The following is a 71426-nucleotide window of genomic DNA, read 5'->3' as shown; positions in this document are numbered from 1 at the left end:
GTACGGTCCTGAGCTCCTGTAATGCAGTGCACCTCCCCACGCGGGCTGGAGACCTGCCTCACAGCAGCCCGGCCCTTGGGGGAGGAGAAACCCGCCCCGCTTCCCATGGACTGGCCTCGCCCCCCGCCCCCGCCGTCAGGACTGCTGGGCATTCAGCCCAGCCTTGTCTGACACCCTGTCCCCTTCACTGCTGCCCCTTCCCCTCATAGGGCGGTAAACCTTAGAACACTAGAGAAATGTCGCCTATTACGCTAACCCGGGACCTCCTAAATTCTGCTCCTTAACGTTGAACGAGATCCGGCCTCACCACCACCTAAGTTACCGTCAAATGCGGGGGAGTGGGGGGGGGGGGGCGGGGTGGCCATTGGAGAAGTCCCTTGAAAGGGAAAGATTTCCGTAGATGGAGGAGCGGAGACAGACATGTCCTGTTCAATTCCACAAACATTCCTTGAGCACCTGCTGTGCCCAAAGCCTAGGGACGGGGAGAGGAACTAGACTCAGGCACTGCTCGCTTCCCCCAGTTTAGGGAAGAGATACAGGAACAAAGACAACTGTGATACTCCATGTACCTTGGTCAGTGCATCTCAGACACAGTACACTCAGCCGCTGAGCTCCAAGAAGAAAGGACTTTATCAACTGGGGCGAATCAGGGAAGGGTTTCTGGAGGTGAAAGGGCTGGCCTTTAAAGGGATGAGCAGGTGATGAGGGGATGGGAGGACACAGGGGAATAGGTTAATGAGGAAAGGCCAGAGGGACAAGTCTGGTGGAGGAAAGGTCCCAAGTTCAGTGAATGCTCTGGGAGCCAGATCCCCTTCCTTTCCAGAAAAGGAGGTTCTGAAAAGAGATCTTTTGACCTGCTCCTATCTAGACCCAAGCCAGAAAATAAACAGGGTGGCTAAGTGTAGCTAACATCAACTAAGAGGTTTGAATTCTCCTCTAGACTTTCCTCCATTAATGTTTACTGAGAGGCAGCCTGAGTAGGGGACCTATCTCTGGCCTTGGAGTCCAAAGAGCTGGGTTTGAATTCCAACCATGGGAGCTCTGGGAAGTCATTTACTCAAGAAAGTGAGAAATAATAGCACCCCTCATCTCTTCCTTTGTGACCTTGACATTGTCCTTCACTCTCTTCCCTCTGATACCATCCTCTCTCTAGGTTTTCCTGATACTGCTCTCTCCTGGTTCTCCTCCTACCTATCTGATCTTCATGCATCATTCTCATGAACGTCCCCTATGTCTCTGTCCTAGGTCTTCTCTTCTCCCTCTAGACTGCTTCCCTTGGTGATCTCATCAGCTCCCACGGATTCGATGATCATCTCTGTGCTGATAATTCTCAGATCTACTGTCCAGCCCTAGCCTCTCTGCTGACCTCCAGTCTTACATCTCAAACTGGACATCTTAAAATCAACATGTCCCAAACTGAGCTTGTGATCTTCCCCCCCACCCCACCCAAGTCTTCCCTTCCTCTTCCTAACCTCTCAGTCATGTCATCTTCAGTTCTTCACTTTCACCCTCTCCCCTGCCCCCATGCAATTGGTTGTTAAGACCTGTTGATTCTAGCTCCATAGCACCTGTCATATACCCCCCCTTCTTTCCTCGATGCTGTCATCCCCCCTGGTGCAGCCCCTCATCACCTCCTGCCTGGACTATGGCAGTAGCCGCCGGTGGGTCTGACTGCCTCAGGTCTCTCTGCACTCCAGTCCATCCTCCATTCAGCTGTCAGAGTGATCTTCCAAAAGCACAGGCCTGACCTAGTCACCCCCTACCTGGGGGGCTCCCTGTTGCCTCCAGGATCAAATACAAATCTCCCTGTACTTTACTCCCACTACATATTCTATAACCTGGTGCCACCAGCCTTCTGGCTGTTACTCAAACAAGACCTTCCATTTCCCGAATCTGAACATTTTCCCTGATTGTTCTCCACACCTGGAATCCTCTGGCTTCCTTCTCATCCCATTTAGCATCCCACCTTTTACAAGAGAACTTCCCAATTCCCTTGAATTTGAGCTACTGCTCTCCCTCTGTTGATCATCTCTGATTTAGCCTGTATATAATTGTCTGCATGCATCTCCCCCATTACACCGAGGTCCTTGAGAATAGGGACTTTCTTTGGCTTTTCTTTGCATCCCCAGTGCTTATAAAGTACAGTGGTGCATAATCCGCATTTAATAAATGCTTGTTGACTTACCTAGCCTTTAAAAAAAAAGTTTGGTGACCCTCAATTGGTTGCTTTTGTTTTTATATCAGTTATTTTCATATACTCCCCACCCCAATTCAGTTCAGTGAGCCTTCCCTTGTAACCAAGGAGGGGGGGCAGGCGTGAAGCAAAATCAACATACACTGACCACATCTGATAGAGTAGGCAACACTTCACACCGATAGTCCTCCACCCCTTCATTGAAAGAATAGATATTTGCTGATCTCTTCCATCTGAGCCAAACTAATTCAGAATCATCCAGCATCCAGCTCTTTTGCTTAGTTCCTGTTGTTTACCTTGTTGTAGTCCTTGTCTATATCGATTTCTGCTTATTTCACTTGGTATCCAGCATGAAATCTCCTGGCCAAAGTGCTCCATCCATGCACAATGAATCACTCAGTCAGTCATAGTGCATGTACTGAGTGCCCACTTGTGTGTCCGCCTGTTTTCGGTTGTTGGATCCAAGGACGACAAAGAATGAAAGTCCCTGCTCTCAGGGAGTTTACATTCTACTAGGATAGACAAGAACACACATATATATCAATGGCCTGAATACCCAAAGAATAAACGCCTAGAAATAGCACGCGGTTACAGGAGCCGCGCTCACTACCCGAGCTCATCAAATCCCCGAGGGTCCGGGTATGAGCGTCCCCGGGACAAAAGGAGACAAAAGAGGGAGTGGAGCAGTGGGGGAGATGGAGAGACAAAGGGACTTCCCTGACCCATACACCAATGGAAAATCCTGAAACAAGTTTCCGAATGAGGCGAGACATGAGTGAGACGCCCAGGGTCGCACAACCAACGTGGGGCAGGGCTGGGGCAGGAGGGAGAGCCGGGCTCCTCCCTAAGCCGCAGGACAGAAGCCCAGTGTTCTGTGGCGCCCCAGCCCCCGTCCCCACCAGCCCTCCGCCCCCCACCGTCCCCTGTCCTGGATGTTCCGTGAATGAAGAGGCCGTGGAGCTCCCGCGTCCCTACCTCCGAGGCGCTGTGCACCTGGGGTCCTGCCGCAGGCTTTCCTTCTAAAAGAGCCTTAGAAAATCGAACGTGAACAGAGCGCCTTCTGGCAGTCCTCGGACAGCCACAGGCACGCTGTGCGCTGGTCTCTCCAAATGGAAAGTCAAACACACACACACACACACACACACACACACACACACACACACACACACACACACACACACGCCCAGACAGGTCCTAAAAGGCTTCCAGTTAGCGGCGAGGGCAGGGAATGTACCCACGAGACACTCCCAGACCGCCAGGGCAGACGGAGAGGAACCTCCACCCTTCAGGGCTGAAGGCTTTCTTCACAATGACGGGCTGAGGTAGGTGCTGGTGGGGAGCGGTGGTAATTAGCGTGAGCCCATTTCACCGAAGGGAAAACTGAGGCCCAGAGTCTAAACTGGGCTCACCACTAGTCAAGTCAACAAACATTTATTAAGCACGTGCCAGGCACTGTTCCAAGTACTGTGGAGATTTGCCTCCCCAAGAAGCCAAAGACAATCCCTGTCCCAGAGGACCCAACAGCTTGTAAGTGCATCGAACGCATATCGGCAGAAGTTGGAGATAATCTCGGAGGGAGGGAGCTAGCCCTAAGTGGAGTTTTATTTGGGGCTTGACCGAAGCCAGGGCAGCTGGGAAGACGAGATGTAGAGGGAGAGCATTCCAAGCACGGGACACAGCCAGAGGAAAGTCCCGAAGTCGTGAGAGGCAGTGTCCTGTTGAAGGGGGCCGGTGTTCCTGTATTAAGGCAGAGTACCAGAGTAAGTGTCAGGAGGAAGACTATTGGAAAGCTAGGAAGGGGTGCAGGTTATGAAAGAGGCTTTGAATGTCAGAGGATTTTTTATTTGAGCCTGCAAATAATAGGGGGCCGGTGCAGTTTATTGGTGATGTCGTCAGAACTGAACTTTGGAAGGATCAGTTTGACATTTGAGTGGAGGATTGACTAGGGGGGCGGCGGGGAGAGAGATTTGAGGAAGGCAGCTGATTGGATGGGAGGGGTTGACGGCTTCCGTGCCTGGGAGGAAGATGGTAACTTCACAGTAAGAGGAAGTTAGGCAGAAGGGAGGCTTTGGGGAGGATTATGGGTTCAGTGTGGGCCAAGTTCAGTTTAAGACGTCTACATTGGACGTCCTACTGTAGAGGTGAGAATGGAGAGAAGAAGAAGGGGTTGGACAAAGATTTGAAAATCATCAGCAAAGAGATGATCATAGAGTCTGGGGAAGATGAGAAATAGCAGAGAGGGAGAAGAGTGCCCAGGGCTGAGCTTGGGGGATGCCCCTGGTTATTGGCTCTGATCTGCCCCAGGCCTTTCAGTCTCACCACTTAAGCCGAGATCAAGGTGTGTGGAGAAATGAGCCTAGAATTACCACCTTGGTGTTGCCAGGGATCCTTAGGAGGTTCCCGCCTCCATTTTACAGATGTGGGAACTTAGACCTAGAGAGGGGAAGAGTCTCACTCAAAGTCATACTACAAATAATCAGGGGAAGACTCTGAATTCAAACTCAGGTCCTCTGGCCTCAGTCTAGGGCACAGCGAGAGATGTTTAGGCACAAATACACCTGCACAGTGGGCGTTGGGAGTGGGAGGGGGAACCTATTGGTCAGTCCTTTGGTTCTAGAGGAATCCGCCAGGCTGGTGAGTTCACAGTTGAAGACTTCCAGCCTAGGCTCCTAGGTGGTATGATGGATAAATCGCCAGGCCTGGAGTCAGAAAGACCAGAGCTCAAATTTAACCTCAGATACTCCCTAGCTGGGTGACCCTGGGCAAGTCACTTAACCTCTGTTTACCTCAGTTTCCTCATCTGTAAAATGGGGCTAATAACAGCACCTACCCCCCAGGGTTATTGTGAAGATGAAATGAGATAATGATTGTAAAGCACGCAGCACAGCGCCTCATTCAGAGTGAACACTTATAAGTCTTAGCCAGTCACCCATTCAGTCGTGGATGCCACAGAGGTGACTGTGAGGAGGGAGGTGGAGAGGAGGGAGAGAATGGGAAGGAATGAGAAGCTCTGGGCCAGTGGCTATTAGGAAGAGGAGAGGACCAGGTCCGATGCCCCTCTCCCTACTTCTAATTCCAGTGATTGGGTGGCTCGGTATTTTACTCCATGCTCCTGCTCAGTGAATGAACAGGGAGGACTGTTCATTTGCCAGCAGCAGAGGGACATGGGGCTCTGTCACATCTATGGGGCAGCTACCCGGGCACTCCAAACACCTTCTCTCCTTTGATGGTTATGGTTGTTGTCCTTTGTGCTCAAAGGGGACCAAAATGCCATCGCTATGTCAGTGTCAAGGTACAGCAGAGACTGTAGCTGATCAGACCAAAGTGAGCTCCGAAGGCTCCAGCTCAGGTCGGCCACACATGGTCCACATGAATATTTGCTGTGATGATGTCTCTAAACTTGCACATCTCATTTCTTTTGAGCTACTGCAATTCTGCTTTGCTCATAGAGCGCAGCACCTTCTTTGATTCAGGCACACCATGCTGGGTGGTCCTTCGCCAGTGTCTCCCATGCCACCCAAACAATTCCAAAGTTTTTCAGAGAGACTCTGAAAGTGTCCTGGTAGTGCTTCTTCTGACCTCCATGTGAGCACCCGCCACTTACATATGGTTTTGATGGCTTATACTTCACAAGATATCTTGGGGTTTGGGGGCAACTATTTATTTATTCTACCATTGTCGGCGTTGGCTTTTTTATCTGAACAAACTGGAACAATTAACTCTTTTGTCTCATGTAGTTTTTATTTATGATTTCTTGAAACAGAGCTCTGGTAAACCAGGCTTTGATAAAACCCAAATCACTCTGGCTCTTACTGATTGGCCAGTAAGAGGTCCCAGGCCAAGCCTCACTTGCTCATCGTTCACATTTTGATAGCTTAGAGTGAGCGTAAATAGTGATTGTTTCAGTTCTGGCCAGAAGTTCTGAGGGTCTTTGGAAAGTCAAACTAGGCCATCTTTTGCCTCAGTTCTTACCTAGCCTATGCTCATTGAATGGGTGTTGCCTCAGACAAACTGAGACCTGGGAAAGACCTCAGCTTAAAAATGCCAAGGTCTCCCACTGCATCCAGGGCCACCTCCAGTTGTCCTGACCTATGTCTTGCCACAGGGACTCCAATGACTGGAGAAAAGAGGCTCATGACTGCATAGCCCCTCAAATTCAAGTCAGGATATCCTCCTCCTGATGACACTGGTCATCTTTGACAATTAAGGATGACCAACAATGTGCACCTACCTTTCATGAGTTCTCCATAAAATAATCTTTTAGACAAGGGTACATTTGACAATCAAACTGTAGCCAGTCCATCAGAGTTGTGCTCTCTGTGGCAGAATTTGAATGCTTGGCAGTTCAGCTCAAGAAAGGACCTCAGTGTCTGGTACCTTATCTTGCCGATCTTTAGAATCTTCCTAAGATAATTCAAATGGAAGTGATTTGGTTTCCTAGCATGGCATTGGTAGACTGTGCAGGTTTCACAGGCATACAACAGTGAAGTCAACACAATGGCTCTGCAGACCTTCAGTATGGGGTAGTCAATCTAATACCTCTTCTCTCCCATACTTTCCTTTGGAGCCTCCCAAATACTGAGCTAGCTTTGGCAATGTGTGTTAACCTCATCATCTACACGGATACCTCTGGAAAATATACTGCCAAGGTAAGTGAACCTATCCATAGCATTCAAAATTTCTCCATTTGCTGTAACTGATGGTTCCAAGTATGGATGGTGTGGTGCTGGCTAGTGGAGAACTTGTGTTTTCTTGTAGTCAATTGTCAGCCCAAAATTAACACAAGTGGCAGAGAGTTGATCCATACTCTGTTGAATCCCAGCCTTAGAGATTGAATTGAGTGCACAATCATCCGTGAACAGAAAGTCGTGCACCAACTCTCCTTACACTTTAGTCTTGGCTTGTAGCCTTTTTAAGTTAAATAATTTATTGTCAGTGCAGTAGCCAACATTGATACCATTTTCATCCTCATTGAAAGTGTCTAACATCACTGAAAATATCATGCTAAAAAGCATGGGAGCATGCACACAGTCCTGCTTCGCTCCACTGGTGACCGGGAAAGCTCAAGAGCATCGTCCATTATCCAGAACCCATGCAAACATCCAGGTGTACAATACTGATGAACTCCTGGCAACCAAGACATAATTTTCCACAAGCCCTCAGAACTGATAGTATCAATGGCTTTGATTGGATCAATGAACATTCTATAAGACCCTCTTCTACTCCTGGCATTTCTCCTGAGGTTCTCAAGCAGCAAACACTGTATCAACCATTCCTTGACCCTTTCTGAAGCCACATTGCCTCTCAGGCAGATGACCACCTTCCAGGTGAAGGATACACCTACTAAGGATGACTCTGGCAAAAATCTTGCTGGCATCAACTAAGAGAGAGGAATCCCACCCCCACACCCCATTCTGTGATTGTCACAGGTCGGGCTATTCCCTTTTCTTTTATAGAGATAGACAGTGGAGGCATCCTTGAATTCCTAGGTGGAAACTTCCTCTTGCTATATAACCTGGAAAATTTCAGTCAGTTTTTGTCTGAGCAATGGACCCTCTACCTTGTAAATCTTAGCTGGAATAGAATCAGCACCAGGCACTTTGCCACATGAGAGAAGCCTGATAGCATTCAAAACCTTTTCTTCAGTTGGAAATTTGTCTAGAGAGAGATTGGCTTCAACCTAGGGTAAAAGGTCAATGGCTTCAGCACTGACTGAGGTGGTCTGCTGAGAACACTATGGAAGTGTTCAGCTCATCTCTAAAGGTTCATGTCCTTATCACTAATCAATGAGGCTCCAGCAGCACTGAGTAGTTGAGATGTCTTTGACCCAAAGATAGCCTTCAGAGCATCATAAAAGAGCTTTTGATTGTTACTGTCAGCATAAAACTGAATTTCATCTGCCTTCTTACTGAGCCAAGAATCCTGCATCTCTCTAAGCTTCACTTGCACTTTATTATTAGTGGAGTTATATGCTACCTTCTTAGAAATAGATGGGATATACTGTTGGTAAATCCTATGGGCTTTTTTTTTTCACTTAGCAGCTTCTGAATTTCATATCATTTTCATCAAACCTTGATGTTTGCAAGTGTTCTGACCCAGATGAGCAAATGCAGTGCTGTACACCAAATCTCTGAAAGCTGCCCACTCCTTTTCTGCTCCACTGCTGCCAACCATGTGTTGGCTCAATATTCCCTCTAAATTAGCAACAAACTGTTCCCACTCAGAGAATCGCTCTGATCTGTTGACATTAAGTCTTCTGGTAGTTGTCTTGCCTTGGGGCCACTGCTTTTGTTGAATGTGAATGTTTAGCTTGGAAAGGATAAGTCTTTGATCGGTCCAACACACTGTGCCATACATCCTGTCTGTCTCTGAGGGTGCAACCATGAAGTTTTATTGTGTTTAGGTAAATGGAAGACAGTGATGTTGATGGGATCATGAAATGCACAAGTCTTCAGTAGTAAGTGACCAATGTTGCTGCTGTTTCCCGGTCCATCCCTCCCAAGGACTCCCTGCCATGTCTGGTGTTAAAATCAGGACTTTTTTTTGGCACATTGATGATGAGGGTCTCTCGGTCTTCATAAAATTTTTCTTTGACCTCATCAGGGTTCATTATGGTGGGAGCATAGGCACTGATGATGGTGGTGTGTTGTTTTCTTGCAAGTAACAATCGCATTGTCATGAGCCTGTTGCAAAAGCAGCTTCACAGCACTCCTCATCACTTTGACCACTCCAGAGAAACATGTATCCAGCTCCAACTTCAGTAAGCTGGCCTTCATTTGCCAACCTTGTTTCACTCAGGGCTGCTATTTGGACGCAACACCTGCCAAGTTCTGTTGCAACAAGAGCTGTTCATCTTTCAGGTGTACTGGATTTTGTGTTGTCCATAAGCATGTGCACATTCCATGTACTGATGGTGAGTGGAATCATCTTTGCAGAAGTTTTTGTACATTTTGCACACGTCTGTTTCGATCACAGGACTGGGTGAAGCAGACAATTTTTAGGGCACCTTTTCTAGCCCCTTCATGATGCCAGTAGGTGAGCAGCGCAATCCTTCAAAAAGGCTGCTCAGATCCCCAGGGGCTGCTGAATCCCACGGCTGCCTCAGTCCCATGAGAAGCTGACCCTATGGCCTGGGCTCCCTGTGGGCAGGGTTGTGACTACAGCTCCCAGTGCATCCACACTTGCTTTGTCACTTGCAGCAGGACTCTGAGGTAGATAAAAATGGTAGAATAGTATGGGTGATGTCTTTTGACAGGTCTCCCCAGACTGCTCCATTTCAATGACAGATGGTCTTTTCTCAGGTCTCTTGCCTCCTGACCCTCCCCTCCCTGGGCTTTGATGGTCTGTCTCCAGCCATTTCCCCTCTCCTTTGCTGACTCATCACCTGGATCCCGGCCTCTAACTGCAGGAGTGTCCCCCAAGGCTCTGTCCTGGACCCTCTCCTCTTCTCTCTCTATACAATTTCACTTGATCTCATTAGCTCCCCTGGGTCCAATGATCATCAGTATGCAGATGATTCCCAGACAGATCTCTACATTCAGTCCTAAGGCTCTCTCACCAGCTCGCATCTGCTGCCTGCTTGACCAATCCACTTGGACCTTAATTCAGGGTCCAAAACTGATCTCATCATCTTCATCTTCTGTGGAAGGCAGGCAGCACCACCCCCACCCCACCCCCCAGCCAGTTTTCAGTCTCCCCTCCCTCTCCCTCATTCCACAATAGCCAAGTAGTGGCCAAATCATTGCTTCTCACAACCTCCACATGTCCTATCTGACCCCTTCTGTCCACTCATAGGCTCTCACCCCGTCCCAGGACTGGCCTCTGGATGGCTCTTCTTTCCTCGGCTGTCTCCACCCCAAGCCACACTCAACACAGCTGCCAGTGGTTTTTCTAAAAGGTCTGTGTATTAGGAAGGCAGAGTTTATAATCTCAAAGAGGATCATAAACATGTCTGAAACGTTCGGAACCGCCGGACATAAGAAACTCTCAAAGTAGAAGGCAAAAGAATCAAAACATATATTTAGGCTCCACAGTAACCAACCCATGAACCAGCAACCCCATTTTGATATATTGATCAAAAGCTTCCAGGCCCAATAAGTACGCCTTGAAAGAGTAACCAGGAGGCTACAGAGAAGCATGATTGCGTAAAGCAAAATCATGTTTCCCCCTCTATGGTAATAAGATTACCCACTGGACTGAAGTCTTTGTTCAGCTTCCTCCCGTAGGTCAGCTCTGCTACTGGCAGCTCCTGCTTCAGCTGTGGCTGTAACTGTAACAGTAGCTGTAACTGTCGCTGTAACTGTCGCTGTAATGGCCAGAAGTCTTTGTTCAGCTTCCTCCCGTAGGTCAGCTCCGCTACTGGCAGCTCCTGCTTCAGCTGTGGCTGTGGCTGTAACTGTAACTGTAACTGTCGCTGTAACTGTCGCTGTAACTGTCGCTGTAACTGTCTCTGGCTCCAACCGGAAAAGGAAAAGAGGATCTTCAAGCTGTCCTCTCCCCTCTTATAGAGTTTTTGACATCATCAAGCACCGCCTGAACGACCAGGGCCGATTGGTTCTTGACTTGGCCCCTCCCCCTAGCGTAGCCGTTAACACCTCCCCTCAGCCAGCCCCATGACTCATCACACAGGAAGTTGTCTGCTTCCTGGAATGCTCTTTGGGCTTCCTGCCCCGGAAGAGCAAGCCACAGTGTCCAGAGGCTCAATGAGGTAAGCTGAGTCATTCAAAGAAAACAAAGGCCATTCTGGCTACACTCCACCCCTTGTTATAGGATACATAATCTAATCAGCCATGTATCCTAGAACATACATTGTGATCCAATTACAAAGGAAACTAAAACATATCATTCATTATAAAGCAAAACATATCATTTGGTGACATTCCTAAATATTGGTTTACGATTCAAATGTGATCCACCCCTAGGTTCCAGCAAGATAATCTCTTCAATCAATCATCCCCAAAATAATTATTAATAATTCAAATGTCCACCCCTAAATCCTTGTATCCATTACATAGGATCAATAATATCATAACAATAAAACAACACAGCAAGGATAACACAAAATAAGTAAACAGAACACTATCATCATTTCCACCCCCCTTGAACGATTGGGGCTCAAATCTTGGGGTGAGGGGTGAAGGTCTCATTTTCCATAGCTTCTTCATGCTGAAATTGGATGTAGAGATGGCCCTGCCCCCAAAAAGTCCCATTCCAGAGGTCATTTCTTTAACGAGCTGGCAGGAATTCCAAGAATGCTACATGCTTAGGCAGTCACCGGAAAGTGCAGGGTGCTTAAGCCTGAAGGAAACAAAACTAGCAACAAGGTTAGCCAAAACAAAGGACAAAAAGAATAGACAAGTATGGACTATAATTCTTCAAATAAAATCATCTCAAGTTTGGTTGAGATTTCAGTTATGCAAAGATCCAACATCAGAGCCAAACTCAGGTGGGAAATGTTTCTTTTCAAAAGGAACATAATGAGGAAGCCAAGAGGATCCCACCCTAGATAGAGACTAAGATTGTCCTCTCAGCCTTTCCCCAAATGTACAAGTTTTCATCCGTTAATCACACAAGGTCACCTTCAGTCTGAGTGGCTTGTGGGCTTGCAGGAGCAGTTCTTATTTCCCTATTTCTCGTGTTATCAAGTCCTCTATACATTCTGTATAATTCATTGGTTGGAATTCCATCTATCATTTCAAAACCTACCCCTGCTCTCAATAAAGCAGTAAACATTTCTTTCCTTGTTACTCTCCTTTGGCGCCAAGTTTGCTGGTTATTCACCCTTCTCTCTCGAGGAGATCTATCCCTTCCCCAGTCACCTAAGTCATGTAACTGTAAAATCTTATTTATCACTGTTGTAAGACGGCTCCCTACTTCTCCAAGTAATAAATTCAAAATTAGTTGTTTATAAGCAGGGGGAGCTGTCCTAATTATTAAGTTCCTATGAGGCAGTTCCATTGGATCATTGTAATATTTGTCTGCAGTTCCTATCATAATGGCAGTCTTCATTACCTCCTCCTTTAGTCTCATGATACAATCTCTAAGTGAATACCAGGGTCTGTGCTCAGTGGGCCACATAGAATCAGTAGCATATCTCTTATTGCATCCCACAGCGGCTAATGCCAACAGAGTAGTCCTGCTATCACCATCTCCTTGCTGATGATGTTCCCTAAAAGCTTGTTGAACTAGAGGATCATGGCTGATACCTATGAATCTCATGCAGTCTGTCCTATCTACTGATATTCCACTGGCCCCTTGATCACTGAGTCTTACCATCCAAGATATCAATGGTTCTCCTATTCTTTGGCTGAATCTACTCAAAATATCTGTGACCTCTTGCGGTGAGAAATCTTCCTGAATTTCCCTTGTAACTGAATCTTCACCTCGGGTTTCTGTCTTCCTCCTTTGTATGGGTCGAGCCCTTGTCTGATCATTTAACCATCTCCTATTCTCTGTGTGAGGCACATCCTGAACCCCAGTAGTGTTTTGTGCCTCAGCCCCTAACATTGTCTCATTCTCTCCCCACTCACTTCCTCTGCCACCATGACTAGGACGAAGCAGGCAGTCAGGCTCTTTCTGGGCTGGGTTGAAATGCACTCTGGGCTTTTTTGGTCTCCTGTTGCTCTTAGCCACATTAATAGAAAAGTTCTCATTTGAGTCAGTTTGATCTCCTGCTATCTGAGATTCCCCTTCTTCCTGTGGGGTAGGAGTGCCCCCATGTCTTTCACTTAATCTCAATCTTTTGTATACTAGCCGGTAGGCTGATAACACTATCCAGCTTTGCCTAGATAGTGATGCCCCTGACTGAATCCCAACTTCTCGTAAACACTTTTCCAAATCCCTAGGATCTCCTCTCCGTAGCCTTGGTTCCCAGTTTTCACAGGGTCCAGCTTTTTTAGCCAATTCTTTTGCTAGGGAGGAATAAAATGGATCCTCCCATCCTGGGATATTCATCTCTTCCTCTGGAATTGTTCTGCTTCTAAATAGAGATCTTATACCTAGCGATCCCATCCTCGTCGCCAAATGTATTAGGAGGGCAGAGTTTATAATCTCAAAGAGGATCATAAACATGTCTGAAACGTTCGGAACCGCCGGATATAAGAAACTCTCAAAGTAGAAGGCAAAAGAATCAAAACATATATTTAGGCTCCACAGTAACCAACCCATGAACCAGCAACCCCATTTTGATATATTGATCAAAAGCTTCCAGGCCCAATAAGTACGCCTTGAAAGAGTAACCAGGAGGCTACAGAGAAGCATGATTGCGTAAAGCAAAATCATGTTTCCCCCTCTATGGTAATAAGATTACCCACTGGACTGAAGTCTTTGTTCAGCTTCCTCCCGTAGGTCAGCTCTGCTACTGGCAGCTCCTGCTTCAGCTGTGGCTGTAACTGTAACTGTAGCTGTAACTGTCGCTGTAACAGTAGCTGTAACTGTCGCTGTAACTGTCGCTGTAATGGCCAGAAGTCTTTGTTCAGCTTCCTCCCGTAGGTCAGCTCCGCTACTGGCAGCTCCTGCTTCAGCTGTGGCTGTGGCTGTAACTGTAACTGTCGCTGTAACTGTCTCTGGCTCCAACCGGAAAAGGAAAAGAGGATCTTCAAGCTGTCCTCTCCCCTCTTATAGAGTTTTTGACATCATCAAGCACCGCCTGAACGACCAGGGCCGATTGGTTCTTGACTTGGCCCCTCCCCCTAGCGTAGCCGTTAACACCTCCCCTCAGCCAGCCCCATGACTCATCACACAGGAAGTTGTCTGCTTCCTGGAATGCTCTTTGGGCTTCCTGCCCCGGAAGAGCAAGCCACAGTGTCCAGAGGCTCAATGAGGTAAGCTGAGTCATTCAAAGAAAACAAAGGCCATTCTGGCTACAGTCTGTCATCTTGCGACTCAAGAAACTTGCCTGGCTCTCCACCACCCTAAGATCAAACAACCCCGGCTTCTAAAACCCTTCATGACCTGATCCCAACCTACCTTCCCCAAATTGTTAAATCCGACTTTCCTCTCCCCTGCATCTGACCATCAGTAGCCCACTTCCCCCATCTCGGCCCCAGCTGTCCCCAGCCCAGGCAGAAGGCTCTCCTTTCTCACCTCCCACTCTCAGAATCCCAACTCGAGAACCTTCAACACACTTCGGGTGGTCCCCTCCATCAGAAGTATCCCATTTTTATTCTGGGCACATTTCCATAGGTGCATCATCTCCTCACCCTGGGAGAGAACATAAGCTCTGGAGGGCAGGGCTGAACTTACCATCTTCCTCTCTCCGGGGCCTAGATCAGTGCCTTGCACCTAGTAACACTGAATCAAGGCTTGCTGACTGAATCCACAGACTCAACTTGCCCCATACATGACTTCAGAAACATCTGTGCAAAAGCCAAGTTGCCTGGCTAAGGCTCAAATGAGCCACTTTATTTCCTAATAGCAGGGCCAGCTCTCACTGTGTTCTCGACAACATTATGTGAATTTTAGGATACAGCCTCCTCTCCTGCCATTACTTTCAAGTGCAGTATTTTTCTTTAGTGGAGGGAAGGGACTTTTTATCTGCAGAATGTGTCTATTAGAAATATTTAGAGGGAAGTATTTCAGCTATCAAATAAATCTTTCCCTCATCATGCATTGCAATTCGATTCAATAACTATTAAGTCACCTACTATGTGGCAGGCACTGTGGGAAGTCATCTCCAGTCTTGGGGATCATGCCCACCCCACAAGGCACAGAAGCAGAGCTCTGTGATGGGACCAGGAGTGCAGTCAGTGATAAGGAACAGCCATGGCCCTGGGAAATGGGGGGAGCTAAATCCCTCATGGAACTCCTGGTACTGGCCCAAGCAATACACTTTGCTGCAGGTCAAGACATCCTGAGCACAAAGGATTGTTGTTATGCCAAGCTCAGGACACAGCCTGCTGGCTAGGCCTTAGCTCTGGAAAACAGGGCCTCTCCAAAATATTTTAATACAATAAAGTTGGTCCCTGCCCTCGAAGAGCACACAATCTAATCGGGGAAGACAACACACAAGGTGGTGCCATGGTGCATAGCATCTGGCCTGGAGTCAGGAAGACTCATCATCATGAGTTCAAATCTGGCTTTAGACACTTCCGGCTGTGTGACCCTGGGCAAGTTACTTAATCCTGTTTGCCTCAGTTTCCTCACCTATAAAATGAGCTGGAGAAGGAAATGGCAAACCACTCCAGTATCTCTGCCAAGAAAATCCCACATGGGGTCACAAAGTCGGACGTGAACGAACAAGAACACATCACACGAGTTATGGTGAATTAGATACTGGGAATGAACCAAACTTCCTCTTACTGGGGCCAGCAGGGAGCAGAGTACCATAGTCAGCCCCATGGGAGCTCTGCATCTTGGCGCCCCTAGCACAAGGGCTACCCAGAAGGAATGGAGGAATCTCTGCTGATGTGTGAGCACCATGAAAGCCTCCACGGTCAATGGTGGCCGTCAGTTCCTGGCCTCTGCCTTGGACTTAAAAGGCAAACTTGGCCTTTGGACTCCTCCGCCTGAAGATGGTGGGGGCTGGATGACGTGGGAGGTCTCTCCATCTGAGCTGCCACGTCCAACCCATCACCCATGAGGCTTCTGGGCTTCCAGGTGAGACCCTGAGCTTGGATTTCCCAAAGCCCGCCTGCAGAGTTCTTTCCAAAGGGAAGCTATGCCATTCGTCAGGATGAAACAACTCACCACCACTAGGGGGTGCCATAGCACCAGGCCCAGAGTTGGGAAGCCTCGTCTTCCTGAGTTCAAATCTGGCCTCAGACACTTCCTAGTTGTGTGACTTGGGCAAGTCACTTCAGCCTGCTTGCCTCAGTTTCCTCATCTGCAAAGTGGGCCTGAGAAGGAAATGGCAAACCACTCCAGTATCTTTGACAAGAAAACCCCCAAACCAAGAGTCAGACACAAGTGAGTAACACAACGCAAGATGAGAGATTTTTTTGAAAAGGTTTATTAATGTATCTTGTCAGAGAGGAAGAGAGACAGAGGTACATACAAATGAGAGACGTGCAGCCTCCCATGGGCCCATCCCTGGCATGGCTGTGGGCACTCTGGGGTCCTCCAACCAAGACCAGCTTCGTGCTCCTTGCAAGTGAACCTCTGTCTTCCTGAAAATGTCTCAGGGCGGGTGGTGCCCAAGCCAACACAGGATGGAAGACAGGATGAGTCAGGTTCCAAGAGAACACAAAGGCCATGACGATGCCCAGAGACCCCCCCACAGTGCCAGGTGGCTCTGGCTTAGCCCGGATTGTCGTCCAGAGCTATTTCAATGGAATCAATGCACTTTAACCAAAAACTCCAACCACAACATAACAAAAAGCCCACTCTACAAATGAACGCCCCCTCCCCGCCCCCCTCCAAAAGTGTCCCATAACACTCTTAAAATAACAAAGATTCAAGCAATTAGAAAAAATGACTTAGTGTGTATAGGCTGATACCAAACAACTTTGAACTGCAGGTGTGGTTCCTAAGGCCCATTTCTAGATCAGCATTTTAGAGAACAAACAAACCCCAAAGGCTGGTGTAGTGTTTATTAAGAAAAATCTTGTTCTTTCCCTCAGGCAGGGACATAAGGAGGGGGTGGGTCCTTTTCAGGCATCTTCACAGCCATTTCATACGTGGGCAGGATATACTGCGGAGGAAGAACAACCCACCATTAGGTTTCCTTTCTCACCTGAGCCCCCTCCTCAGTTGATGTCCCAGCCACAGCCCGAGGCTCCCAAACCGTCCTTTCCCATGCATGAGTGAAACTCCAAGGGGGCATCCTCACTGGAGCCCCATTCGAGCTGAAGGCCTGCAATCCTATTAAGAGAATTTCTACAGCTGAATAGAGACAGTGAACAGATGCCTGGAGAATCTGAGGAGTGGGTGGGAGGCTGTGGTAGTCCAGGGAGGGTGGTCAAAACAGACTCTACTTTGTCTTGTCTCTGCCATCCCTCATCTCCTTGAAGGGAGAAGGGAAGGAAGAGAGCCCGACCACATGGGCTGTGATCATACTGGGGATTCCAAGGCAGGTGTCTTGTTCACATACCCCCTCAGAGAAAAGAAGGCACCCCCATCATTAACACCCATCACCCCGGGAAGGGGAACCTGCAGCCCTAAAGACCAACAAGGAGAAAAAGGGGGGCCTAGATACCCTCCAGCAGTTCACCATCCACTAGAGGAAGTGAGACGCTCATGAAATGAGGCTAACCCACATCTAGACAGCAGACATGCAGCCCTGCGTTACTCCCACCTAACAAAGTTACCCTTGGAGTGATGGCTGCCAGTGCTTGGAGTGGTGCCAGGCACACAGCAGGCGCTTAATAAATGTTTATGGACTGACTGATTGATCCAGGCGGGAAAGATGCCCTGACTTGGCACAAGTGTGAGGCTTGCTGGGGTGTATAAGCTGGGTCCTGGAAGACAATCAAGCTTTAACAAGACAGGTCCAGCAAGAGGCTGTTGGGTACTGAGAATGGGCAAATGGGCAGAGGTGGGAAGCTCACAGCATGTCTGGAGGATGCTCATTACACTGGTTTGGGGAGAGAGAGGGCACCGTTTATTTCCCCAACTCCACGGCATACGAGGCCTCCATGGGCTGTGGGACCAGCAACAGCCGCTGGCTCCCCTCAGTGCCCTCTCTGCTCCCCTAACTGGGACAAAAGGCACACTCGTAGTGCGAGGGACAATGGCCTCCCTCCTCCTGCCTGACGGGGCAGCTGCTTGTGACTCAGTGCAACGAGATACCCGAGCAAGGTTCTGCCCTTTCTCAATGTCCCGCAGCCAAGAAGACACTCTCCTTAGTGAGCACACCCTTCTGGGAAACAGCCAGGGAGGTGAGGAGGGAGCGTGTTCCAGGCCTGAGGGATGGCCAGAGAGTGAATGGCCAGAGCCAAGATGGAGGCCAGGGCCACTGGAGCCAAGAGGACGTGTCCAGGAGTGATGCGTGAGAAGACTGGGAAGGGAGGAGAGGGCGAGATAATGAAGGGCTTAGAAAGCCCAACAGAGAATTCTGTATTAGATCCTGGAGGTGAGAGGGAGCCCCTGGAGGTTACTGAGTAGAGGGTGACACAGTCAGACCTAAGCTTTAGGACAATGCCTTTGGTGGCTGAATAGAGGATGGCCTGGAGTTGGGTGAGACCTGAGGTAGTCAGGACCCTCCCCCAACCCCCTGCCACTACTGCCATGTTCCAGGTGTGAGGTGATGGGAGGCCTGGACCAGGGTGAGGGCAGGTCAGAAGAGAGAAGGGGGTGTATTTGGGAGATGTTGGGCAGATGACAACAGCTTGGATCTGGGGGTGGTGACAGAATGTGAGGAGTCCAGGATGATGCCTACTTTGTGAGCCTGAGGGACTGGAGGGACAGGAGGAGAGCAGGAGGGAGGTTTGGGGCAAAGATCAGGAGTTCTGTTTCGGACATGTTGAATTTAAAATGTCTACTGGACACCCAGCTGGAGATGTCTGATGGAGATTGGGACAGGAAAAGTAGATCTGAGGAGACACAGTTAGAGAAAAGCCTGGAATCTAGCCAAGGAGATAGAGAAGGAGCAGCCTGAGAGGGAAGAGGAGAACTAGGACACAGAGAGAAGGACAGGGAGAAAGACAGAGAGAGAAAGGGAGAGACAGACAGAGAAAGAGAAACAGAGAGAAAGAGACAGAGAGAAAGGGAGAGAGAGAAACAGAGAGAGACAGAGAGAGAAAGGGAGAAAGGAGACAGAGAAAGGGAGAGACAGAGAAAGAAACAAAGAGAGAAGAGGAGACCAGAGGGAAGGAGGAGGGGGAGGTGCCCTGAAAACTTAGAGAGAAGAGAGTCAAGGAGGAGTGAATGACCCACAGTATCAGAGGCTGCATAGTGGTCAGGGAACATGAAGATGGAGAAAAGGCCATTGGGTCTAGCCACCAGGAGATCACTGGTCACTATGTGGAAGCCGGATTGTGAGGGGTTCATGAGAGTGAGAGGAGAGAGTGGAGGCTGCCAGTGTCTATACTGGGCCTTTGGGAGTACAAAGGACAGGAGAGAGAGGGAGACAGTCAGCAGAATGGAAGGGTCAGGGAAGGGGGCTTTGAGGACGGGAGAGACCTGGCCATGTCTCTGGGCAGGAGGGAAGGAGCCAGTACAGAGGGAGAGACTGAAGACAAGTGAGAGAGGGGGATGATGGGAGGGCACTCTGCTGGAAGAGATGGGATGGAAGGGGATCATCTGAGCAGGTCGAGGGGTCTGCCTTGGTCAGGAGTGAGGTCGCTTCATCATGGGAGACAGAGATGACAGGGCTGAGAGGGGCACAAGGCACCTGAGTGATGGGAGATGAGGAAGAGGGAGAAGAGGAAGCTCACGGCCAATAACCACCATTTTTCTGTAAAATTTGAGGCAGGGGTCTCAGCTGAGAGAGCAGGGGGAGGGGAGCCATGGAAGGCTGGAGGAGGGATGAGAAGCCCTGGAGGAGCCTTGGTGGAAAGTGGGACAAGATTGTCCAGCAGCATCAAGGGCCTGGATGGGGCTGTGTGGACTCCAAGAGGCTTCATGGGTAGGAGAGAAGGTGAATGGTGGGAGTGCTGAGGCCTGGCTGAGCCTAACTAGTGATATGAGAAGGGGGCCAGGGCTTGAGGGGAGGTGGCCAGGGTAGAGCCGAACTGGTTCACCAAGGGGTCAGAGGGGCTAGTGCAGGGGAGATGGCCTAGGAGAGAGTCACGGGGTCTGGAGATCGGGTATAGAGAGAGTAGAGTCTGGAAAGGAGCAGAAGAGGGAGAGATTATAGTCAGATATGGGAACCTGGGAATTCTCATTTGTGGGTGATGCGAGATCGAGGTGTGACCTCCTCTGGAAGCAGCTGAAGTGGCTGCAGAGGAGCTCGTGGGTTAGCAGGGGTCAGTGCTATGCAGTACTGACGTGGACAGAGGCGTAGCTGCTTTGTCCAGCTGGGAGGGATACCGTGCACCAAAATCCGGACTTAAAAACCTCCACGGGACAGAACTTTGGACTGAGTCTGGTCCATTCCATCTTCATGGGGGTAGGGTCTAAACTCTCAGACTGGCCAGGGGACTGGGCAGCAGCGGGTGTGGTGCCATCTTGGGAGCACAACCCAAGTCACCTGGCCGGGCACTGCTGGCCCAGGGCTGCCCCAGGCAGGCCATCTTCCACACCCTGGCAGCCTCTCCTGCAGGGTGGAGCACATCCTCCAGGCAGGCAGCAGGCTTTCAAGGAGATATTTGATGAATGGACTCAGAACCTATCTCTGGGCCTGCCCCAAGCCCCATCAGGTCCTGTGTGCAAGAGACCTCCTCTCACTGCCTCCCACTAAGAGGACTGCCAAGTGGGAGCCTGAGGGAAAACTCGGGGGATGCCCTGCCCACCTCTCACCTGTGGAGGGGCCTCGAAGGCTGGATACACTGCAATCTCAGGCAGGTTTCTGTTGCTGATGTATTTGTAGCAATTCCAGACACAATTTATGAGATAAGCCTGAGGAGAGAAGGGAAAGCCCCATCACACAGACTCCCCCTAGAACAAAGGACCTTTCCACAGCCTTCCTTCCCCGCACAGACTGTCCTTTTCTGCAGCCTCACACATGTCCCTGAAGTTCTTGAGGCCTCCAGGGAGTCTTGGTCAGCCAAACACCATGCCTGGATGTGGCTCCCACATACACACTGAGGCTAAGTCTGTGCTCCGCAGACCTCTCCCAGAAGAGATCAGAGAGTCAGGCTGGGCCATAAGCCCAGAGTCAGATGGGGGAGAGGGGAGGGAGTCACCGTGACACCTAGAAGGCACAATCATCTGCCTACCTTAAAAATGATGAACAAGGTGAAGAAGACAAGGATCAGGAAGAGAAGGCAGCTGGAGTCCAGTGCAAGCAGGTCGTCCTTGTATGGGAAAGCGGGCTATGGAAAAAAAGGAGCCGATGTGGGTGAGCTCTAAGCGGCCCCAGCAGCACCCTGTGGACCGCAGTGGCAAGGACGTTCTCCCTCCCCTGCCCTGGCACCAGAGGCCATCAAGAACAGCCCCCATTTCAGAGGGCCCAGGCTAGTGGGCTCAAGTGCCTGTGGGGGCTGAGGCCAACATCACAGGCGTCACACAGGTTCTGCCTGTGGGGACCAAGCCGTGCCCTTCCCCAAACCTCTGCAGGAACAGCAAAGATGAAGAGTAGAAACCCAGACACTCAGATCTCATCTACTGAGGTCCCTTTCTACCCATTCCCCAGCAAAGTCTATGATGTGCTCCCTCCCTGCCCCCCCCCAGCAAACCCTCCTTCCTTCCTGTCTGCCCCCTCATGTGACCCTAAATTTCACCCTGCTCTGTAACATGTGTCCCTCTCAGAGTCTGGCTCTGGACTTCAGGTCTGTGTGTGCACCCCTGTGCCTAGCACTGTGTTGGAGCCAGAGACAACAGTCATTTACCTGCTGAATGGACAGCTGCATAAACCTGAGCATGTCTACTGTGACCTGACCAAAGACACAGAGAGGGAGGCAGCAAGGTCTCTTCCGGCCCCTGGAGTGCACGCCACACCACAGACCAACGCACACCAGGTCTGCGTGGGCACACTGTCTGCATGAAGGGCCGACCCATCTCAGGAAGGCCCCCAACAAGAGTGGCCAGCTCCCGCCTGGACGGCCCAGACGCTGCCACGACACCGCATGCTTTTTGTCTGGGGGCCGTTTAGGGTCTTGGTGTTCAAAATGTACCAAGTAGGATTTCATCACTGAGTTTACTCCCTGTGGCTTCTTTGGGCAAAGGGTACGAGATAAACAAACCCTGTGCCTAAATCTGAGGCTGGTCCAGATCGCTGAGAGCCAAGAATGAATTTCTAGGAGCAGATACTCACGAGCTGATCCAGGTAATCTTTGATTTTTGGCAAATAAGTGAGTGAGCTGATGGCAACCAGGCAGCTGAGGACGAAGTCAAAAAGCCGGTAGCAGAGGAACGGAATCAGCCAGCCCACGCGATGCTGCCGAAGTGAGACACGCCATGTCAGGGCCCTCGTGGGGATGAGGGGAACCACAAACCCTAGCTCGGGCAAGGAAGGATCCAGACCTCCCCCAGCAAACTGGCGATGAGGGCAAACAGGTCCTCGGGCCACTGGGTCTGAATCCTGGCTTGCTCACTGTCACAGGAAGGCCCCGGACTTGGCTACCTCCAAGGTCCCTTCCAGCCCTGGGATCCCAAGGGACCCATAATGTCCTATTGGAGGAGCTGCACCTTGCATTCTAGGCAGCAATCCTCTGGTCCCAAGATCCCACCGCCAGGCATGGGTGCATTTAGGGAGAGGCCCCATCAACACCAAATATTTGGAGTAGTTTTTGTGGAAACAAGGGACATGTCCCTCCCTGGGAAGAAACTAAAGTGGCTGTGGCCCATGAATGCCATGGAACAGGGAGGGGGAGGGACTGAGAAGCATGGGACATCACGAGGTCAATCAGGGAAAGCATCCATGAGCATAACAAGGGACAGGGAACCACAAAACAAGTCAGATGGAATGGCCCCAAAAAAGAGACAGGAGAAGATGCCTCCTGGATAGTGGGGACCATGAAATCTTGGTTAGTTTTACTCAACTTTCTTCCTTCATTAGAAGGGATGGCTCTGGGGAGAACATGCATGAGGTGCCCATACAAACTATTTTCTAAAAGGAGGAGGCCATGTCCATTAATTCACAATCTAAGAAGAGGCAGTGGCCACCCACACATCCAACTCTGGTGGGGGACACTCACAGCAGCGGCTCCATAGACCATCATGGCGCTGATCGTGAACATGAGCAGGGAGAAGGCAAAGAGGACGCAGGCGTTTTCTAGAGACAAACACAAGTGAGACAGGTCAGGAGAGGCACTTTCTCCAGGATTTACCCAGTTTGATGTCCTCTTCCCAAAACACTGATCTCAAAGGTCTGGTTAAGGAGCAAGGCCAAGGACGTCACTGCTCACAGTCCCGAGTCATCCCTCCTCTTCTGCCACAATGGACCTCTCCCGATGCTACGTGGGAGGCTGGGATTTGTTAAGATCCAGATGTTAGAAGTTAAAAATAGGAGGACAGTGACCTCACTGGCCAAGCCTTCAGGGTCCCTCCTCAGCTTACAGGCAACCAAGTGCCACAGGGCCCAGACCTGGATTCTAATCTGGCCTTCAGACATTTACTAGGGATGTGACCCTGGGCGAGTCACTTTACATCTGTCTGCCTGTTCCCTCAACTCTACAACGAGGATAATAAACATCTCTCTCTCGGGGTTGTTGTAAAGATCGAATGAGGTATTTGTAAAGCACTTGGCACAGTGCCCGGCACACAGTAGGTGCTTCAATGTTTGTTCCCCCTCTGCCCAGAAGAGGCTCACCATCTCCTGCCTCTAAGCCTCGGTCGCCCCTCCACTCGCCCACAGCAACCACTGCCAGTCTCCCGGATGTTCGTCGTTCAAGACGCCCCATTTCCCAGCTCCTGGCATTGTCCCTGGCCATCTCCCATGCCTGGATCTTTGCCCTCTTAGCACGACTGTGACATTCTTTTATCATTAGAATACATTTTTAGTACACCAACCCATCACTTGTCAGACCACAGGACTATGGCCTAAGAAGGCTATACACGTTCCTCCCGTCGTATCACAGCCACAGGTCCATGGGCTCACCAGGACGCCATGAGAACCAAAAGGCCAAGAACAGCAGGGGTGTTGCCTTGGACCCAAGCAGCCAGCCCCTGGGATATCCAGAGGATGTCCTGGAGAAGACAGGAACACCCTCACTTGTGGCTCGAGCCACACTTTGGGCCATTTCTTTCCTGAGTCCCAAGAGCTCTACATGGCTCCTAGGGACAATCCACATGGATACTCTCTGAAAAACACTACTTAGCAAAATAAATGGGAGAAAGCCAAACAGCCTCCATGGCCTGGCAACGTCCTTGGCTGACGAGAGGAGTTAGCCAGATTCAGCACTGTCTGGACACGGTATCTGTCCCGCAATGCCTGCCCAGATAAGCTATGGGGACAAGACGCTTGCCCAGCCAAGGCCCAGCAGGCAGGAGAACCTGCAGGAGGAGGGACGTTGAGGCAACCACTACCCCAGCCGGGGGGTTTCCAACTTACCGGCCATCCTTTCTGAAGAATAGTAATTACCGATGACTTCATACTGGAGGTTGACAGTGGCCACCGCATTGGGGTGAGTCACCTCCACAGTCAGCAAGATTCCCACCAGCAGATTCACCACCTGAAGAGAGAGGCCAAGCTAAGTTAACACTCCAAACCGAATCGGGGGCCCATGAGGTGGCACAGCTTTCACGACACACCGAGAACTGCTCACATGGCCCATGGAAGCCATTCCTTCTAATTAGGATCATTTTACATGACTCTTTATCATGTCCCAGGGAGCTGCTGACCCAGAGCACTGGAGCAGGAAACAGGAAGGCCCACATTCTGCCTTGGTCACACACTGGGGGGTGACCCTGTGCACATTTAACCTATTTCAGGCTGAGTTTCCTTATCTGCCAAACAAGGGGAAAGGATGGGAAGGGAAAAAGCACTGATAGAGCACCTACTGTGTGCCAGGCACTGTGTAGGTGCTTTACAAAGATGATCTCAATGGATCCTCACATCACCTCCAGGAGGGAGGTCCTATCAATGACATGCCTGAGGGCCACTAAGCTAAGACATTCCTGAGGCTAGATTTGAACTCAGGTCTCCCTGACTGCAGGCCCCAGGCCCCGTGGCCCCCTCACTGCTACTACATAGCAATGACGCCTCTCCAGGAGGATTGTTGTGAGCATCCAACAAGACGGCGGGGCCAGTGCTCTACAAACCTCCTAAACTGCCCTCCAGGAGGTAACAGCCGTTGGCGTTTTGGTTACTGTTGCAGATGTGTAACCAGACCGACAGCCATCACCCAGCCCCCTGCCCCTCCCCAACTAAATGTCAGAAAATTTCCCATTTGAATCAAATGCTGACATCTGTTAAGCCCCCCAGAGGGGGCAAGCCTGGAGCTCAGCAAAGGCTGCACCAAACAGATGTGTTAGGTCAAGTCAGATGCCAAAAGAATTTTTTCCCACCCAAAAGCCAGCACCTGTTTTTTATTTTTAAAGAAAACAAAATACTCAAGTCAACTCAAAAGCCTTAGGGGATGGGTAAGTGCTAACCCCAGAGCTGTATTGATTTTCTCTGTACACAACTGGAGCCATCGATGTGCTGGCTCTGTCATCATGACAATACCCAGCTAAGCCCCAAACTAGGCCACATAATCCCATCCGGAGCCTGAGAACCCAAGCTCTGATCCTGGAGCATGGCCACTGCTGGCCTGCCCAAACACTGGACAGGTCATTCTCTGGGCAAACACAACAACAAGCCTGATAAACCCCAAATGGAGCCTTGTGGAATTACAGGGACTAAGCTGGTTCTGAAATGGGACAGGCATGATGGGAGGGAGAAGGACATGGCATAAACCTCATTACGCTTTAAAAAATGGTTCATGCCTTGTGAAGGAAGAAGGCTTAGGTCAGACATGCTGGAGAAGGCTGGAGGCAAAAGCTTGTGGAGACCCTTATTCTCCACTAGCTGTGACCGCTCAGGTGTGGACGCCATGAGACACACTTCGTATGCCTAGCTAGACTCGCCAGCTGTGCCTCCTGGCACGATCACTGCACACCAGCACTGAAGCCAAGGGCTTGAAGGCCAAGTTTCCTCAGGAACCCCTCAATCCCTGTTCCTCAGGCACGTTTAACGAAACTCATGTGGCCAACAGATCTGTGCCCGTATCTGTCCATCGATCAAGTATTCCCTGACAAGGTATGTGACAGACGCTGGGCTAAATGCTGGAGTCCCTGCCCTCCAGGAGCTTATAATTAAAGGGGGAGACAACAGGCTACAGACAAGATAAACTGGAAGGAAGGTCCTAAAATGAAGAGGGGCTGGGGAGGCTTTCTGGAGAAGATGGGCTTTGAGTTGGCCCTTGATGCCAGGGAGGTCAGTAGCTGGAGCAGGAGGAGGCCATTCCAGGCACAGGGACAGCCGGAGAATGGCCAGGCCCAGAGATGAGTGTCGATATGCATTTATGAAGCGCCTACTACGTGCCAGGCACTGCATTAAGTGATGGAGAGACAAAGAAAGGCAAAAACAGCCCCTGCCCTGGAGGAGCTCCCAGTCAAATAGGGCAGACAATGAAAAACCAAATGTGTACGTACAAGACACAGATAGGATTGATGGGGGCAGCTCAGAGAGAAAACCCCACTGATTGGGATTCTTAGAACATGGGATTTTCAGCAAAGGCTTGAAGATGGGGAAGCCTAGAGGTAGAGATGAGGAAAGAGAGCATGGCAGCTGAGAAAATGCCTGGAGTCGGGAAATGAGGGTTGTCTGAGGAGTAGCAGAGATGAGGCAGAGTAAGGTATAAGCCAGGTAAGAAAGTGCTTTTTGTACTGGATCGTGGAGGGGGGCTGGATTGTGGGGGGGCCAAATGGAGGCTGCGGTTCTGTACCACCATCACAGGGGAGAAGGGGCAGATCTGAGAGATGTGGCACAGGATCGCTAGGACCAGGAGAGAGGGACAGGAAGAGACAGGATGCGAGGGATGAGGGTGGGGGAAGAACGGGTGAGGCCTGGCCAGTCACCTGACCTCTGCTTGCCTCAGTTTCTTCATCTACTAAATGGAGATCACATGACACCTGCCTCTCCCAGGGTGTTGTGAAGAGAAAACGAGCTTGCGTTTGTGCACAGCCCCTGCGCACAGTAGGCACTATCATTATTAATAACTAACATTCATGCAGAGCTGGAAGGTTGGCAAAGCACATCACAATCTGACTTCATGGGGCCCTCACAGCCACCCTGGGGGTAGGTGGTGTTCTCCTCATTTTATAAACAGTTTAAGTGACTGGCCCAGGGTCACCCTGCCAGAAAATGTCTGAGGCCAAATGTGAACTAGAGTCTTTCTGACTCCAGGCCTGGTGTTCCGTGCACGATGGTGCCAAATTAGCAAAGGAAGGTTCTAGGGAAAAGATGAGTTCCATCTGGGCTTCTGTGTTGAGTTTAGGATGTGTACAAGACGTTCAGTTCAAGATGGCCAATAGGTGGCTGGTGAGGTGAGACTGGAGGTTGGGAGCCAGGTGAAGGCTGGACAAATGCTCCAAGAATCGTCTGCACAGAGATGACCTGATGGGAGGAGGAGAAGATGGCCCAGGTCAGAGCCCTGGGGCCACCCACAATAAGAATGAACAGTGGAACAGGTCCAAGAACCAGGAAAGAGCAGGCTCGTGAAAACCTAGGCAGAAGAAGGCACCTGCTGCCAGTCAGAATGAAGGCGAGAGAGAGGGGATGTTGTTTGGATGCCAGCCACCACGAGGCGCCTCAGCAGGGCCATCTCATGCACAACTTCTGTCCTGGAAGTTGGCACAAGTCTGGTGGAATGGGCAAAAAGGAAGGAAGTCAGGGGGCCCTTGCTCTCACAAGGCCCCTCCAAGAGGGGGCTGGGCAGAAAATGAGCGATCTGCTGAACCTAGACACATCCCTCCAGCCTGTGAGAGAGCTCCCCAGGCAGCAGTGTTGTCATCGCAACAGGTAGTCCGGTCTGCTGAAGCCACCAGACCCTTCTGTATTCAGCAGCCCCTTCTGTATTCACCAGCCTCTGGACCCTGGGGTGTTGATGTCTCTCAAGGATCCTGCCTGCCTGGGAATGCTTGGAACATTCTGCTCACCCCTCTCTTAAGACACTACAGTCCAAATCCCAAAGGGCTCATGATGAACCATGCTATTCGCCTCCAGAGAAAGTACTGGTGGTGTCTGAATACAGACTGTTGCACGCTGTTTTTCACTTTCTTTTTTTGAGTTTTCTTGCACAAAATGACTAATATAGAAATGTTTTACACATCTCACCTATATCAGATTGCTTACTGTCTAAGGGAGGAGGGAGGAGGACAGAGGGATAGAATTTGGAACTCAAAACTTAAAGAAAATAACCTAATGTTAAAAAAATTTTTACATGTAATTGGATAGTATGCTTCAGCCTGTATTCAGACAACATTGGTTCTTTCTCTGGAGGTGCATAGCATGTTTCATCACGAGTCCTCCGGGATTGTCTTGGGTCATTGTATTGCTGAGAAGAGCTAAGTCATCCACACTGACCACCGCACAGTGTTGCTGTTACTGTGTACAATGTTCTCCTGGCTCTGCTCTCTTCTCTCTACATCAGTTCCCATAAGCCCTTCCAGCTCCCACAGCATTCTTAACAAGTGGTCCCAGCTTCGGCATGGAGAACTCCAATGAGGGGGGGCCTGTTGTGTCTCCAGGAGGCCCAACTCTACTTTTGAGAAGCTCAAATCATTAGGAAGTTGTGTTTTTTTTTCCTGACATCAAGCTTAGGTTGGTCTCTCACTGCTCCAAGCATGCCCCCGAGGAGGCCACAAACCTCAATGGCTGCAGTTACCTCCACAGCCCAAACTCCCAATCCTAGTCCTGGGTACCCTGCACAGCCTGACTCCAAGCTCCCTCTCTGCGTACGAGCTCACCAGACTATCCTCGGTATTCTAGCGTACCCTCCAGCCTGATGATCCCTCATAGTCCTGCTCCTCTGCTCCCATGGGAAGGCATGGCCTCATCCTCCTGCTCTCGAAATGCTCCCGATCCTTTACTACCAACTGCTACCTCCTCCAGGTGACCTGCTGTGATTTCCTTTCTTCCTTCCTCAAACCTCTCATGAACTTCTCTCTTTCCCTTTTATTGGTGTATCTGTCTTGTCCTACTTAGACTGTAGCTCACTGAGGGCAAGAACTGTATGCCTTAACTGGCACAAAACACAGCAGGCACTCACTCATCTTTGGGTGCCCTGACCCTGATATTAAGACAGAATCTTTTTCTTCCATAAAGTAAACTGCTGAATGAAGACATCTCCAATGTGGTCTCAGAGCAGAAACACATGGTCCAGACCCTACCCAGAAAGGTGTTAATATGATTCACCTACAGGAAGAGAAAACCAGTGACGCTAAAGTCTTAGACCCTGTGGTCCTTTACTTGAGAACCATCAATTCAGTGAGTCATCCAATAGGAATGATGACCTGGTAGGGAGAGGGTCAGGGGAGGGTTAGATGGGGCAAGGGTGACCCTTGTGAGGTTATGGATGATACAAGAGGCTCAGCAGACAAGCAGAGGGAATGTAACAGTCCAAGGGGATCCAGAGACCCTGTGGCAAAGCTGAAATGCACTCAGCACCAGGTCTTCTGGCTCCAGCCACATTTGCACCAGCCTCTTTCTGAATCAGAGGGAGATCCAGAACCCTGACCTCACATTAGAGGCAGTGACAAGATGATAGCAGAATGAGCTCAGGTGTCTGGGATTCAGGATCCAGGCTCCCTCAATATCTGGCTGTTTGTGTCCTCCCCTGTGAGGGACTCTGTTTCTTTATCCATAAAATAAGGTTGAATACTTAGAAAAGGCTCTATGATCCCCAAGAAATATGACCAAATATCAAATTATTTCTTTAGAAGGAAAAGGACAGTGAATTATATAACTACAATACAGATTAGCCAAAGGCATATTCAACCTGTTAGAGGTGAAAGGGAACATTAACCTTCAGAAGAAGCTTCCCAAATGAAAAGAGACCATGAAATGCAAATAACAAGTAACTAACTGCTCAGCCAGCAATCGGGTTCCTACCAACTGGGAACTTGGTGGCGGGAGGGTATGAGAAGCAAATGAAAAGCTGTGCTCAGGACGACGGCTCCGGTGACCTCATCTACTCTCCCTAGCACTCACCCCACAAAACAGTGGGCTTCCGCTCTTCTCAAGCAAAAGGGTCTGTTAAAAACTGGCTTCTTTCTTTCCTATTAATATTTTAATTTTCTATTTTTTTTTCAATTTTCAGTTCCGAATTCTCTTCTTCCAGCCTCCTCCCTAGAGAAAGTGAGAAAAATAAACCCCATGACAAGTATGTGCAGACACATTAGCCATGTTCTAAGAATTGACAGACAGAAAGGTGGGCTTCTCCCCTTTAAAGGGGTCACTGGGTAGTCAGAGAATTACATCAACGACAAAGCCACTGCTCATACCATTCGGTAAATACCTCTAGAGGGACTTCCTTCAGAGCTGACAGCATTTTTTAACACCCCAAACGGCAGCAAATCTTTGTTCTTGCAGTTAAACTTTTGAAATCAGAGCATTAGAGTCAGCTGAGTGGTAGTAGCAGCAGGTGGCTTGTTGGGCAGTGGTGAGTGCTATGAAGGAATGAGACTAAGCGACTCACACATCGACTCGAAAGGCAATTTGAAAATGGGTTGGTGTGCCTGGAGAGGCGTCAGCCCGTAAGATGGACTCTGTGGGTGAGACAGAGTGAAGAGTCATGCGTGAAAACCAAGTCCGCTGACCTGAGTGACCCTCTGAACAAATAAGGGAAGTGCCAGAGGGGCAGGTCTGAGATACCCATGGGACGGACAGGTGGGACAGGTGGGACAGGTAGGTGCTAGTTGGAAATTCCTGACTGGAGCTCAGAAGAGACTGGGGAAGGGTCTCCATGAAACCATGGAAGCTGAGGAGGACCCCAACTGAGAGTGAATAGACAGACAGTTCTTGAACCATGTAAGTTAACATTACACAAATCTGACTTTACTTAAAGAATTCCAAAAGAAATCTGCCTCCCAAAAGAAACTACAAAAATTGCTTATGCGAAGCAGCAGCTGTGCAATAAGAGGTATGTGGAGTGGGAGGCTGAGAAGCATCTCCCAGTCAGTTCCTGAGAGTCTGCAGGCAGTGAGCGATGGTGGGTCCCTCCCTGTGTTCAATAGTGACCCCTACATTTTCACCATGGCTGGTGGCAAATAGGTTCCCGAAAGAAAAAGTGAATCAGCTTGACTTGGAAACGAAAATAATTAGTGCAGGTCAAAGGGGACAAAAACCATCACTGGGAGCACATGGACTTAGCGGTGCAGGGTCGGCTGTGAATGCCACGGTGAAGGATGCTGCCTGGAGAAAGGAGGGCACAGAAGGCAGTGCTTACATCCAGCTGACTCATCTGTCCAAACAAAGACGGTGGTGGAGGTGTTGTTCCAGAGAGGGACAGAAGCCCAGACTCAGAAGACACGGCCTCCTCTAAGCTGGAGGACAGTTCAAACCAAGGCCTGGAGCCTCTTTGAAACAAAGTTGAAGCAAAGCCGGCCTATTTTATCCAAGAATGTAATCTCAAACCTTCATCTCGGCGGAGGGCGTAAAGCTTCACAAAACAGTTAGTCCTCTGCTCAGAGGGAGTGCATCTAGAGGCACTTGCAAGTTAAACCCTGTTTTTGTGCACCACTCAGGAAATCCCAGGCAGAGAAAGGAAGCATCTCAGAGCAATGGCTTACGTCTTGCTTCAGCTTTGTCATGATGATGGCATTCCTTTCAAGATACCACTCATTTTGGACAATGGCCCAGGTCGTCCTCCCCATCTGGACAATATTAAGGGAAATGTAGAAAAGGGCCACCTCCCCCTAACAGTACCTCATTATTACAACCTACAAATCAGGGAGTCATCCAGGCAACTGCAGCTCTGGATGCAGATAAGGACTTAACGTGGAGAAACTTCTGAAAGTGCTTTAACATTTACCCTGCAATCTGAAATATTGCGACGGCATGGAAAGATGTAACAGAAACGTGTGAAGAGAGTTTGGGAAAAAAAAAACACACCTATTTGCTTCCAACTTTCATGGATCAGACAAAGATATCAAAAGTAAGTAAGAAGCTAGAAGTAAAAGAGAATGATGGGGATGAGTGACTGAGCCTCATGGAGAAGAATCAGACTCTGACCGAGCAAAGACTGGAGAAAAAGGGAAGCTTCAGAACAGAAGCCCAACCAAAAAGTTCATAGCAGTTGGCAGAAGCCCTTCAGCATCTGAGTGAACTTGTTTTCTTGTGTTGAAAAGATGAATCCAAATACTTCAAGATTTTTAAAAGTTCAAAGACTAGCTGAGGACAACATTGCTTGCTATCATCAGATATGAGGGTGTATCAGGAGGGCCGAGTTTATAATCTCAAAGAGGATCATAAACATGTCTGAAAGGTTCGGAACCGCCGGATATAAGAAACTCTCAAAGTAGAAGGCAGAAGAATCAAAACATTTATTTAGGCTCCACAGTAACCAACCCATGAACCAGAAGCCCCATTTTGATATGTTGATCAAAATCTTCCAGGCCCAATAAGTACGCCTTGCAAGAGTAACCAGGAGGCTACAGAGAAGCATGATTGCGTAAAGCAAAATCATGCTTCCCCCTCGATGGTAATAAGATTACCCACTGGCCTGAAGTCTTTGTTCAGCTTCCTCCCGTAGGTCAGCTCCGCTACTGGCAGCTCCTGCTTCAGCTGTGTCTGTAACTGACGTAACTGTCGTAACTGTCGCTGGCTCCAACCGGAAAAGGAAAAGAGGAGCTCCTCAAGCTGTCCTCTCCCCTCTTATAGGGTTTTTGACATCATCAAGCTCCGCCCGAATGACCAGGGCTGATTGGTTCTTGAGTTGGCCCCTCCCCCTAGGGTAGAGGTCAACACCTCCCCTCAGCCAGCCCCATGACTCATCATACAGGAAGTTGTCTGCTTCCCGGCATGCTCCCCGGGCCTCCTGCCCCGGAAGAGCAAGCCACAGTGTCCAGAGGCTCAATGAGGTAAGCTGAGTCATTCAAAGAAAACAAAGGCCATTCTGGCTACACTCCACCCCTTGTTATAGGATACATAATCTAATCAGCCATGTATCCTAGAACATACATTGTGATCCAATTACAAAGGAAACTAAACATATCATTCATTATAAAGCAAAACATATCATTCAGTGACATTCCCAAACATTGGTTAACGATTCAAATGCGATCCACCCCTAGATCCCAGCAAAATAATCTCTTCAATCAATCATCCCCAAAATAATTATTAATAATTCAAATGTCCACCCCTAAATCCTTGTATCCATTACATAGGATCAATAATATCATAACAATAAAACAACACAGCAAGGATAACACAAAATAAGTAAACAGAACACTATCATCATTTCCACCCCCCTTGAACGATTGGGGCTCAAAATCTTGGGGTGAGGGGTGAAGGTCTCATTTTCCATAGCTTCTTCATGCTGAAATTGGATGTAGAGATGGCCCTGCCCCCAAAAAGTCCCATTCCAGAGGTCATTTCTTTAACGAGCTGGCAGGAATTCCAAGAATGCTACATGCTTAGGCAGTCACCGGAAAGTGCAGGGTGCTTAAGCCTGAAGGAAACAAAACTAGCAACAAGGTTAGCCAAAACAAAGGACAAAAAGAATAGTCTGTGAATCTATTATTATAACCTATTCACGGTAAAATATATGGTTCAGGGGTACGATTTGGTAATTATTTTCCCCTGAATAGACAACTGTTACAGTGTTGTCCTTCCCATGGGCTATAACTTCTGCAGCCTTTGGAATATCATCTGGCTTCCGTTTTACCCATACCTTAGCTCCTGACTTTATTCTATCAATGGAGCAAGACCCTTTTGCCCCTCTAGTAGTTATTTTGGGAGGAGGGTCAGTTTTCACAAAGGGTATTTTTTCACAGGGGATAATAATGACTTGAACCATCCTATCATTTCTACAAAATTGTACAGGTTTTTTACCCATATTCTGGAGTGTCACAACAATTCTTTTTGATAATTAGAATCTATCACTCCAGCCAATACATGTATTCCTTGAGCCGCTAATCCTGGTTTAGGTAATATCCGTCCAAGATGATTCTTGGGGATTCTCATACATACTCCAGTAGGGGTTTTTCTTATCTCTTTCCTATTTAACCTAAAATTCTCTATACAATGTAAATCATATCCTGCTGAACCAGGTGTTCCTGGACTTGGTAGTGGGACATCTTCCCTCACAGTCCAAAATTCAATGTTTTGGATCTCACATGTTTGCTGTTCTCTGATCTGCAGATTTGGGGTCATCATTCTGGCTAGAGGTGTACTCCCCCCCTAAGGGCCTATTATTCAAATTACGTAAGGCAATAGACAAATTATCCTTCCAATGTCGATATGAATTATTTGAGCTTAATTTTCTCAGCTGTTCTTTCAACAATCCATTCATTCTTTCAATTAGCCCAGATGCTTGTGGGTAATATGGAATATGATATATCCATTCTATATTATTCAACACACAATATCTTTTCACTTCTTTGCCCTTGAAATGTGACCCATTGTCACTTGAATCTGCATTGGGGTTCCATAATATAAACTTACAATATCTAAAGTTTTACAGGTGTTTTTCTGAGTTGCGTCTTTATAAGGACAAGCCACTAGTACACCTGAATAGGTGTCAACACACGTACATACATATTTACATCCTTTATCCTGGGGTAGTGGGCCAATATAATCTATCTGCCAAATTTGGGCTGGAACTTTTCCCCTTGCTATTTCTCCAGTAACTATCCTAGGAAGAGTTCGTTCTTTTTCTAATTGGCATATACAACACTCTTCTGTTATTTGTTTTAACAACGCATGAGAAATACTGATACCTCGATCCTGTGCCCATCGATGGGTGGCCTGGACCCCTAAATGGCCAGCAGTCTGGTGGACCCATCTTGCTAAGGCTGGGTCATCAGTTGGAGTCGGAGTAGGGACAATACATTCAGTAGCAATCTTTGCTAGTCGATCCGCATGTGCATTGTACTCACGTTCTGGTGTGGTCAGGGTTGCATGAGCATCAACATGAAAAACTGACAGATCTGTAACCAAAGACATGTCCCATATATTTTCCCATAACTCTTTACCCCAAACTTGTTTGCCATGAATCTCCCAATTCTGATTCCTCCATATAGGCATCCACGTAGCTAATCCATTAGCTACCGCCCACGAGTCAGTAAATATATGACACTGTCCTCCTTTCTCTGCTCTGATGGCCTGATGCACTGCCATCAGTTCAGCATATTGGCTACTTCCACCTATCCCAGAACTTTCCAGAGTTCTCCTCGTACAGGGGTTATAGGCTACTGCTTTCCAATGTCTCTTCTGTCCTAAATATTTTGCTGTCCCATCAGTAAACCAAGCATGTTTCTTCTGTTCTTCATTTAGTCCGTCATATCCATTATTCCATTTCACTAAGGATGGTACCATCTGTTGCTTAGATTCAAGGGGCTTTTCATTGCTCTCAGTATCAATGTTCGCCACAGATTCATGTAGAGCAGAAACTCCATTTTTGCCTGCTCTGGACCTATTCTGAATATACCACTTCCATTTGATTATGCTTGCCTCTTGTGCATGTCCAATTCTGTGAGAAGCTGGGGTACTCATTACCCAAGTCATAATTGGAATTCCAGGCCTTAATACCACTTCATGACCCAGAGTTAGTTGCTCAGTTTCTACTAAAGCCCAATATGCAGCTAACAGCTGCTTCTCAAAAGGTGTATATTGCACTCCAGATGAGGGCAGTTTCCTTGACCAAAAGCCTAAAGGTACACTTCGGCTTTGTTGTTTTTGCCACAGACTCCAATTTGCATAGTCATCTTGTACAGTCACTTGTAACTCCACTGGCCCATTTTGCATAGGCCATAAGTCTAGAGCTAATTGAATAGCAGCCTTTGCTTCCTCAAAAGCTCTACTTTGTTCAAGTCCCCAATCAAATTCATATTTCTTTCTGGTGACTTTATACAAGGGTTTTAAAATCTGTCCTAAATGTGGGATGTGGTGTCTCCAATAACCAAACAGCCCTATGAACTTTTGGGCCTCTTTCTTATTGGTAGGGGTGGGAAAATCCTGGATTTTTTGTCGAGCTTGTGGGAGAATTTCTCGCAGTCCTCTATTCCACTGTATCCCCAAGAATTTTACAGTTTGAGCTGGCCCTTGAACCTTTGCGGGGTTGATTTCCCATCCTTTGCTTTTCATATGGTCAATTAATAATGCTAAACTCTCCTCCACCTCCTTTATATTCTTTCCCTGTATCATGATGTCATCTATGTAATGTGTAAGCTGTACACCAGGTAACTTTAATTCATCCAAATGTTCAGCTACAATCCTGTGGCAAATAGTTGGGCTATGAATATATCCTTGCGGCAGGCGTGTAAATGTATACTGTCGGCCTTGCCAAGTAAAAGCAAACTGATTCCATTGCTTGGGGTCTATTGGGATTGTAAAGAAGGCATTGGCCAAATCAATAACTGCATACCAAGTCCCTTCACGTTTTTGTATTCTCTCTATTAAAGTAACCGTGTCTGGGACAGCAGCATACAAGGGAGGAGTCACTTTGTTCAGCTGTCTATAATCTACTGTCATCCTCCATGTTCCATCTGACTTTCGGACTGGCCAGACAGGGTTGTTCCATTGAGTAGTTGTAGGGACTAACACTCCTGCCTCAACACATTCTCTTATAGTGTTGGCAATTTCATCTTGCCCACCTGGCACACGATATTGCCTCAAAGTAATTATTTCAGAAGGTTCGGGCAAAGTGATTGGATCCATCTTGATTTTCCCCACTAAGACTGCATTAATGCCTATTTTCCTCACAGCAAATTGGTATTTCCCTTCAGGTAAATTTAAGGTCATACCCTTCAAAATGTCTATTCCAATGATGTATTCAGGAATAGGCACAATAACCACACTATATTCTTTCTTGGGCAACTGTCCAATTTTCATCATCAATTTAACTTGTCTGGCTGATATTTCAGTCCCTCCTAGTCCTGTGATGGTAATAGGAGTTCCATGGCTGAATTTGTCTGGATTTCCATAAATAAGGGTGGCCTCGGCCCCAGTATCTATTAATGCCTCAGTTACCGTACTTGACCCATTTTTCCAATATATGGTCAAGTTAATGTGAGGTCTACAATCCAGCCTGTGTATTTCCTTAATTTGGGCTGGGGCCTGGCCTGTTCCCTAGTATTCCCTTTCATGTGATTCACTTGGGTATGAAGGTTCAACATCTGTAGCATTTGCAGGAGCAGTTCTGATTTCCCTATCTCTCCTGTTATCAAGGCCTTTATCTCTGTACATTCTATATAATTCATTGGTTGGAATTCCATCTATCATTTCAAAACCTACCCCTGCTCTCAATAAAGCAGTAAACATTTCTTTCCTTGTTACTCTCCTTTGGCGCCAAGTTTGCTGGTTATTCACTCTTCTCTCTTGAGGAGATCTATCCCTTCCCCAGTCACCTAAGTCATATAACTGTAAAATCTTATTTATCACTGTTGTAAGACGGCTCCCTACTTCTCCAAGTAATAAATTCAAAATTAGTTGTTTATAAGCAGGGGGAGCTGTCCTAATTATTAAATTCCTATGAGGCAGTTCCATTGAATCATTGTAATATTTGTCTGCAGTTCCTGTCATAATGGCAGTCTTCATTACCTCCTCCTTTAGTCTCATGATACAATCTCTAAGTGAATACCAGGGTCTGTGCTCAGTGGGCCACATAGAATCCGTAGCATATCTCTTATTGCATCCCACAGCGGCTAATGCCAACAGAGTAGTCCTGCTATCACCATCTCCTTGCTGATGATGTTCCCTAAAAGCTTGTTGAACTAGAGGATCATGGCTGATACCTATGAATCTCATGCAGTCTGTCCCATCTACTGATATTCCACCGGCCCCTTGATCACTGAGTCTTACCATCCAAGATATCAATGGTTCTCCTATTCTTTGGCTGAATCTACTCAAAATATCTGTGACCTCTTGCGGTGAGAAATCTTCCTGAATTTCCCTTGTAACTGAATCTTCACCTCGGGTTTCTGTCTTCCTCCTTTGTATGGGTCGAGCCCTTGTCTGATCATTTAACCATCTCCTATTCTCTGTGTGAGGCACATCCTGAACCCCAGTAGTGTTTTGTGCCTCAGCCCCTAACATTGTCTCATTCTCTCCCCACTCACTTCCTCTGCCACCATGGCTAGGACGAAGCAGGCAGTCAGGCTCTTTCTGGGCTGGGTTGAAATGCACTCTGGGCTTTTTTGGTCTCCTGTTGCTCTTAGCCACATTAATAGAAAAGTTCTCATTTGAGTCAGTTTGGTCTCCTGCTATCTGAGATTCCTCTTCTTCCTGTGGGGTAGGAGTGCCCCCATGTCTTTCACTTAATCTCAATCTTTCGTATACTAGCCGGTAGGCTGATAACACTATCCAGCTTTGCCTAGATAGTGATGCCCCTGACTGAATCCCAACTTCTCGTAAACACTTTTCCAAATCCTTAGGATCTCCTCTCCGTAGCCTTGGTTCCCAGTTTTCACAGGGTCCAGCTTTTTTAGCCAATTCTTTTGCTAGGGAGGAATAAAATGGATCCTCCCATCCTGGGATATTCATCTCTTCCTCTGAAATTGTTCTGCTTCTAAATAGAGATCTTATACCTAGCGATCCTGTTCGTGACGCCAAATGTATCAGGAGGGCCGAGTTTATAATCTCAAAGAGGATCATAAACATGTCTGAAAGGTTCGGAACCGCCGGATATAAGAAACTCTCAAAGTAGAAGGCAGAAGAATCAAAACATTTATTTAGGCTCCACAGTAACCAACCCATGAACCAGAAGCCCCATTTTGATATGTTGATCAAAATCTTCCAGGCCCAATAAGTACGCCTTGCAAGAGTAACCAGGAGGCTACAGAGAAGCATGATTGCGTAAAGCAAAATCATGCTTCCCCCTCGATGGTAATAAGATTACCCACTGGCCTGAAGTCTTTGTTCAGCTTCCTCCCGTAGGTCAGCTCCGCTACTGGCAGCTCCTGCTTCAGCTGTGTCTGTAACTGACGTAACTGTCGTAACTGTCGCTGGCTCCAACCGGAAAAGGAAAAGAGGAGCTCCTCAAGCTGTCCTCTCCCCTCTTATAGGGTTTTTGACATCATCAAGCTCCGCCCGAATGACCAGGGCTGATTGGTTCTTGAGTTGGCCCCTCCCCCTAGGGTAGAGGTCAACACCTCCCCTCAGCCAGCCCCATGACTCATCATACAGGAAGTTGTCTGCTTCCCGGCATGCTCCCCGGGCCTCCTGCCCCGGAAGAGCAAGCCACAGTGTCCAGAGGCTCAATGAGGTAAGCTGAGTCATTCAAAGAAAACAAAGGCCATTCTGGCTACAGAGGGGGAAAAAAAGAGAACCAATGTCCAAATATCTCTCAATAGCTTTTTTAAAAAAAAAAAAAGGTGCTCAGCCAAGCCCCGGTGATAAAGGCTAGGTGCAGTGGGTGGGGAAGGGGTAACAGACCACACACCGAGGTGAACTTGACTATACGATATAGTATTTTATCATTCATTTCATGACTGTTTACTATCCTGGTACAGTATTTAATATGTCTGTATTTTAGTACATTTTATGACTTGTGTCAAGGTATTATTTTGTGAATGCCTTTGTTACGTAGGCTAAGTGAAGTGGGTAGGTAGGGGCAAAAATCGCAATACTTTTATAAAAATTACTTTATATCATAGTCTGTGGAACACTTCACTTACACAAAGCAAGAACTGTCTGTATAGAGAAAAAAAAGGAGGGAGAAAGAACTAGGGGCTAGGTAGATAAACACCAGTTAGGTGGCACAGTGGATAAAGTGTCAGGCCTGGAATCAAGAAGACTTGAGTTCAAATCCAGCCTCAGATACTTATTAGGCATCTGTGGGCAAGTCACTTAACCCTGTTTGCCTCAGTTTCTTCATCTTGTAAAATGAGCTGAAGAAGGAAATGGCAAACCATTCCAGTATCTTTACCAAGAAAACCCCAAAAGGGATCACAAAGAGTCAGACACAACTGAGATGACTGAACAACAAGATAACCTAGATTGGTTATACATTTGCTAAAGAGTGATCTTCAAAGGAGGAGAGGTCTCTCAGTGATAGTCTAGAAGTAGCAATGGGAAGTAGAGCCTCTGGTCCTATGAGGTAAGAAAATGAAATTGATTCTGCATCAGTTTTACTGATCCTATTTATGATGCATTGTTTTTGTCCTGTGACAAAAGTCATGGCTCTTTGTCTCTTAACTTAGTGGAGAAATTCAACTGGCCTGTAATGAGTTAAGTTCAGAAACCCAGCTCTTCTGCTAATCCCTATTCTATTCTTACCTCAAGGAATTCTGCTGTCCTTGGAGGACAAAGGTGGACATCAGTGAGTTGGGTCTAGTATCTTAACATCACCAAACTATCCTTCAAAGATGTCTAGTTTTCTATGCAAAGAAGTTTGGCTCACTATCTTTTAACTTTGTAGGCAGACTCAAACATGGAATACTTCTTAGACACAGGAGGGAAGGGGTGGGGGGAGGCGGCTGTTGCTAGTTCCTCATATCTAACTTCCAACCAATCATACTGTCCTCCATGTCTCAGCCCCATGATGTCACCTACTGCATTCTTTGTTCTAACCTTATAAAAATGAGTTAAGTCTTTATCTCAGGGTCTCAGGCTTAAGAGCCATGGGCCCATTCTTATTGCCAGATTCACATCTTGTTCATAAAATGTTATCTTGCTGAAAGAGAACATGCCTCTACATCTACCTTGTTAAATTTTACTTGCAAGGATAATGAGGGATAAATCATCAATCAAGTGGGGAACTAGATTCTTGATGAGAGCCAAGACAGAAGGAGAGTTAGTCAGTCAATAAATATTTATTAAATGTCTACTGTGTGCTAGGCACTGTGTTAAGTGTTGGGGATACAAAGAAAAGCAAGACAGTCCTTGCCCTCAAAGAATTCCTAGTCTAATGGGAGAGACAACATGCAAATAAGTATTGGAAATAATCAGCAGAGGGAAGGCATTAGAATTTAAAGGGAATGGGAAAGACTTACTGTAAAAAGTGCGGTTTTAGGTGGAATTTCAAGGAATCCAGGAGGCACAGATGAGAAGGGACAGCGTTCCATACATTTGGGACAGCCAGTGAAAGTGCCCAGAATTAGGAGACAGAGGGTCTTCTTTGAAGGAAAGCAGGAGTTGAGGGTCATTGGATCAAAGACCATATGTCAGGGAGTAAATTGAAAGAAGACAGGAAAGGTAGGTAGCAGGGAAGGAAACAGATTCTAAAGGGCTTTGTATGCTAAACAGGATATTTGATCCTAGAGACCATAGGGAATTTATTGAGTAGGTTGGGTGACATGGTTGGACCTGCACTTCTGAGAAATCACTTTGATGACCAAATGGAGGATAGACTGGAGTGGGGAAGAGACCTGAGGCAAGTAGATCTCTACCTCCCCTGCCCAAAAGATTACTGTGATAGTTCAGATGTGAAGTAATCAAAGTTTGTACCAGGGTAGGAGCAGGGTCAAAAAAAAAAAAAAAAAAGAAAAGGGCCTACTGAAGAGATGCTGTAGAGGTGGAATCCACAACAGATGCTGCAAAGGTGAAATCAACTAGAGATTCAGCAGAGGTCAAACAAGAGATTCAGCAGAGGTCAAACAAGAGATTCAGCAGAGGTGAAATCAACCAAAGATGCTGCAGGTGAAATCCACAAGAGATGCTGCAGAGGTGAAATCAACCAGAGATGCTGCAGAGGTGAAATCAACCAGAGATGCTGCAGAGGTGAAATCTACAAGAGATGCTGCAGAGGTGAAATTCACAGGCCTTGAAGACAGCTTAGATGGAGGGATGAGAGAGAATAGGGAATCAAGCAAGCCTTGGTGACTAGGAGGATGGTGGTGCCCTCATCAGTAACAGCGACCTTTAAATGGTGGGAAAGGACACTGAAAAATGAATGGAGATGTGTTAATAATTGTGCAGCAATCCCTGAAGGCCCAAGGAAAGAGCTGGACAAAGCTGGAGTGAGACATGGAGAGGTAGGGTTAAGGTAGATGGGAGAATGTACATTGAAGGTTCGGGAGTGGGGAGAGCTTACTCTTAGGCAGCTGGGATTCAGTATCACTGAAAACAGGAGAATAACAGGGGATGGGAGCTTTTGAACCACCAGGAATGAGTCGGGGCAGAGTAACAAGATATGTGAGCAGCTCTGCTGATGACTAGAATGATCTCTCTCCACCTCTTAGAATTGCAAATTTCCTTCCAAGTTCAGCTTGGAAACTACCTTCTTGTAACAACAATGTTGCTAGCTGCTGCTATGGAGGTGAAAGACCAACAAAAAACACACAGAAAGGCTGCTAGCACAGCTTTTTTGATCTGCTTTTCTAAGGAAAGCAACTTTAAGGGGTTAACAATCTTACTTTAATCAAACATACATATATCATTCACTTAGTTCAGATGGTAAAGCCAGCACCCTCAACTTCAGAGAAAACACAAGACAGAAATTATAACAGATCAAATATGAACAAAGCAAGTAACACAAATCAACAGATAGGCTTCTCGTCACCACACCAACACTCTTCCAATGAGTGTGCCCCATACAAAATGCTAACCTCAGAGTATATGCACGCTTCTTCAGGGTTAGAGCGCTTCACACCTCTTAAGGGTCACCTGACTGCCTGACTGAATTAGCAAAAGAGTGTGGGCCTTTCTAGAAACAAAGGCAAGACTCTTTCAAAGGCATTCAATGCCTTAGTGCTGAGAAACACTACAGAACAGACAACAAAAAGTCCCACTTTGCTTGCCCTTACACTTCTGCATTAAGCCCCTTTTCCCTCCAGCTGCTGAGGACCTCCCCCACAAAATTACCTTGTATTTGCTTGGAGCATCCTTGTAAATGTACCTACTAACTGTTCCAACAGAATACAAGCTTCATGAGGACAGGGAGGGTTTCCTTTTTGTCTTTTTACTCCTGGTGCTTGGCATACAGTACTTACTTGACTAGAAAGGCCAATCTGAAGACAAATTGTAGAAGGGAAAGACTAGAAGAAGAAAGATTTATTAAGAATCTATTGTAAACTATAGGAACACAAATAAGAACACTTTTCACACAAATAAAAACAGGTCTAAACAACCAGAGAAACAGTAATGGCTCATAGGTAAGTAGGCCAAAACAATATAATAAAAATAACAACACCACCTAAATTAATTTACTTATTCACTGCCATACCAATTAAACTACTAAAGAACTATTTTATAGCGCTAGTAAAATAATAAAATTCATCTGGAGGAACAAAAGGTCAAGAATATTAATGGAATCAATGGAAAAAAAAGTAGAGAAAGGCAATCCAAAAGTACAGATTGCCAACTATTACAAAGTAGTATTCATCTAAACCATCTGGTACCAGCTAAGATACAGAGTGGTGGATCAGTGGAATAGATTGGGTACACAATATACAAAAGTAAAAGACCACAGTTATCTAGTGTCTGATAAACCCAAAGATGTCAGCAAACAGGGCAAGGACTCAACACTTGACAAAAACTGCTGGGAAAACTGGAAAGCAGGCAGAAACTAGATGTAGACCAACATCTCATACCACATACCCCAAGAAAGTCAACATGGGTAGATGAATTAGATATAAAAGGTAATAAATATCATAAGCAAGTTGGTGGCACATGGAAGAAATTATTTGTCAGATTATGGATGAGGGAAAAGTTCATGATCAAACAAGAGATAAAAAGGATCATGGGAAGTAAAATGACTAATTTTGATTACACGAAATTAACAAATTTTTGCACAAACAAAACCAATGCAGCCAAAATTAAAAGGAAACTGGGGGGGGGGGAATAGATTTATTGCAAGTTTCACTAATAAGAGCCTAACTTCTCAAATACATAGGGAACTGAGCCCAATTTGACACAATAAGAGCCATACCACAACTGATAAATGGTGAGCCATACTCTAACTGATAAATGGTTAAGGATATGAACAGGCAGTTTTCAGCAGAAGAAACAAAAACTATCAATGGTTATATGAAAAAATGCTCTAAATCACTAATAACTAGAAAAATGAAAATTAAAATAACTCTGAGGTACTACCTCACATTCATCAGATTAGCTAACACAATCAAAAATCCATTGCTGGTAGAGTTGTGAACTGGTCCAACCATTCTGGAGAACAATTTGGAACTATGACCAAAGGGCTATAAAACTGTGCATACCCTTTGACCCAATAATATCAGTATTAGGCATGAACCCCAAAGAAATCAAAGGAAAAGGAAAAGGAACCATGTGTACAAATATTTATAGGAGCTCTTTTGGTGAGGACAAAAAACTGGACGCTAAGAGGATACCAACTGACTGGGAAATAGCTGAACAAGTTGTGGTATATGATTGTGATGGAATACTGTTATGTTCTAAGAAATTAGGAGCAGGATCATTTCAGAAAAACCTGGGGAGACCTATATGAACTGATGCGAAGTGAAGTGTGCAGAATCAGGAGAACATTGTATACAATCACAGCCATATTGTACAAGGATCAACTATGAATGACTTAGCTACTCTGGAGCTCTGAAGTCTGACACACTGTCTCTTTAAGACTAGAAGGAAGATAATATAGCCTGGGCAGTCATGAAGTGTATTAACTTGTACTCCTGTGCTCATAGTATTACCATGACCCACTACTCTTGGCTAATATTAACACAGCACTTGCTTTTAAATTTGCAAAGCACTGTATATATCTGATCCTCAAAATAAGCCTGGGAGGGAGGTGTTAATATTATTATTATCCCCATTTTACAGGTGAGCAAACTAAGACAGAGATTAAATGTGGGAGATTTGAGGGGATTAGAAAAGCAAGTGATAGTGGGAACTGAGCAAAGCATACTGACTCCATCTTGTGATTCAATTCTGGAGCCAGCTCAGTTCCTTTCCTATTTAATTATGGGTCTAGTCTAATTTCTGTCTTTTGAGAAAACTTTATTCAATTGTGGCAATTGTCAGAAAACTTCATTGCATCGTTTCAACCTACCCCTGCATGGCTGGGAAGCTGGACCATCTCTAGCCGCTGCTTAGAGAACCTTAACTAAGGATCTAGGTTCTGTTGACCAGAAACCCAGTCAGATCCTAAGATAGATGGCAAGGAGTTTTCTCACAATTATATATCTCAGCTTACCTGAAAGCTGGCCCCATTGTGCTCAATCAATTACTGTTTTCCTTGTTCCTTTGATTGAGTACTGACACATAAGAGGGGGACACCTCTTTTTCTCATTTCAGGGATCACTCTTCCCCTCCCAACTTGGAAATCCCTAATCTTTCCTCCAATTAGAAATCAGATTACCTAATTCTGTATGCTGGTTAATTGTCTTCTTTTAATTAACTGGTCCTATCTGATTAATCGCTTTTAATGTATAAAAATCTATTTCCCCATATCCAATGTGGAGTGCCAAGCTGAGGAGGTCTGGTCCCAATTTGTCATTCAATTGGCATGCTTTACTTAATAAACAGATATGCTCAGAAGCTCAAACTTTTGTCTCCTCAGTCTTTCATCTTTCACCTGCCACAAATGACCTCCCTGGGGTCACACAGCTAATAAGTGTCTGAGGCTGGACTGGAACTCAGGTCTTCCTGACTCCCAACTTCTAGCGCTCAATTGTCTGTACCACCAATGATGGATGGTTTTATACTATTAAAATTCTAATTTCAAACCTCATTAGAATGGAAGTTAGGACCTGCCATCAGGGATTTGTATACTATTAATAATGAAACTTCAAACCTCATTAGAATATGCTAAGAAGACTCTCGAGCAAATGAACAAAGCCAATGAAAATATTGTGGCCTAAACTGGTGCTTCTTAAACCAAGGGTTTTGACCTCCTATGGGGTTGCAACCCACAGTGTAAGAAGCACTGCAGGGGTCTCAAATGGAAGAAGTTTAAGTAACCCTGGCCTAAACAATCTGAGTCTCAGGTTGTCTGAAAATTCTTTGGAAGGCCTACATAAGTGATGATGTATGATAAAGATCAGGGATAACAGGGCAATAATCCCCCCACACAGACTTGCCTAGGCAGGGATGTTTTCTATACTGCTTTACAAACCCACAGATTTTGTTGCTTATGTGAAATAATAAGCAGTTAGAAATCAATGTGGAGCTTGTTTTACTCCAAAATGTATGTATTTTTTAATTACAGCATTTCCTAATGTGATCCTCAGCAACTCTTTTCCAGAGGAGTACCTGAATTAGGAGCCAGTGAGATTCACGTAGAAGCATGGCATTCAGAGGAACCTGAAACCCTGCAAAGCACACACTAGATTGTCTCTGATGGAGTTTCAGCAAGAATTATTCCCTTTCTCTTGGCTTTCCTACTTCCTGTTGCCAGCCCAGAAGGTGATCAATCATTCAGGACAATGGTCGGTTGGTGGCGTCCCTTTAGTTTCCCAAGGGTGGGTTTTACCACCCGCTCAATGCCTGTTGTTGAAACCCTAATTCGAAGAGCAGGCCTGCTTTGTCTGGGCTCTCTCAGGGCTGGTACAAGCAGAGAGCTCACCAAGGATGCTGGCCTCCAACAAAGGTCAGGAGCAACACCACCAGCTTCTCAGACTGTGAATATTTCAAACACCAACAGGAAATGTGAGGAGACTGCCTTCCACTCCGACCTTTCGAGGAAAGTTTCTTCAATAAAATGTTTTCACAGACATTAAAATGGGATGCTACAAGGCAGTCTTTGCATTACTAGTAACTAATAATACAAGTAAAATAAATAAATTTTTACAAAATTTTAAGCAACTCATCAGCTAAAGTCATGGGTCAGACAGAAATATTTAAAAAATAACCCAAGGAGCCAAGAGGCTGTTAGGGACAGAGATGGCGCTGGAGCTAGACTTCCTGCACAAGGAAAGTCTCTCCGCCAACCAAGGTCGACCCTGAAGGCTCGGTAGTTTCTCGAGATGGCCAGGACAGATCTCCCTGACTCTGGTCAGGGCCCTACCCACTATCCTACAATGTCTCTCAATGGGATGTGAAACATTAAAATTTAACATTTTTTTTGCTAGAAAATATTTTTCTTTGTAAAGTACAAATTTTAAACAAACCAAAATGATGGAAGAAGTCCCAATGGAATGGATACCAGATTTCTCATTCACATAACTACTTCTTCCCTATGACCACTTCCTCCTGAGTCTCTAAAACTGAAAACTGGCATTGACTCAAGAGAACATACAAGATGGACATGCACTCACACATGGGAAAGAACACCAGCCATTCCAAGGTGGGACCAGAGGCTAGGTTGTACCTGTAAGCGCTAAAACAACATGATAGACCTCCCCAAGCCTTGGGGGAGAGGGAGAAAGCTGCTAAGATGGAAAGAAAAGTGCTTCTTAGAAAAGCCCAGCAACCCTGGGGTTTGGCTCCAACTCTGGCCGTGACAGTGAGGGATTCAGGGATAAAGGCCAGAGGTCACAGGCAGCTTGCGAGGCCATCCAACACTTCCACCTCCCATCCCCAGAGGGGCCTCCAGGAGGAAGCCACTGACCAGACAAGAGGGCTCAATGCTGTGTAAAACCCGGGGAGAAGGCTCCAAGGGCGCCACTGGAGCACCACGAGCTCCAATTTCCTTTGATTTTCCTGTGGGTAAAGCCTTTAAGTGGATGCTTTACTGAGAAGAATGGAGGACACCATTCCCTGATGGTGTCACCAGCAACAGCCGACACTAGCTCGTTTTTAAAAGTGCCTTAGCAGTAAGAGAAGGCAATCTGAGGTGTGCCACAAACTAACCTCAAATTAACTTTAAAACTTCCAGTCAGCAGCTAACCTTAACCCAAACAGGGCAGAGTAACTAAGCCTGGAGATGGGAGGGGAATAAGTGCCTACTAGGTGCCAGGCTCTGAGCTAAGTGCCACCATCCCCCGGTACTATCTGATCTAAACCTCACAACCCTGGAAGGTGGGTGCTATTATTGTCATCCTCATCTTATAGATCAAGAAACAGCCTCAGATGGTCTCCAGCGGAGGGCCCCAAGGATCTAGGAGAGCTGCTTCATATTTTATCATGGCAGGCTTGTCAAATTGGCTGAAGTTTTACACCAAACTGGGAGAAGAGCTAACCCTGAGTGACAGTCAGCATCCAAAGAGACCCCGCCAGGATGGAGAACTGGGCAACCCTGGAGATTCACTAGGGGTAAACAGCAGCCTTATACTTGGGCGAGCTTACTCGCTGTCACTATGAGTCAGCAGAGGGATGTGGCCGATAAGGAAGTTTCCAGGAGACGGACGACAAGTTGAGGCCAGAGCTCTTGTCATACAAGAGGAAAGTGAGAAATGTTTAGCCTGGAGAAGATCTGGGAAGGTGAAGGGAGAGACAGGGCATGGACAAGTTTTAGCTGAGCCAGGGGGCACTGAGAGAGTAGAGGCGAAGCTGGGGGTGACGCCAAGGAAAACTCCTTAACAATGAGGTGGCCAAAAGTGGCACGGCTCTCCCTCCCTGGAGGCTCCAGGCTGAGGAGGATCACTGCTGGATATGCAGGGATTCTGTTCATACGTGGGGGCTCGGAGGTCCCCAAGGCCCTCCAATTCTATGGTACAGTTCTCAAAGATGAACCAGGGTTTGGCCTACCTAGAAAAGGAGAAAGCAAGCTGGCTTCTCGGGGTGTATGGGCTTCATCCCCTCTCATTTTAACCTCTCTAGGGTCTACCCCAACAGCAGGATCTTTGGGTTAAAGGATGTGGATAGGTTGGTCCCCTTCTCAGTATAATTCTGAACTACTTTATGAATGTCAATACACACATGTGAAATATCTAACCCAAGCAAGGGAGAGTGCCAAGATGCCAATGATACAGTGTCCCTGCCTTCAAAAACAAGTAAAGACCCAGTAAAACAGAGCTAGGAAGTGAGTGCAGAGATGCAGGAAGTGCCTGGCCAGGCCAGACCAGACTCCCCTCCTCCCCCAGGGAGTTCCCTTCCTCTGAGGCCTCTGACAGCACTCATCTGGTCCTGGGAAGGTTTCATCAGCCCCTCAGGACCAGATTTTTTCTGGAAGGGCCCTGTCTTTTTGCTTTCTTGCATTTCCACATTCCTTCCAAGAAGGAAGCAGGGGCTGGGGACAATGGGGCCAAACCAAAGTCCCGCCCTCTGGGAATTTAAGCACCCTGGAGGGAGACAAGGTGTAACTTACTAAGTATATGTAAAGCATTTGGGGGTAGGGTGGGGTGCTAGATCCCTGAAGGAGGGAGGCTGGAGAAACTTGGTCCAGAAAGTTCCCACGTGAGTGACCCTGGGTTCAGGGACCCAGCCTTTACCCCGACAGCCTCTAAGCTCTTCGCCATCTTGGAATCAATGATTCCCTGTGACCTTTCAGGCCCTAGGATCTTGGAGTGCAGGGTTGGGATAGGAGCACCTGACCAGGGCCCTGAGAGAGGCTGGGGAGTCTGAGAAGCAGAGGTGAGCACAGAGTGCCCAGCCAGGGCAAAGCACAGAGATGGGAGACAGAAGGGGGTGATGTCCAGAGAAGCAGGCCAGTTTGGTGGGCCCATGGAGCATGAGGAGAAAAGGCAGCTGAGCCACAGTGGGACAGGCTTTAAATGCCAGAGACTGCACTTTACTGGCCAGCTTAGAGGGCGGGCTCAGGCCTGGGCTTCAGGAGCAGCCATCCAGGACATCTCCCTCAATTCTGAAACCAAGAGTCTCTCTGTACATTTCCTATAAAAACCTTAGTTGGCCTTCTGTCCAGGGCTCTCCACCCCTAGCCCCCACATACTTGTTTTCTACTAAGAAATAAGCAGGTACTGCCCTATTCCAGGATCACAGGCCATCCAGTCCAATGCCTTCGTCTGACAGAAAAGGGTAACGGAGGCTGAGCAGGGTTAAATGACTGACCCAGGGTCTCACAGCTAGTGTCTGTGGCAAGGATTTGAAGCTGGATCTTCCCTGTACTTCCCAGCCCCCTATCTCTCCTGCCTATCCAACATTGTGAACAGTCCTTTGTCTGGGGAGGTTAGGCCCACAGCATCAGAGACATGGCATATCAGTCTTTAATGATAGGATCTGTTAGGAACTGGTTAAAAATAATTACAAATTTATAAATGAGCAAAAAGATTACTGTTTTTGATGAACAATAAACTTATAGAGTCAGCAAAAGAGGACTGCACAGGGTTGGGTTTTTTTCCTCCCCAAGCCTCAGCCTGTCAAAGAATCTTTCTGTTCCAGAAGATACAATGAAGGACCAAGCAGCAGTGCAAAACACTCCCTGGCAAGGCAATGGGGAGAAAAGGTGACTGGAGGAAGAAGAGACAAGACAAATGAATGCCAGCAGCACTACATCTGGGACAGAGAATCTGAAATGGAGGTGTGAACAAAAGGACTCCGGAGAACGGATGCCATTCTATCTCCAGCACTGGAACATTTTAATAGTAACAGAAGAACCGAAGGGGGAGGCAGGGCACAGAAACTAACATGCCCAGGCAGTGCCAATCCATAGCCTGGGGAGCACCAGAAAACACTCCCAGTCCTTCCCACAGCCACAGTCATTTGGAGTTTGTCCAGGGCTCCTAATGATTTCATGCCACCAGGGACTGGAGGGAATCACAAGAAGGGAATCTCTGCAGCAGCCCGCTTCCGCTTGGGTGAAGCCAGTGCCCAGGGCTCCCCCAGTCCCTCCACCTTCAGCACGCAGAGCTGGCCAAGCTCAGGGTGCTCAGGAACAGAGCGACCTCCAACTCCCCAAGCAGAACCGGATGCCAGCAACAAATGAAGTCATCGATTAACTTCAACCAGGGCCCCAGGAGGAGATTCTGGCAACAAACTAAGGAAAAGAACTCCTGGGATCCAGCGGCATTCCCCAGGTGCCCATTTTGGTGCCCATTTTGAGGCAGCAAGTCTGGTCACCTAAGCAGCAAATATTCCCCCTCTCCGTTAGGCAGTGAGATTGGTACGGAAGCCCTGGGTTCATATCCTGCCTGAGACAGCTGCCAGCCTCTAAGTTTCAGGGCAAGTCTGGCCCTCTTTTAACAGCAGATCTTTCACTTCTAACAGGCGACTCCCCCAGGGTCGGGGTGAGGCTTCGGTGAGACCCCGCAGGAGCCAGGGCTCGGCCCCAGATGTCACCTTCAGCAGAGACTGGACGACCAAGAAGCGGGCAGCCCTTTAGGCCAGGCCCAGGAAGGCCGGAAAGAACCCCCCTCCCCAGGCTCCCCGACCCTGGCAGCCCGGGCCCATCCGCCCCTCGCCACCACCGGGCACTTGGAGATGCCCACGGTGGGGGGGGGTTCCCCAAGTTCAGGATCTGACCAGGGAGAGGGTCTCGAGCCTCTCTGGCCCCCCTCCCCCATGCCCTTCAAGGTAGAGCAAGGACCGGGTCGGCGGCATCTCACGCGAGAAGGGCCAACTGTGGACCCGGCCCTTCCCCCTCTGAGCCTCAGTTTCCCTGCCTGTAAGACGGGGGGCACAGGCCTAGGGTTAACTTCGGCGGGGGCATTCTGGGGGCCTTGGAAATTCTCCGGCTAAAGTCCCAAGCCCCAGCTGCAGACAAAGTCGGATGAAGGGACCAACCAGAACCAGTTAAGTCCCAGCGGTACCCTCCCAAACCCAACTCTCCAAATCCCTTTACGCATGTGCAAGAATAAGCGCCGTATAAAACCGGGCCGAGCCCACTGCGGCGCATGCGCGTTGCCAAAAGAGGTCATCGCCGCCCGTAACGACGCGGCCCTACCGTCCCCAACACGCATGCGTAATACTCCGAGTCGTTAGCCCTCCCCACCCACAACCCCGGGCGCATGTGCAAAAGTGCAGAGGCGTTAATTTTTCGCCCCCTTCCCCCCGCGGGCTCACCATATACCAGGTCCCCAGAATGATGGTGCCGGTGCGAACATGGCAGCAGCCGCAGCACCAGGTGCTGTAAAATCGGTCCCCGCGGCTCCTTTTGAACGTCATGAGTGCGGTCGGTCGCCTGATCGGCCTCACACCAAAGGGCCGGCTTCCCTGCTGTCGAACGACCCGATAGCTTTAGCCTCCCGAGCTCCTCTGACTCCGCCGCGAGCAGCTCTAAGGCCGCCTCCTCCTCCGGCCCCGCCCCGCCCCCAAGTCAAAGAGGCGCCTGCGCACCCGACAGCCGCGTGGCTCCGCCCTCCAGCCCCGCCCCTAGGCCAGGACCCAATGGAACGGCGCGTGAGAAGGCAGGGGGGCGGGACCCACGCGCCTCGCCCAATCAAGAGAGGCCTCCAGTGCCCCGCTCCCTCCCCTGTCCTTTGAGCTGGCGTAGCGAGGCAATGGCGGATTGTTTGCGTACGTGGAGGGTGCTGGGCGTCTTCGGGGAGTGGGGTAGGATTAGCCCGACTGCCCCGAGATCAGGCCTTCTCTCGTTCCCAAGGACTGGGGACCTAAGCAGAGAGGGACACGGGCTGGGAGTCGGGCATTGCGAGTTAGGAGGGCCCACAGAGTCGATGGCGTGGCGAGGCGAAGCGAGGCGAGGCGAGGCTGGCTGGGTGGGGGGGGCGGGGCGTGGGGCGTGACAGTGGGCGTGGCCATTGTGCTGTGACGTCGACTGAGCCCGCCTCCCAGGGCGGGGCCGAGGGAGCACGCGCGAGCAATAACAGAGAGTGACGTCAGTGTTTCCCCGGTGTAATTGAGGAAGAAAAAAATTGGTCAGTGAGGAGCTCACCTGGTGCAACAGTTTAATCTGCGGTTAATCACTGTAACTCGGGATCACCGACCTCCGTCCCCCGCAGCCTGCCTCAGTGTCTTCTTCTGTAAAATGGAGGCGATGACGGCCCCTACCTCCCCTGGGTTGTAGTTGGGAACGCTCCCCCTGATCACCTCCGCCCCTGATACCCCTCAGGCCCCAGCCGCGACCCTGCCTTAGATGATGTGAGCATCCAGGCCATTTCTAGCTTGAAGAGAGCGATCCGAACTGGCCCTGTCTCCCTTGCCGCCCCCTAACACTCTGTCCTAAGCCAGGATCTTGAATAAGAGCGATCCTGGAGGGTTAAAATACCTGAAACTTTCCAGAGCCGACGCCCCCAGACCGCTGCCCCTAGGACCTTGATCAGCATCTTCCTTAACCGAATCGATCCCATGGGGGTGGGGAGAAAGGCCGGATCTTCCCTGGACAATCCCGGGGTTTGCTTTCCACTCCTGGGCCTTCACTTCTGTTCTCCCATTTTCCTGAAGGTAAAAGTCTGGAAAGAGCTTCATGGGCTGGAGAGAAACAACAGGGTTTTCAATCTCCTGGTGACTCCCTGCATTTTGTATGATTTTCTTTGGCCTGGAAGCACCACCCTGGAGACCCAGCCTAAGATGACTTCCTGTGGTTACAGAAGGTGATTTTGTTAAAAGGAGAAGGAATTCAAAAGTGAGCATTATTCCCAAAGATGTATGCCCCCCCCAGTCCCCTCCAGGCCCAAGTGTGAGGATCCTCTGGTCCAGCCTGTCCTCCCTCCCCCACACCCCAAATCCGTTGTGGGGGGACAGGCTTCCATTTTCTCCAAACAGGCACTTGCCAGTGGGGCTCCCAGCTCCAGGGCATTGCTGCCAACTTCTGGCATGGCCAGGAAAGTCTTCTATTTCAGGGCCTTGTTTCCCACCAAAGTACAGAGCCTCTCAGAGCACCCCACTCAAAGGTGGCTCTCAACCTCTGCCCTTGCAGTCCTGAGAATTTGTTTTTACAGAAGAGCTGGGGCTTATTTCCCTTAGGAGCCATATAACTTTGGCAGGCCACTTCTCTGGGCCTCTGTTTTCTCATCTGTAAAGTGGGACTGGTGAAATGGCAGCCCTTCAAGGACTGTGATGTAAAAGCCCTTTGTAAACAATTAAGGTTCTGTAAAGTGCATCTTCCCCCCCACACCCCCACCCCCGACTCCATGCATAGTGAAGAGTGGGGCCTGCTCGAGGTCACTAGGGTCCTAAATCCAATTCCAAGGCCAAGTTCAGCGTTCCAGCCAGAGGTGATGCCCCCTCAAACTTCCTTGGCCTTTCAGGAAGTGAGTCAGTGGGGGGGTACCACTGGGCACAGAGCACCTGGCTGGGAGTTTGGAAGACCTGAGTTCAAATCCACCCTCAGGCATTTCATGACCCTAGGCAGGTCACATAACCTCTCTGCTGCCCTAGTTTCCTTATATGTAAATGGGGGGTGGTGGTTAATAATAACACCTGCCTCCCAGGGTGGTTATGAGGATCCTGTGAGATGGTAAGTATAAGCTGCTGTAAGAGTGTACCTGTCCTGGAGGACAGGTTGCCATGGCCCTGGGCTCCTGAGGCTGTTGCCTCCTGCTTAGATTTCACAGCAGTGCCTTAGGTCTGTCTCTGGGCCACCTTCTTAAGCCCCGCTTTCATTCCCCCTGTCTTCAGAGAGAATCTGACTTTGTCAGCTGCGGGTGCAGGGTACCCCCAGCGTATTCAAAGTTTCCTTAAACCATCCTTGTAATAAAACTGTCTAGTGGTTTGATAATTTTGCTTGAATGGGAGGGGCAGAGCCAAAATGGCGGCTGGAAAGCAGGGATTTGCGTGAGCTCCCCACCAGGTCCCTCCAAATGCCTATAAAAAATGTCTCTGAACAAATTCTAGAACTGTAGAACCCATGAAATAGCAGAGGGAAGCAGGGTTCCAGCCCAGGACAGCCTGGATGGTTGCTGGGTGAGGTCTATCACATAGAACTGGGAGCGGAGCCCAGCGTGAGTCGTGTCTGGACCATCCAGACCAGAAGCCAGGTGGAACAGGCCCTAGTGCCCTGAATCAGTGATCTGTGACAGTTACCAGACTTAACTTACCAGACTTAACTTAAGCACTTAACTTACTTAACTTAAGTTACCAGACCAGTTAAAGACAACAGAAAAGGATAGTGGGAAAAGCTGCTGGGAGAGAGTGAAAGGAGTTAGCCCTTTGGCCACCGCCCTGGGGGCAGCAGAGGTGATGCAGCTCTGAGGCTCTTACAGAGCTACAGCTGAAGTTGCTTCTGGCCCCAGGCCCACCTGGTGGGAGGAATTAAGTGGCAGGTCTGAACAGGAGTACAGAGCCAGCTTAGATCTGAGTCTGATCCCGGTTGGCGGTTCTTGGGAGAGGAAGAGTGCTGGTATGGCAGAGCTTGCTGCTTAGAAATAGCTTTGAAAACAATAGCACAGCACCTCAAGCTTGGGACAAAGTACTCTCCTCTACAAGCAGTCATACCCCGACAAAAACTCAAGGGTCAACTAAGATGGCTGGGAACATGGCCAGGTAGTGAAAACGGACTCAGATTCAGACTCAGACTTTGGAAGCTTTCTTTGGTGACAAAGAATACCAAACCATATAGCCAGAAGAAGTCAACAAAGTCAAAGAGCCTACATCAAAAGCCTCCAAGAAAAACATGAACTGGTCTCAGGCCATGGAAGAGCTCAAAAAGGATATGGAAAAGCAAGTTAGAGAAGTAGAGGAAAAATTGGGAAGAGGAATGAGAGTGATACAAGAAAACTGTGAAAAACAAGTCAATGACTGGCTAAAGGAGATCCAAAAAAAAAAATACTGAAGAAAATAACACCTTAAAAAATAGACTAACTCAAATGGCAAAAGAGCTCCAAAAAGCCAATGAGGAGAAGAATGCCTTGAAAGGCAGAATTACCCAAATGGAAAAGGAGGTCCAAAAGACCACTGAAGAAAATAATACCTTAAAAATTAGATTGGAGCAAGTGGATGCTAGTGACTTTATGAGAAATCAAGATATTATAAAACAGAGCCAAAGGAATGAAAAAATGGAAGACAATGTGAAATATCTCATTGGAAAAACCACTCACCTGGAAAATAGATCCAGGAGAGATAATTTAAAAAATTATTGGACTACCTGAAAGCCATGATCGAAAAAGAGCCTAGATATCATCTTTCAAGCAATTATCAAGGAGAACTGCCCTGATATTCTACAGCCAGAGGGTAAAGTAGAAATTGGAAGAATCTACTGATTGCCTCCTGATAAAGATGCCAAAAAGAAAACTTCTAGGAATATTGTCACCAAATCCCAGAGCTCCCAGATCAAGGAGAAAATACTGCAGGCAGCCAGAAGGAAACAATTTGAGTATTGTGGAAACATAATCAAGATAATACAAGATCTAGCAGCTTCTCCATTAAGGGCTTGGAATATGATATTCTGGAGGTCAACGGACCTAAGATTAAAACCAAGAATCACCTACCCAACAAAACTGAGTGTCATGCTCCAAGGCAAAATATGGATTTTCAATAAGATAGAAGACTTTCAAGCTTTCTCAGTGAAAAGACCAGAGCCGAATAGAAAATTTGACTTTCAAACACAAGAATCAAGAGAAGCATGGAAAGGTAAACAAGAAAGAGAAATCATAAGGGACTTACTAGAGTTGAACTGTTTTGTTTACATTCCTACATGGAAAGATGATGTGTATAATTCATGAAACCTCAGTATTGGGGTAGCTGAAGGGAATATACATATATATAGATAGATATAGATATATAGGCATATGTATATATATATATATATATAAGAGCACAGGGTGAGTTGAATATGAAGGGATGATATCTAAAAACAAAATCAAATTAAGGGATGAGAGGAATATATTGAGAGAGGGAGAAAGGGAGAGATAGAATGGGGTAAATTATCTCACATAAAAGTGGCAAGAAAAAGCAGTTCTGTAGGAAGGGAAGAGGGGGCAGGTGAGGGGGAATGAGTGAATCTTGCTCTCATCGGATTATGACCTGAGGAGGGAATAACACACACTCAATTGGGTATCTTACCCCACAGGAAAGAAAGAGGAAGGAGATAAAAAGAGGGGACAATAGAAGGGAGGGCAGATAGGGGGAGGAGGTAATCAAAAGCAAACACTTTTGAAAAGGGACAGGGTCAAGGGAGAACATTGGATAAAGGGGGATAGGATAGGAAGGAGCAAAATATAGTTAGTCTTTCACAACATGAGTATTGTGGAAGGGTTTTACATAATGATACACGTGTGGACTATGTTGAATTGCGTGCCTTCTTAGGGAGGGTGGGTGGGGAGGGAAGAGGGGAGAGAATTTGGAACTCAAAGTTTTAAAAACATGTTCAAAAAAAAAGTTTTTGCATGCAGCTAGGAAATAAGATACACAGGCAATGGGGCATAGAAAGTTATCTTGCCCTACAAAGTAAGGGAAAAGGGGATTGGGGGGAGTGGGGTGACAGAAGCGAGGGCTGACTGGGGAACAGGGAACCAGAATATATGCCATCTTGGAGTGGGGGGGAGGGTAGAAATGGGGAGAAATTTTGTAATTTAAACTTGTGAAAATCAATACTGAAAACTAAAAATATTAAGTAAATAAATAGAAAAAAAAGAAAAAACAATTTTGCTTGAATGAAGTGATTGGGAAGAGCCCAAGAGGCTGGTGAGGGATGTTTCTGTTGTCCAGCACAAGTCAGCATCACCACCATCTCCTCTCAGATCAAAGACCCCAGTGGAGACAGCCCTGAACCCCAGAGCCTTGGGAATGGCCCACAGCCAGCATTCAGCATTGAGAGGAGAAACTGTGAGCAAAGAGCCCACCTCAGTCACACCACCCCCAAAACAACTGCTGAAGAAGAGGAGCGAAGAATGGGGGGAGGGCAGGAGGGGAGCCTATTATCAGAAACAACCAGAAGGGTTTCTTCACGTTTCCTGACAGTGGGCTCTAGAAATTGTGTTTGTCCTTCGTTTTCAAAAAGGACCATGACATCAGGGAAATGATGACGTGACTAATTTGAGTGAGGGAGGGCCGTGCAAGGTCACCAGCCTCACTTTCTCCTCCAGAACTATCTGGGTCCAGTGACCAGATATTCATCAGGATGACTGGAGATGATCCAGGATGCAGTGGGAGACATGACCCTTTTAGGCTAAGGCCTTTTCATGTATTCTCATAAAGTGAGGTAATGCCCATTTAGTGAATAGGTCTTTTTAAGAAATGAGGCAAGGGATGCCCCCTTTAAGTAGAAAACAGAACAAAAAGAGAAAAAAGTAGAAAAAAGAAAAAAATCAAGCTGAGAGGGGAAGACCCTCAGGGTTGCTGTTCCAAAGAGAAACATACCACTGACATTCACTCTAAGGCAGGAGGGCCCAAAATACAGCCATTAACTGGAGCTTGGAAAGGGACCTATTGTGGTCCAATCTATGAGCTTCAGGGTGAAGAAAGACTACAGGGAAACAAGTGGAGATGAGGGGTTATTTGGCTTCTGCCCCCTCCCCCATTCTGACCTGGGCTGGAAAAAATGACAAATTATGGCTTTTTCTTGGATTTTCCTCCAGGACTTGGTGAGGTGTATTTTCTAGATCTTTTTAGAACAGTTGCAGAGGAAAGCTTGGTTCTCCTTGACATGTTGGTTGCTAGGGGGAACCACAGTGCACAGAGCACTGGACTTGGAATTAGGAAGACTTGCATTCAAATTCTGCCTTAGACACCAACTGTGTGACCTTGGGCAAGTCACATAACCACTATTGGCCTCAGTTTCTTCACCTGTAGAATAGGGATAATAACAGCACCTACTTCCCAAAGTCATTGTCAGGATCAAATAAGATCCTATTTGTAAAACAGCACAGTGCCTGGCACACAGCAGGTCCTTAATAAATGCTTGTTTCTTTCCTTCAATTGAGAATTTTTTTTTCTGTGCTACTGTGGGTTGTGCTACTTGTCTATAGTCTGAGGCCAGGGCTGAAGCAGGCCAACTGCTCCAATTTCTTAGTTGGTAACTGACTTTAAAGAGTGTGACCAGTTTTCTCAATTGACCTGAATGTGTTTCTTGTGAAACATCAGACCAGTGACTTTTGAAGGCCTCAAAATTGATCAGGGACTTTTTAAAGCCTAGGACTAAAGCCTAAAGGACTAGTTTAAAGCCTCCAATTGGTTGATTTACTGGAAGTGTCCAGACTTTGTTCACACCTAGAAAAAACAGATGTCTTCTCTCTGGTTAAGGGATGAGGGTGGTGTGCCTTTTGGGGTGGGATAGTTGTTGAGGCAAGGCCCTACCCTTACTTTTCTGAGAAGTTACTCCATGTCAGTGTAGGCTAGAAGGGAGAAGGAAATGTCAGGTGACTGCCAGTGAGGTTGTGTCATGTTGGAGCCAAACCGGGATTGCCCAACTCAGCCTCCTCCTTGCACTCTCAGACATAGGCAGCTTTCTTTCAACACAAAACAGTTTCCTAAAACATTACCCTTTTAAGAAAACATGCACACACTGCTGTGGATGTATCTGTATTAGAAGATTAAAGTAATGTTCACAAATGGGACCACCTGCCCTCCCAGCAGATCTTGTCATTGTACCAAGCTTCCAGCACCATCAGGGGCTGGGGAGTAGAGGCAGACAGTTTCATAGTTCCAAGGAGATGGGATGGTTGGTTATGAGGGTTCCAGATGCCTTTACTGCCACCTTCCTCTATCCCCAGAGTGGCAGTGGGAGGCTGAAGCCAGGCTGGCTGAGAGCAGTGCCCAAAACTTATTCTTTTCCTCCAGTTCCCAACTTTCTTGACTTTAAAACCACTTCTCTGCTGCTGGGCCCTCCTCACCCTCTCTGCAGCCTGCTTCTTATGGAATGGCCCTCTACAATTCCCATCCCTTCTCTCATTGGTGAGTTCTTCCTCAAGCCACCATTTTGTGGAAAGGTCTAGGCTGGCTGTCCTTACTTCTCCTCCTTGGCCTGTTCCTGATTCTCTAGACTTGAAAACCACGTCCCTGTATTCAGTACCTTCGTTCCCCACTCTGTTCGCTTCCCTTGTGTGTGATCTTCCCCTTGATAGTCCTTGTTAGAAATACACTTGACACTGAAATTCAGGTATCAAGGGCAATTTATTATTATTTCGGAATTCAAAGGAATTGGCAAATGTTCCTGGCCAGGAGCAGACTCCACCCTTCTCTAGGAAGGGGGAGTGGAGTGTACAGGAATGAGACCAACTTTATTCTGTTAGACTGATACAGATTGATGTACCATCAGCTCAGTACTTCCCTTCAGAGAAAGGTCCACTCCCTTCTAGATCACAATCTTCCCTATACACCCCCAACATGCAACTCCTTGGTATGTTCCCCCCCCCCCCGCCTCAACATATGTCCCATGTTCAAAAATGGCAGAAAACTCCTCCCTGTGGGTGTGTAAGGTAATGTTCAATTAGCCAATTAAGCATGTGCGTTAGTCATGTGACCTAATTTTCTCTTCAACCCTGACCATTATCTGGCCAGTTTAGACCAGTTTTCCTAACATCCTGAAACTGTGGTTTCTGCAAAACCACAAACTATATTCCATTGGCTGAGGACTCTCATCCTGGTTAAAGTAACATTAGGGGGTTAACAATCTTATTTCAATCCAACATGCAAATATCATTTACTTAGTTCAGGGGGAAAAGCCAGCACCCTGAACTTCAGAGCAAACGCAAACAGATTACAAACATACATTATAAACAGACCAAATACAATTCATAGTTACCAAGAAACCATCAACATCTGGGTTGACAAGCTGGGAGGCTCTTAGAGGGGCTGCCCAGAGACCCATGCCAACACTCCTTCAGGAGTGAGAGTTTCAAGCAAAACGGCTCTGTTCTCTCTTTTTATACACTCTTTAGATATCATCAAATGTCGGCTGAGTGACCAGAACTTAGGCACATACTATTGGCTCTTAGTAACCCCCCTTAGGACCTTGAGGGCTTCACGCCCACATAGGCTTAGCACCTAGTAATTAGGGGTTTGGGCCTGGGGCTTTGCCCTAGTAAGGCTCAATCGAAGACACTTAATTAATTTAGCATTCTAAAATAGTGAAATAGTCCCAACTTAATTAACATACACCTTCCTTCCTCCCCCTTTCCTTTTTTTCTTCCTTCCTCCCCCCTCCCTTCAATGGTTCATGTGAACCTTTCCTTCAATGATGTCAATAGTAGCTCATCCATACCTGTCCTTCCTAGAAGACCCTTGACTATGCCCTCCCATCAGCTGATCATGAGAGGTCCATCAAATACTCCTTATTTTCCCCTGACATAGAGGGGTACCAATGGAGTTCACACTCAGCACTAATCTGTGGCTCTGACCACAGGTCTTGCCCTCCTTTTTTCTATCACCCATTACTTTGGAGCTATCCTTTATGCTGATTTTCATTCCTGGCTCCTCACCTATGGTGTGTTGCAGCTACACACACACACCCTCCACTTCTCCACTCCCCTCTGAGAGACCTTCAACTTCAGTTCTTCAGAAAATTGCATGACTCACTGCCAGCTCATGAGTTCAAAATGTCTCCAATGGTTAGCCCATAGTGCTAGGAAAAACTGACCACAGAGATTGCAAAAGCTTTGAGAGTTTTGGTTTTTCCTTTTTAAGTACAATTTATGAGAATTTCTCTCAGATGAGCTCTACAGATTGTCTTGACCTCTTTAATGTGACTGGCAAACAAACAAAAAACAAAATTAAACAAACCTACTTTATTAAAAATGCACATTTAATCTTGATATCAGGAAAAGTTTCCTACTACTAGGAAGCTACCTGAGAGTGAAATGGGCAATCTTGAGAGGGGGAGAGCTCCCCATCCTTGGAAGTCTTCAAGTAGAGGTTGGATGGCCCCTTCAAGGGGGTGCTGTAGAAGGAATTTCTGTTCAAGTGTGAGGTAGATTTAATGGTGGCTGAGTCCCCTCCAGCTCTGACATTTCAAGTCTGGAAGAGTGCTTTCTTCTTCGACCCCAAATGATCCTAATGGCCCTTTAGCTCCTTCTACCAAATCTAGGAAAAATCCTCTGTGGGCTGCCCCAACCTTGCCCTGGAGCAGAATTCCATAGCAATGGCAAAAGCAGTGAGTACTTTCTCTAAGATCACTCTCTGAGATCCAGTTCAGTCCTAGGGGTACCCCTGAGAGGTTGGGATGTCTCTGTTCTGCTATCTACTCAAACCTCTATTCTGAGTGTGTTCCCCACCATTGTTAGCCTCCAAGCAATAATGCCCCAGTTACATGTAACCAAACATTGACTAGCTTTTACAAAGGGATTCGTGCTTTGAAAATATATCTCAAACAGAAGAGAAAATATTTCCCACGCCACAAAAGCTTGGGGGCACACTTTCCCTTATACCAGCTGAGTCGGGGGAATGGGCTTGGATTTAGCAGTTTCTACTTAACATTGGTCCCATCAAGTTCATGTCCAAATGTGACAATGTTGTTGGGTGAGTTCCATTCTTAGTTGCTCTTGGATTCCAAAAGTTGGTCCTTGCCTCATGGAGCAGCAGTGCTGGGTTGACTTCAAAATCCAGGGTGGACTTGATTCTCAGAATCCTTGACCCCTAGACTCCTCCATTCCAAAACTCCAATTGTCTCACTTCCCTGACCTTTCAAAAGGAACTCACAAGGTTAAGATTGGGCCTCCAACTTCATCACTTTAAAAGCAAGGAGGAATGCTGGGGTAGACCAAAGAACTGATGGGCTCCATGTTGGCCTCAGATGCGGAGAAGGCATGAAGCCTCTCCCTTTACAGCTCTCTCTCTCCCTCGATGCTGTCACCAGAAAGAAGTCAACTGAAGACAAGAAAGAGAGGCCAAGGCCTTGGAAAGCCTTGTGAAGACATCTTTAGTTCTAGATCTATATTTGTGGCCAATTAAAGAGGCTTCCACAAACCACCCAGTTAGCAGCCCAGCACTAATTAAAAAATATCTCTTGTAGGCACTTCCATTACATGCCACTATGACTATCCCGGAAGAAGGCTCCTCAATCTCTCCTACAAGGAGAATTTAAATTGACCAAGCAAACTGATGTACTCTGGTCAGGCTCATAAGGATGGGGCTCATTGGCCAGTCCCCCATTATACTATCCCTGCATTTGAAAATGTTGCAGTCCTTGGCAAATCAGCTGGGGTGTGTTTTGTCCATAATGAGTACAAACTATGGCACAGACTTTTATCTTTTCCCCAAATCATGTGCCCTTTCAAACTTCTGTATTACGATAGGGGGCCTCCTCTTAGCCGCTCAGGCTCCCAACCTAGGAGTAATCCTGGGCTCCTGTAATATCAATTAAGTTGGGACTTTTTTTTTTTACTGTATTAGAATGATAAATTAATCAAGTGTCTTTGATTGAGCCTTACTAAGTGCAAAGCCCCAGGCCCAAACCCCTAATTACTAGGTACTAAGTCTATGTGGGCATGAAGCCCTCAGGCCCTAATGGGAACTGCTAAGACCAGAGCCAATAGTAGGAGTCTAAGTTCTGGTCACTCAGACTACATTTGATGACAGCTAAAGGGTGTATAAAAAAGAGAGATCAGAATTGTTTTGCTTGAGGCTCTCACTCCTGGAGGAGTGTTGGTGTGGGACTCCGGGCAACCCCTCTAAGAGCCTCCTAGCTCGTCAACCCAGATGTTGATGGTTTCTTGGTAACTATGAATTGCATTTGGTCTGTTTATAATATATGTTTGTAATTTGTTTGTGTTTGCTCTGAAGTTCAGGGTGCTGGCTCTCACTCTTGGAAGTGTGTTGATGTGGAGACTCCGGGCAGCTGTAGTTAAGAGCCCTCCAGCTTGTAAACCCGGATGTTGAACTTTGTAAAACCCTGGTAACTATGCATTGAGATCTGAATCAGACAAGATCTGTCTGTTGATGTTTGTAATTTGTTTGTATTTGCTCTGAAGTTCAGGTTGCTGGCTTTTTCCCCTGAACTAATTGAACAATATTTGTATGTTCGATTAAACTGAGCTTGTCAACCCCTTAACGTTACTTTCTTTAGTAAAGCAGATCAAAAGAACCTGTGCTGACAGCATTCTTGTTTTGGGGCTTGTGTTGGTCTTTCAACCCCGACAACAGCTACTAGCTGAATTGTTGCAACAGCTCCTCATCTCTTTCATTTCCCCCCATATCTAATATGGTGCCAAGGCCTGTGATTCGAACCTTCACAACATCTCTCAAATATGCCCCCTTCCCTCCTCTGATGCTGCCACCACCCTAATGCAGGCCCCATCTCCACATACCTGGACCTCTGCAATAGCTGCTGGTGGGTCTGCCTGCCTCCGGTCTCTCCCCACTCCAGTCTATCCTCCACTCAGCCACCAAAGGGATTTTCTCACAAAAGAACTGTCTCATTTTGTAATTTAGAGGAATCGCTTCCTTCCCCACTTTGGACAGGAGAAAAGGGAATTGTTGGGGGAAGTGTTTGCTTCAACTCACCAGCCACCATGCCTGGCAGCACAAGCAGCAGTGCATGGGCACAGGCTCTCAGGAGGAAGGAACTATGAAGCAGAATGCCCACAGCACTGGGTGCCTTCCCCACATGGTGGCAAGGTGGTGTGTGTAGACTGAGGAATAGCTTACCCACTTTGCACTCCAACCTCTCTCTTTTTCTGCTGCTTTATCCCAGGGTACTTCACAAACTCTTTCCCATAAGTCCAAATTCCAGAATGTTACTAACAGATCAATTCTAGGGTAACAACTATGTGGCCTAGGGTGGATAGAGTGCTGGGCCAGGAGTCAAGAAGACCAGAGTTCAAATCCAGCTCCAGACACTTACTAGTTGTGTGACCCTAGGTAAGTCATGTAATAACAGCCTCAGTTTCTTCACCTATAAAATGGGGATAATAACAGCACCTCCCTTCCCAGGCTGTTGTGAGCTTGAAATGAGACAGTATTTATAAAGTGCTTCACACAGGGCCTGGCACATAGTAGGCACTTAACCGCTCATTCCCGCCCCCTGGTGTCTCCCATCATCCTAGGAATGCAGACACATTTAAAGGGAGCCCAGGAGATCCCAGGCTTTCTTCAAGCCCTAAAGCTCCCAGATGATCTTCTTCAGGAAGTCCCCACCCTCCCCCACCCCACCCCCCACCCCTGTGACCACATGCACATACTGCCTCCTGGCCTTAGTGATCGTCCCGGCATTTGTGCTTGTCTTAGGCCAATCGCAGGCTCCTGGAGAGAGGGTCCCTGGAGTTTATGTCCCCTGGGCCTGGCTGGAGATACTGAACAGAAATTGCCTGGGAGGTCTTGGATTTCCCTTCCCTGGAAGAGATAAGGTCTCTCTCCCTGGGGAACTTCCATAGGTGGCTGGATGGTCACTTATTGGGGACATTGTTGATGTCACTTCTTCTCTTCAGATGTGGGTTGGACTGGGTGCCTCTGAGGCCCATTTCAGGTTCTGCGAATCTCTGACACTCTGCTCTGATGATCCAGGCTAGCGCTGGGGGAGGGGGATGGGACAGGGAGGGAAGGGTGTGTCTCCAAGGCCCAAGGCCCTCCCCAGCATCTGATAGCTGACCTCCGGTCTTGTGTAACCTGGGGCCGAACTCATGTCTGCAGGGACACACACACACACACATACACCCTTTTAGGTCACACAAACCCAGAGTCACAAGATGTCACATCAACTAATCCAGTAGTATTGTACAGATGAGGGAAGGGAGGCCTGGAGAAGGGAGGGGTCATGACTGAGGCCATTCAACCAATCAGAGCCCAGACTCAGAGCCCAGGTTTGGTCTTTTTACCTCCCCCCCTCCCCCCATCCAGGCCTTTGGGGAACACTGTTCTGAGGCCACACCCTCCTCTGATGCAGAGTGGCGATTGTGAAAGACCCTGGAATGCTGACCAGAGCAAGGAGCAGTCTGACTTCCCAAGGCCTCAGGGCCACAAGCTTGGGGGTAAGACCTCTCTTCAGAGATAGTCTCAGCTGATTTATTTTGCTTCCCTCTCCTTATTTGTTACAAAGGAGATCTTCAGTAGATCCCTCTTCCCCACCCCAACAGTAAGTAGTGAGAGGGACAAAAGGAGAAGCAGCAGAAAGTACCTATCAGCCTTTAGAAATGCTTAGAAGAAAATTAGGAGCCCAATGGCAGACCCTGACAAATGGGGCCATCCCGGCACTACTTTGTTCAATTTTGGATGCATTTTTCAAAACCCATCTGTACTTTGTGGCTCACCAAAGGCAGGCCATGTCAGCCCGATGGGGCTCCAGCGCCCACTTGGAGGCTTACTCTGGGCCAACGGGAGGGAAAGCCCAAAGAATAACCATTCTGCCTGTGACAGCCTCGGTCCTTGAGCTGACATCACAACCTGGGGCTCAGCCAAATTCAATCCAGCCCCACCCAAGGTCCCTTTCTTCAGTCCCAGGCCCCTTCTTGCCTCTTCCTTACATAGGACTTCACCGGGATTTCAGCGATCATTTCTATGCTCAGATCTGCTTATCCAGCCCTAAGCTTGCTCCCAACCTCCAGACTCTCACCACTCACTGCCTCCTGGAAATCCCACATACATCTTACACTCTGCATGCCCCAAACCAAGCTCATTATCTCCCCTCCCCCAACCTCTCCCTCCTTTCAAACTTCCCTTGTCGCCGAGTTCCAAGTCCCCCACAACTTAGGTGTCATCCTCGACTCCCCACTCTCTCAACAACCATTTTCAATCTATCGCCAAGGCCTGTTAATTTGCATTTGTAACATTTCTCAGATATGCCCCCTTCACTCCTCTGACCCTAACCCTGGGACAGACCCTTATTACCTCATGCTGGTGGGTCTGCCCACCTCACAGCTTTCCCGACTCCAGTTCATCCTCCACTCAGCCATCCAAGTGACTTCCTAAAGCACAAGTCTGACCACGTCATGCCTCCTACTCGATCAACACCAGTAGGTGACTCCCGATTACCTCCAGGACCAAGTATAAAATCCTCTTTTGGGCATTTATGGTACTTCACACCTTGGCCCCCTCTTACCATTCCAGTCTTCTTACACCTGACTCCCTACACATATTTGACAATCCAGGGACACCAACCTCCTTTCTGTTCTTCACACAAGACGCTTCACCCCTAGACTACGTGGACTGCCCCCCTCCTCATTCCCATTCCCTGGCTTCCTTTAAGTGCCAGCCAAAATCCTATCTTCAGTGAGAAGCTTTTTCTGATCCACCTCCACGCTAGTGCCTTCCTTCTGGGATGACCCCCGCTGATGAGTATTTCCAGTATATTTTGTCTATATCTCATATGTACATAGTTGTTTGCAAGCTGTCTTTCCCATTAGATTATGAGCTTCTCAAGGGCAGGGCCTTGTCCTTTGACTTTCTTTGTATTCCCTGAGCTTAGCATGGTGCCTAGCACACAGTAGGTATTTAATAAATGCTTATTGGCAGGCATCCCTTGTTGTTCAGAGAGGTCACTGCTCTTTGTGGCCCCATTTGGGGTTTTCTTGGCAAAGATACTGGAGTGGTTTGTCATGTCCTTCTTCAGCTCATTTTCTAAGTTTGGGGTAAAGTGACTTGTCCAGGGTCACACCTCTAGTAAATGTCTGAGGCTGGATTTGAACTCAGGTTTTCCTGACTCCAGGCTGAGCACTCTATCCACCAAGCCACCTCGGTGCCCACATTGGGACTCTAGAATTCTGATTCTTGTTCCTTGTGTTCTCTCTGTAAAAGGGCACACAGTAAGACAGAATGGCGTTGTTCACCCTTTGCTCTTCAGGAGGACCACTGACATCAGGAGGGTGATGAAGACGTTGAATTGGATTTAAGTGAGGCAGGGCTGTGCAAAGGCATCAGCCTCACTCTCTCCTGCAGAGTCATCAGAGTCCAGTGGCAGGACGTAGGTCAAGACAACTGTCAACATCGAGGGTTGCATTAGGAGACCTTGGCCTTTTTAAGCTGAGGTCTTTCCCAGACCTCAGTTTGTTGGAGGCAATGCCCATTCAGTATTGCCATGATTATTACCTAGCCTTGAACGAGTGAGACAGATAGTTTTCACCTGAACCCTGCCTTCTCCCTTCCATCCAGGGACTCTCTCTTTCCTCTGGGTTGCACTAGATTTCATTGACAAAGTTAGGAGAAGACTGGGTGAGGGAATCTCTGTCACAGTGGGCCTGCCCTCACCCCAGATTTCTGCTCTTACCTTCAGATTCTCTTGCTGTCTCTTGTCTTCTGCCCTATCTGTGACTTCCTGCCCCAGCCACAGGGAGTGTCTGCCCACTTTGACCATGAGTAAGAACACTTGCTTTGGAGCCTGAGGGCCTGCATTCAAATCTCTGTTCTGATGCTTGCTTAGCTATATGACATGAGGCAGTTACTACCTCTCTCTGGGCCTCAGTTTCCTTTCCTGTGCTCATTCTCCTCTAAGACTCAGTAAGTCATTAGCTGGGAGAGCCTGAGACTTAGCTAGGGCCCAGAGATGTCACCAGTTCCAAGCTGTCTGGTCTTTCCAAATTCCCAGCTCCTGACCCAGTTCTGAGCCAAAGCTGCTGCCACAGTCAGCCTGAGAGATTCAACAAAGAGCCTGATTTTCATAAGGGATCCTGCTTGGCCCCTGCATTGGTAGCTAAGATGGGACTTCCTTACTATTTTAGAATGATAAATTAATTAAGTCTCTTTGATTGAGCATTACTAGGTGCAAAACCCCAGGCCCAAATCTCTAATTACTAGGTGCTAAGTCTATGTGGGCATGAAGCCCTCAGGGTCCTAAGGGGAGTTGCTAAGACCAGAGACAATAGTAGGTGCCTAAGTTCTGGTCACTCAGATGACATTTGATGGCATCCAAAGACTGTATAAAAAGAGAGAACAGAGCTATTTGCTTGAGGCTCTCACTCCTGGAGGAGTGTTGGCATGGGACTCTGGGCAGCTGCTGTAAGAGCCTCCCAGCTTATCAATCCAGATGTTGATGGTTTCTTGGTAACTATGAATTGTATTTGGTCTGTTTATAATTTGTTTGTATTTGCTCTGAAGTTCAGGGTGTTGGCTTTTTCCCCTGAGCTAAGTGAATGATGTTTGTATGTTGGATTGAAATAAGATTGTTAACCCCCTAATTTTCCTTAGTAAACCAGATCAAAAGAACCAGTGCTGGCAGCGTTCTTGTTGGGCTTGTGTTGGTCTTTCACCCCCACAATAGCTGCTAGCCGAATTGTTGCAACAGCCCCTGGCTTTCACAACAGCATATCAGGGAAGCTGAAACCCTCTAATCTAGGCATGACCTCTAATACTGGATGTGTTTCTAGCACCGTTGTCCCAAGGGGGAATCTTCCCCCAGGCATGCTGCTGAGTACTGGTTATGGAGTGTGTAAACAAGTGCTGGCCGTGGTGCTGATGTGAAGGCTGGGTGAAGGGGGCAGTGATAGAGATCCACTTAGATCTTCACTTTGTGGTGCCCTGGGCCCACATAGGGATTGTTTGCCAAGAAGTTACCAGTCCCAAAGGATTTTATATTTGAATCTAGAGGTGATAGGGAGCCACCAAAGTTCACTCAATAGGAGGGTGACGTGGCCCTTGGAGTATTTTAAGAGGATCTTAAAGCTGAGTGGAAGATGGACTGGATTGGGGAGACACTTGAGGCAGGGAGGCCAGCCAGTATCCAGGCTATTGCAATGGTCCAGGCCTTAGGTGATGAGGGTGTCGACAGTGTAGATGGGGACAAAGGGGCTTATGGGAGAAATGTTGTGAAGGTTCCCTTCACCCCATATATCCAATCTGTTGCCAAGTACTGATTCATTCTGGACTCCTAAGATGTCATCTAGAATAGACTTCATGGAGAGGAAGCTTGGTGTAGGGGGCAGAGAACTGAATTGGGGCCAGGAGAACCAGGGCTTGAATCCTTCCCTTAACACTTCCTAGCTGTGTGACCCCAGGCAAGTCAAAGGAGGATAACGATAGCACCCGCCTCACAGGCCTCATGTGTCTTTATGGTATAATCTATTAGTCAGCTCAAAGGACAAAAGGGCAATAGGGGACTGGATCTGGGACAGCATTTGGGATAGGGAACTCCCACATGAGGAAAAGTCCCTCTACCAATGCAAGTGAGCACCTTTCTTAAGCCTAGACCCCTGAGAAGTTAAGCAATTTGCCCAGGGTCAGATGACTAGTATATATCAGAGTCAGCACTTAAACTCCTGGTTTAAGCCAGGTCTTCCTGGCTGTGAAGCTAGTTATTTATTCCCTGCACTAGTGGAGAGAGCCTTAAGACTAGAAATGAACATAACCAGGCTCTTGTCCTGGCTTTGCCACTAACTGGCATAGAGACCATGGACATTCAGCTATGGATAGCTGATGCTGATGAGTTTTTCCTTCACTCTTCCTTAAAGGGTTACCCAACACAGGAGCCCTGGGAGTGGCAGCCACCCCCAGACCACCAATACTGCTTCCAGCCCAGCCCCCACAGCCATCATCTGGGGAAGAGGGGTGATTCCTGTGGAGAGGGGGCCACTACCAACTGCCAAGCCTCTGCCACCCTGAGGGCAGGCAAGGCATCCTGCGGCAGAAATGGGAGGCAGCAGGTGTCAGGCAACCTCCTTGACCACATCTCCCCTCAGGGCGTAGTGGATACAGCCCAGGACCCTGAACTCAAGACCCGTGGGGATGGCTAAGCTTCCAGTCCCCCTCAGTCCTCACCATGGGAAGCAGCCTCTGTAGAGATACAGCCTTGCTCCTGCAGGTGCTATAGACAAAGATCCCAAAGATTCAGAAAGTAAAGTTCTGGCCACCAAAGTCCTTCAGTAGATCAGTAGACATGGAATTATTGTCATTATACACCTATAACATTGGCTGAAATGATTGAGGAGAAAAGCAACAAATGCTGGAGGAGATATGGAAAAATTGGGACACTAATTCGTTGCTGGTGGAATTGTGAACTGATCCAACCATTTTGGAGAGCAATCTAGAATTATGCCCAAAGAACTGAATTCTCTATACCCTTTGACTCAGCAATACCATTACTAGGTTTATTTCCAAAGATAATTAGGGAAAAAGGAAGAGAACCTATATGTTCTAAAATGTTTACATTGCTATTGTAAAATATTTCCAAATATAAATATTTTGTGGTGGCAAAGAACTGGAGATTGCAGGGATGCCCATAAATTGGGGAATGGCTGAACAAGCTGTAGTCTATGATTGCGATGGAATACCACTATGCTATAAGAAATTAAGAGCTCGATGATTTTAGAAAAACATGGAAAGACTTGCAAGAAAAATCAAGAGCGAAATGAGCAGAACCAAGAGAACATTGTATACAGTAACAGCAATATTGTTTTAAGAACAACTTTGAGTGACTAAGTCACTTTGACTATTATAAATACCCAAATTAACTACAAAGAATATAGGAAGGAAGATCCTTTCCCCATCCAGAGAAAGAACTGATAAATGGAAGTATGTATAGAATGATTTTACATATGTATGTATATACATACATACGTACACATATACACATATTTGTGTCTCATTTGTGTCTAATTATGTAGCCATTGCTAAAATGGGGGGGAGAAAAAAAGGAAAAAAAATTTACATGATAACTTTATTATGTATTTTAAAGGAATAGCAAGTTGTACATAATAAATTTCAGCTTTGTATGTAATCATCCTTTTAAAAAAATTATTATACTATGTTATGGAAATGCTTTTTTTATTCTATAAATTATAGATAAAATGTTAAAAAAAAGGTTAAGAATACCAACGGAATCAATGAAAAAAAGTGAAGGAAGGTGGCCTAGAAATGCCAAATCTCAAACTGTATAATAAAGTAGTAATCATCAAAATTAGCTGAAAGGCTAAGAAATAGAGTAGTAGAACAGTGGAACAGATTAGGCACACAAGACACAGTAGCAAATGACCATAGTAATCTAGTGTTTAATAAACCCAAAGACCCCAGCTTTTGGGACAAGAACTCACTGTCTGACAAAGATTGCTGGGAAAACTGAAAAGCAGTTTGACAGAAACTAGACATGAGCCAACATCTCACACCACATACCCAGATAAGGTCAAAATGAGTACATGATTTAGACATAAAGGATGATACTATAAGCAAATT

At 47.4% G+C, this 71426-nt stretch overlaps 1 protein-coding gene across 1 annotated transcript; it reads right to left on the bottom strand.

The window, feature by feature from the left end:
- Positions 1-16124: 16124 nt before the first annotated feature.
- Positions 16125-51846, bottom strand: LAPTM4A (lysosomal protein transmembrane 4 alpha). The gene is made up of 7 exons (XM_036752331.1): positions 51570-51846; positions 24225-24345; positions 22870-22946; positions 21987-22109; positions 20950-21045; positions 20531-20629; positions 16125-16823 (listed from the first exon to the last, which is right to left on the bottom strand). Exons 1-7 carry the CDS (start codon positions 51669-51671, stop codon positions 16749-16751), a joined length of 693 nt encoding a protein of 230 aa, XP_036608226.1. The 5' UTR covers positions 51672-51846; the 3' UTR covers positions 16125-16748.
- Positions 51847-71426: the final 19580 nt, after the last annotated feature.

This window comes from Trichosurus vulpecula, chromosome 3 (genome assembly GCF_011100635.1).
Source record: "Trichosurus vulpecula isolate mTriVul1 chromosome 3, mTriVul1.pri, whole genome shotgun sequence".
Lineage (NCBI taxonomy): Eukaryota > Metazoa > Chordata > Mammalia > Diprotodontia > Phalangeridae > Trichosurus > Trichosurus vulpecula.
Note: the sequence above shows the minus strand (reverse complement) of the source record. Positions and strands in the feature narration are given on the sequence as shown.

Excerpts from the sequence above, each read along its gene's own strand:
- LAPTM4A (XM_036752331.1), bottom strand. The coding sequence starts at position 51,671 with ATGACGTTCAAAAGGAGCCGCGGGGACCGATTTTACAGCACCTGGTGC. Across the intron at positions 22,947-24,224 it reads TTCTTCAGAAAGGATGGCCG|AAAACGCCTGCGTCCTCTTT; the intron begins GTAAGTTGGAAA and ends GTTTGTCTCTAG. Across the intron at positions 16,824-20,530 it reads CCTTCGAGGCCCCTCCACAG|TATATCCTGCCCACGTATGA; the intron begins GTGAGAGGTGGG and ends CTTCCTCCGCAG.